This window comes from Cupressus sempervirens, chromosome 3 (assembly GCF_028749045.1).
Source record: "Cupressus sempervirens isolate cs-2001-9-10 chromosome 3, ASM2874904v1, whole genome shotgun sequence".
NCBI classification, from domain to species: domain Eukaryota; kingdom Viridiplantae; phylum Streptophyta; class Pinopsida; order Cupressales; family Cupressaceae; genus Cupressus; species Cupressus sempervirens.
The window spans coordinates 270,436,590-270,508,678 of NC_143120.1; positions in this window are offsets into that span (position 1 = coordinate 270,436,590).

Sequence of the window (72,089 nt, forward strand, 5' to 3'; positions counted from 1 at the left end):
GTTTGTAGTTTATACATTTGTCCATTTTTATATCATTTTAGTCTTCGCTAACTATTCTAAATAATTTTCGAGTGTGATTTTCCAGTTTGATTGTAATATCTAGGTATGCAAAATAAATCTTTTTCAACATTTACAGTTTTAGTTTGTCAAAAAAAGTGTTGGACCCAAACATTTCAGTATTGAACCCAATGCTTTGATACCATATGTAACATCCCATTTTCATGGGGTCTTAATTAGAAACTAACATACTCAAAGAAATAAAGTTACTACTTAAATTTCATAGGATGACAGTTATATTAGTCATGTTCATGTGAAAGGGATGGACGGCAAAAAAAAATCTAAACAAAATTTCTTAATTAAGAACTTGAAACACCATCAATGAATTTAATATAGAAAATAATATCCACATACCTTGGAATATGAATTGAGAAATTATTATAGGGATGCTTCTACAACCACCTAGGTTAGTCCTCAAATACCTATATAAAAATATCAAATAAAGAAATTCCTTCCAATATCACTATATCAAAATATAATGATGATTATCATTAATTACCACTATATAAAATTAGAGCATCACATACTATTGGAGCAATTAGGTCATCAATTACCATTGGATCATTTAGGGCTTCATTTGCCACTCTATCAATTAGGGCTTCTGATACCACTATATCATTTATGGTTCCAGTTACCACTGAATCAATTAGGGATTTAGATACCACTATATCAATCCTTTCCTTTTGATTAGTTAATTGTGGCAATAACTCAAGATTAGAAATATGCTCATATTTGATATACATACAAATAAAAAAAAATCCATAAATCTATCTCTTGCATCTAGGTGTAAACTAACTGTTATGATGAAATAACTCAATTAATCTTACCTTCTTGCATATACATCATAAAAGAAACAATACCTATTTCCAACAACAATAGAATGTATAGCCTATCTTTCTCTATTTTACATCTAAATACTTGGGGACATGAGGAACATTTTTAGGTGATTTACCACCCAACCTTGGACTTTAACTTATTCCCCACACAATCTCCAATGAGAAAGGCCCTCCCATCCTGGAATTGGACTTGGATCATTTATCATCTAGTGAGCATCTTGGTATCTAACCACACCAGTAGACTCGACAACAAGAGTTACATTAGTAGGATCATGCATGAGCTATTAAATGATATTATTTTAGATTTAATGTATCATATTTAAATTTTATTTTCTAATTCAATGCATACTCCATCTCACCTCTTCACCCTTTCCACAGCTATCCAGCCAGTGAATCCTAGGTGTTTAGATCTTAGAGCAATTGGTTCTGTCTCATTAATTTTCCAACAATTTCATGAATAACATATATATTCTAGCTTATCACAATTTATGATTTGAAAAGGATATTCTTAAGAACTACATAATTTATTGTTTAAATAATTAACTTAATAATATATGATTTCTCTTCTATATTCTTGTAGCTTCATTCTGCCTTTTCACCATTTCATGGCTTCTTTGCCAGTGAATTCCTCAATGTTTAGATTTTGTGAATATTTTGATCTTTTTTTCAAAAATTATAATAGCATGGTCATTGATGTTGGTTCATACAAACATTCAATTTTTTTGAACTACCATTATAATTGATATTTAATCACAAGGATATTCAATGAATACCTTCAATGAACTCTAAGCAATGCAAGTAACCAACAACAAGATAATGTAAACTAATCTCAACCTAACATTACATAGCTTGCTATGGTTGAGCATCAAGTCAGGAGAAGAAACAGTTATGTATATGAAAAGATATTTGCATTATTCTCTAGTCTATCAAAATGTAGTCGATAGCAATTAATGAAGGAAGAACTATGAAACAAAAACACATATGTTATATTCTTGTAGAAGACTACAGTTAGGAATATGCTCAACCAAGAAGGGATTCTTATGAATTACGATGGCATTTAAACATGACCTACATTTGTGATTCCAATCGGTCTGGATGTAGCTCCTCCTATCCTTGGTTGGAACCCCTGCTTGCAAGTTATTTCACTTGCTAGCTTTGAGACGTGGGTTATAGTTTGTAAAGCATTGGCAAGGCAAGCAAGAGAATAGTATAATACAAGGTGCAAATTGAATGAAAGTTTCGACTGAGAAAGAGATTCATGGCTTAGAAAGAAAATGTAGCAAACATGGAAATGGATTATACTACCTTGGTTGATTCATGACTTGTTAAAAAGGTTTTCCAAGACTCCTCAGCTTCTATCAATTTCAAAAATGTCCATCCAAATTCCCAAGTGTTTAATTTCATTAAAACAAAAAGAGGGGAAAATACAAGGTTGGAAGATAAAGTTGGAGAGATTATAAGACAATTCAAATTGCCAAATATTAAATTGATTTATCATGTCAAGTTTTAATTGGTTAAAAGCAAGAATATTAAAATGGGAAGAATAGAGTTGGAAGATGATAATTCAGATGTTATTATATTTTGAATATTATTATAATCTTATATGTATGTGTAAACATCACTTTATTAAATTATTAAATTATAATGGTGCCAAATCATTTTTATATTTATATGCATGTATATAAATATTTATTAAAATAATATGATGAAAGATCAAAAATCCTTTAAGGTATGTTTTACATTTTAATTATTTTATGTCTTTCAAATTATTTATTTATATAGGTCATGCAGGTCCCACAAACATATCTTGCTTCAAGTCACTAGGTCCTCAACCCATCTGCCTAGTAATGGTGATGCTCCTATGCCTAATTCTTTTTTGACAATGCTTTCTTCCCTTTGACATGTTTCCTATAAGGAAATTCTTTGTAATTAAGTCAAATTATCATAACAAGTTATAAATACTCATAATGGCTAATGACTTTTTCAAATCCTTAAATTCATGATAAATAATCAACTAGCATATTATCTTCACATCAAATTATAACAACTAACCTTCTTACCATTTTGCAAGATTATAAAAGATTAAATGGTCAAGTGACTTCATGTGAGGCTCAAAGCCTAAATTTTAAATTTGATAAAAAATTGGGATGTAACAAACCATTCCCCTTGTGGTTCGTCATACTTGATAAACTTCAAATTGTAATGATCATTATAAATGAGCATTTTAAAAATTTGCAGTGTAACATACCATTCCTCTTTGTGTTTCATCACCCTTGATGAACTTTGCAAATTAGACACTAAAAGAATATTCCAAATACAAGATGTATATTATGACATCATGATATCATTTCCTTTCCAAAATTACATCAAAATCTAAATCATGGTCAAAACTGAAGGTCCTTTTTTTTACTTCAATGTCTCTAGAAAGATACTTGCATGATATCATAAAATTAAACACATACCCACCTAAGTTCATTTTACAATATGTGTAGTCATCTCAACATCAATTGAGTTGATTCTATTTGATATTCCTATTGTATTGATGTAGACACTCACCATATCATTAGTTTGATTCCAGAGTCATATCTTTGTTTAAGAGAATTTTCAAGATTCAATAACTAAGAGTAACACAAGTATTCAAAATTGGAATTTTTCAACTAGCAAGTTCTAGATCATAACTTGATCATAATTTAAATCACTTACACATATCATTTTGACATATGGCACTTATTAATGGATAGATCATTATTTCAAACTTATAGATCACATGAAAAAGATTAATGAACCCATGTTTTCAATTTATATAACCTCAACCTCCTTGCCCATATTAATCACAATAATATTTCATTAGAGTTTAATCAGCTCATGATAGAATATACACCTTATCTCCAAAACAATATACAATAGTTCAATATTTAAACTCAACATCACATGTATATTAGACCTATATAGTAGGGTAAAAATATGATATACCATGCAAGATCATCATAAATCTAATCAAGATCATAAGCATCTGAAATAATTCATAAGATTCTTATCGAGTAGCTCATCATTCATCTGTAATATCTAGAAGTTTATCTTTTATATTTGTATGACCTAGGCTTTTGTGCCCATCTCTTCAAAAGTTTACCATATGTATGACCTAGGCATTCATGCCCATCTCATCATAAGTTTACCATATGTATGTTCTAGGCTTCCATGCCCATCTCATCATAAGTTTACCATATGTATGACCTAGGCTTCCATGCCCACATCATCATAAGTTTATCATATGTATGACCTAGTTTTCCATGCCCATCTCGTCATAATTTTACCACATGTATGACCTAGGCTTCAATGCTCATATCATCATAAGTTTACCATATGTATGACCTAGGCTTCCATGCCCATCTTGTCATGAGTTTACAATATGTATGACCTACGCTTCAATGCCCATCTCGTCCCAAGTTTAACATATCTATGACCTAGGCTTCCATACCCATCTTGTCATAAGTTTACCATATCTATGACCCAGGCTTCCATGCCCATCTCGTCATAAGTTTACCATATGTATGCCCTAGGCTTCCATGTGGTTTGAGTGCCAATCAGTTATACCTATATAACTGATGTCTACGGACATCAAGTCACCATTAGATGGCATGTATGCCTATAAATTACCTTGGCCAAGGATTTCCATTTGAGTTCAATGACCCGATCACAACCACTTGACTTGCCAATCATGTCATCTTTTTAATTCTGTTGCATCTTTACGATTTTGTAGTTTACACATTTGTCCATTTTTATATCATCTCAGCCTTTCTTGGCTATTCTAAAAGATTTCCCAATGTGATTTTCCATTTTGATTGTAATATCCAGTTATGCAAAATAAATATTTTTCAACATTTACATTTTCAGTTTCTCAAAAAAAGTGTTGGACCCAAAGGTTTCAACATTGAACCCAGCCCTCTAATGCCATAGGTAATATGCCATTTTATTGAGGTCTTAATTAGCAACTAACATACTCAAAGGAATACAATTACTACTTTAGTTTCATAGGATGACAATTATATTAATCATGTTCAAATGAAAGGGATGGATGGTGAAAAAAAAAATTAAACAAAATTTATTAACTTAGAACTTGAAACACCATTAATGAATTTAATATAGAAAATAATATCCACATACCTTAGAATATGAATCGATAAATTATTATAGAGATGCCTTTGCAACCACCTAGGTTAGTCCACAAATACCTCTATAAAAGTATCAAATAAAGAAATTCCTTCCAATATGACTATATCAAAATCTAATGATGATTATCATTAATTACTGTTGTCACTTAGGTTTAGGTTTTCACCCTTGTCCAAGGCCTATGCGCGAGGAAAACCTAGTGAAACATGGAAACAACCTCCAAGCTGTGGGACTTGAACTGTGAGGTTGAGTCTTCGGAGAAGGCTGGCTTCCTCTTACTATCAGGGTGCACCTAACTACTCTCGAAAGGAAAAAAGGAAGAAGGAGATGCAGAAAACAACTCTACCCTACCTAAACTATAGAGGTGATGCACCAAAATAGAGTATTCAGACCCATTTCTGCCCATATATGCACTACTGAACTAGAACGAAACTAAGGATATACACATACAGACTTGTTTTGATCTAATAACCACATGCAGATCAGAAAACCAAACTGAATAACACAAGGAAAGAGGAATCTCACTTATATATTATCCAGTAGGCAAAAATAGATATAGTATGCAGGCTACAGATCTCAACAATACACCAATGAGAGGCAAGAAGGATGCACATACACATTAATGGCTGAAGGAGATAAAACAGAAAATCATACAGTTCAGAGGCACAGGGAATTTTACACTGAGAATTGCAGAGCAATATCAAAGAACAACAGAGAAGGGTCCCCCTTTAGAAATGTACAAAATTTGCCTTTATAGTTCAGGCATAAGTAAGGAAATTGGCTTTGCATTAACTACTCAACTACTGCCATGAAGCTCCCATACAAAAATATCCAATCAAAGATCACACTCGAGCATGGTTCTGAGGTACAAAATTAGGTATTCGACTGAAGAAATGCCTCAAGTAGATAGAAGCGGTGCTAATGAATGATCCTGACATAGTAGATAGATCTGCACAGTGATGGAAGATCCTTCTGTATTCATTCTAAGTTGGTGGCAATTGATTGCAAAATCGAATCCATGGTGAAGACTCCTAATTTTATCATTTTTGGTTCATGAAATAGCGAATCAAACATGTCAACTCAACTCTATATGCTAGCTGGGCCATGCGGGCCAATCATCTCTCTTTATTTTTCCACCTAGGGAGTCCTCCCGCGGTTGACCACCTTCATTGAACTAATAGTGCCACCCTTCGAATATTAACGCTAACTGTGATGGTTACACTAACTGCCAGCTGACCGTCAATCCCGATCGGGCTAGTGAGACATGTGTCATCAGGGCGCTATGTTGCCAACGTATACATCGTGCAGCTTCTTCATAGCGTGATGGCACCTGCCATCGATTGTCTTGATCTGACGACCATGAAAGATCTGTCCCTCTTTACTGCACTGGCTACATGGAAATATGGCCCGACTAGGACATGTGGCACTAGGGCGCTATGTCACCAATGTTATCTCCCGAGTAGTTCCTCATAGCGCGATGGTGCCCACTGTAGATTAGTCTCAATCTGACAATAAGAACCACGTCATACTCTGCACATTATTTCCTCTGAAAACTGCTGGGCCCGTGAAATGTTGTGCTTTGACACGTACACCTAGCACCTCCCTGTTGGCCATTTGAAGCACCAACCTGGCAGATCCAAGACATGACCCCACAGAGTTTCCACGTGTCAACTAGGCGCCATGTCGCTATGAGAAAATTGAGGTCAAATTCCCATAGCGCCATAGTGCCCAATTGGTGACATGTCCTCTGATTTGCACGTGGCTCCCTCTGATTCACTACCATGATTTTGGGCTTTCTAACTGTGTAGATGAGGTACAAATGGGACCCAACTGTCTGATCGCTCCTACCGTCGATCTAATCTTCTATTTGGGCGCTATGTTGCCAATAGAAAACTCGTGGTTTTTCGTTGGCGACATGGCACCTTACCACTTTTTGAGACTTTCAGTCGTCAGAACATGCTTGCTCACTGCCATGAACACTTTTTGGTCCATCGTGAAACTTTTTTGACCCGTCGAACACTGGGACATGTTCATTGAATGTGGACACACCAACGCAACGTGTCATCAAGGTGCTATGTCACCATCGTAAATCTCGCATAGCTTCCCCATAGCACGATGGTGCCATCCGTTGATCTGCCTTGATTCGACGATAGAGAACTTACGACCCGCAAAACATATGTTATAAGGTTTGAAACTTGGTATTTAATATTCCCATGGGTATTAAAATATTACTAATTGGGGAGGTGACCATTGGGAGGGTAACATTTGAATTTTGAAATTTGGCAGGGCAAACAACATGTGGTAACATTCTGGCAACTCACAGGGGATGCAAGCCTGGTATGCATCAGACCAGTGCCTACGAAAAATCCATTGGGCTATGGAGTCAAAAAATATGAACCTGAGAACTGCAAAACCCTAACCTGTCTGTGAGGAGATCAAAACATTGAAAACCCTAGCTCTACAACTACAACTGGAAACAAAACAAAAAACTTCCTCTGCAACCTGAGACACCTTAAAAAATTGCTACCTCACTGGGAGACAGTTGTGCCTGCGTCCTTCTTGAAAAGCAGGAAATAACAGAAAAGAAACTAAACTACTTATGTACATGGATCTACAAATTTTCAAAAACAGGGCTTCAGATAGATCCCATTGACTGGAATGGGAAAAATCTCTCCATTTGGCCTGCTCAACTGAAATGCATTAGCCTGTTTGCAATTGGCAATCAGATAGGGGCCACTCCATAGTGGGTCAAACTTAGAATGTCTTCCTAGTTTTTCTCTGTCACAATCCCACTTTATAACTAAATCTCCTTCTTTGAAGGTCCTAACCCTAGTTTTCTTATCAAAACTCCTTTTCATCTGCTGTTGATGTATCTCTAGGGTTTGCATAGCCTCATTTCTCTTTTCTTCTAGTTTAATCAACTCTGCCATTCTTACTCACATGGCATTCTCTTCAATCAATTCCAGCTGATGAGCCAACTCCAAGGATGAGAATTCTAATGAAATTGGGAGTCTGGCCTCCCTACCGTATACCAGCACAAAAGGTGAATTCCCAATAGATCTCTTGGGTGTTATCCTATCAGCCCACAGAGCAGTTCTTAATTTCTTATGCCAGACCCTCTGATTGTCTTCTATTGTCCTCTTCATGATTCTGATCAGATTCTTGTTGGAAGACTCAGCCAAACCATTACCCTGGGGATAGTAATTTGATGATGTGCTCAGGTAGATATTGTGATTCATTGCCCATGCACAAATCTGGGTTCCAACAAAAGACTTGGCATTTTTCGAAATGATAGTAGAAGGAGCACCAAATCTAGATACAATTCTATCAAGGAATTCAAGAACTGATGGTTCTGTGGCATCCTTCAAGGCAACTGCCTCTGTCCATCTAGTGAAATAATCAGTAGCAGCCAAAATCCATTTATGACTTGCACTAGATGGAGGATTAATGGGGCCAATAAAATCCAACCCCCACTAGGTAAAGGGCTGATCCACCTGAATGGGATGAAGGAGGAGAGCTGTAAGCCTTTTTTTACCTGAAAAGAAAGCACATTTCTCACATTTTCTCACATATCTATAACAATCATGGAACAGAGATGACCAATAATAACCAGCCCTCATGTTTTTCTTGCAGAGAAATGGCCACCATCAGGGCCATCATGAAGTTCCTTAATCATCCTCTTAGCTTGATCCTCTCCAATGCATCTCAACAGGGTCCCATTAAAATCCCTCCTAAATAGGTTACCATCAATTACAACATAGGGAATGGATTTTAGTCTATATTGTCTCCTTTTGGTTCTGTCCAATCCCTGAGGGTATCCATTCCCCGATAATTATCTCTTCATATCATTTATCCAGTTCCTTGGACCATTAATGTTTCTTACCTCCTACTACTCTATTATTACCATAGAAGCCTCTTCATCTGAATCCTAGCCTGATAACATTTATTTGCATAATCCTCACCCTCTTACCAGCTTGGTAATCTGAATATCAACATCATACTCCATTACCTTAGTGATCCATCCAGCTCTCTTTTCATTGATATCCTTGTTTAACAGGAAGTCTTTTACATTGGCATGGGGCACCAACAAATGGATCCTATTGTGTTATAAGAGGTGTTTGAATTTCTTCAAGGCTCTGATGATCGCAAGGGCCTGCTTCTCAACAAAGTTGTTCTTATCCTCATATTCCTTGAGCCCTTCACTAAAGAAAGCTATGGGCTGCTCCTCATCCTTGTCATTTGTTTGAGTCAAGACAGCAGAGATACTTGACTCACCAACTAGAGTGTAGAGGATGAAATCTTTCTCAAAATTTGGATTCATGAGAGTAGGGGCTGAGGCTATGGCTGTCTTGATCTCTTCAAAACTCTCCTTCCCTTCCTTTGTCCATGAGAAGACCATACCTTTCTTTAGCATAGCTGTAAGAGGTTTCACCATGGTAGCAAGATTAGGAATAAACCTTCTTACAAAATTTATTCTACCAAGGAAACTTTGCAGCCCCTTCTTGTGTTTAGGAAGAGGAAGGGAAAGTATTGCCTTTGTTCTTTCTGGATCAATGGTTAGCCCATCCTTAGATACAATGTGTCCCAATAATTTTCCTTGGCTTGTAGCAAAGACACATTTGGTTGGGTTAGAGGAAACCCCAAACTCTCTACATCTTAGAAATACCTATCTTAGATGATCAAAATGATCTTCTACATTTTTTGAATATACAGTTATATCATCAAGGTATACTAAGGAAAACTTGTCAATTAATTTTTTAAAGGCCATCTCCATAGCCTTTTGGAATGTGGCACCTGCATTTGTTAGCCCAAATGGCATCTTACAATAAGCATAGGTGCCCCATTTAGAAGTAAATGTTGTCTTATGTCTATCAGATTCTTTAACCAGCACTTGATTATAACCAGAGAATCCATCAAGAAAAGAGAATCTCCTTGAACCACTGACCTTGGATAGAATTTTCTCCATGGAAGGGAGAGGATGGTGATCTTTAATGGAAGCCCGATTGAGGTCTCTAAAGTCCACACACAGTCTGATTTCTCCATTTTTCTTCCTTATAGGGACAAGGTTAGCCACCCATGATGAGTGTTTGATAGGAAATATTATATTAGCCTCAATCAACTTGGATAGCTCTTTTCTCATTAGAGGGTCAATCTTAGGATTCACTGGCCTCTATTTTTTCCTTACTGGTTTGGCCTTATCAATTAAATTTATGGTATGCTGAAACAAACTAGGGTCAAACCCTTTTAAATCATCATATGTCCAAGAAAATACATCATTAAATTCTAGACATAGATGGATGAAGTTTTCTTGCTCAGTTTCAGAACATACCTTCCCCATATTCAGAAATTTTCCATCAGCAATTGTAACTGGGGCATAATCATCCTTTTCTGCAGCTAGATTTATTCCTTGGCCTCTTGTTTGATCATCAGGATTAAAGACACTCTCCAAGGTAATGAGACCCTTGGGAAACTTGTTAGAACTAAGATGAATGATCTAATCACCATACTGATCTTGCAGTCTTGACTGGTTTCTATCTGAGAATTATGCCTCATTCTGCAAGAAACTCACAATTTGCTGATCAGAATCAAACACCTGCTAATGAGTGTTGTTGTTAGGGATGGTAGGCCTCACTACCACCCTTATTTGCTGCTTCTTCTCTTCCTCAAGATTCCCTGCTACATCATAAGCTGCACCCACTAGTATGTCTATTTTCTTTCCTAGGGATGCTCTGAATATTAAATGCATTGAAGTCCTCAAGCAAATCCCAGACTCTGTATTAGTAAGACTTGAGCAGGCCATTTTTGGTGATATTCCTATTTCTCACTTGATTAACTACCAACTCACTATCCCCATATACTCTCAAGGCTTGAATTCCTCTCTTTTGGGCAAGTAAGAGACCTTGAATCAAAGATTCATACTCGGACACATTATTAGTGCAACTGAAATGGAGCCTAAAGGAGAAGCAATATCTTATTTGTACAGGAGAGATCAGCATAACACCAGCCCCTGATCCATTTATATTCCTTGAGCCATCAAAGTACATACTCCATATTCCATTTATATCATCATTAGTCCCAATTAAATCAAGAACTTGAGCATCTTTCTCTATTATGCAATATGTACTAAGACCAGTCTCAAGAGTCTCTGACATAGACTCAAACTAATACATACTTGGCCATTCATCTAAGAAGAAATCAGGAATCTCTGCTATGGAAGTGGCAGGCTCATTTACTATGTCATTTTCATCCATCTCTAGAATAGGGCAATTCATGTTGATGGGATTGGGGTTATAAGATTCAGTGTGATGAAGGGCTTGAGGTTCTACTCTGATTGAGGCATTGGCTCCATATCTGGTCTTAAATGACACATATGACCAATCAGCAGATATGAATCCACCAATTTGAGCAGTGAAGTCTCTTGAAAGACAGATAGAAAAATAGGGTTTGACTTCAGCAATAGATATGTCTTGAATCACAGTGCAACCAGGGCATGCATGTAGAGCCATCTCCACATTCCTAAGGATACCTACAGTTTTGACAATACTACCATCTAATTGTAACACATCCTTAACAATGGGTTCATATTTCATTCCTAAAGCATCAGCAACACACCTAGGCATTACTGAGCTACTAGCCCCTGAATCTATCATGCAATTGTGGACTAATTTGCCCCCTATAATCAGAGAAACATAGAATGGAGGAGGTCTAACCTTTTTACTTGTCTCCACATCCCCTATTAGTTGTACTAGACCTATGGTACTCTCCATGGTAGATGGCTGATCCTTGGGTTCAATCTTCTCTAATTCTTGCTGCAGCATCCTCTTCTGCATTGGTATGGTAGCAACAACATCCCACATAGAAATATTCACATTGGTCTTCTTCATTTTCTCTACCACACTAAATGATGTATTAGGAACTTTGGTAGAGACTTTGGGGGCTGCACTTATAAGAGGTTGAGACGGGGCAACATAAGGATCACTTGCATCTTTCTTTCTAGAATCTTGCTTTTGCTGCTGTGAAGTACTTGTTGGTTCATTTGTTGCATGCGCATGAGGTGTAGCACTTGAAGTTGAGGCCTGCTTAGGAGAAGGAGGGGCAGCATGTTCCATAGCTCTCTTCTTACTTCTTGTGTTATGGGCAACAAAATCCTGGTTTACATTACAATGCTCCCCAATCTGATGATTCATGAAAGAGCAATCATCACATCCTTGAATATATGAGGCCTCCTTGGGATGATCCTTCTTGTATGATTGCTTTGCTGTAGGTTCTTGGTTAGTCAGGGCCAAATAAGATTCTACCTTCTGGCACATGCAATAGGTATAAGAATAGTTGTAGGAAGGACAAAAATCTTGATCTTGGGCCAAGTTATTTTGAGGGACTATAACTCTATTCTGATTTGAGCTTGAAGCAGAAGCATGACTATTTTGCCTACCCTAATCAAAAGAGCTATTCCACTGATTAGGAGACCTACCACCATTTGGAGCTTGATATTGCAATTGGGGAGGCTTGCCACCTTGAGCTTGCTGCCTTTCTAAGGCCACCACCTTGCTACTCATTTTTTGTATTATAGAAAAACTATCCTCTAATCTCTTCCCTTAGTCCTTCAACTCCCTCCCCTACTCTTGCAATTTTTTATCCAGGGTCTTCTCTCTCTTATCTGTATTCAACACTAGACCTTGGAGCATCTCTTTGAGTTCATCTATCCCATTTGAGGATGTGGAAGCTTGAGGAGCTGGAGGAAGGGCTTGTGATGGAGAAGTTGTAGGAAGAGGGGTCGTTGCTGGTTGGTGGTTGGGAACGTCAGGAAAGAAAGGCATAGGGGGCCTTGGAGCCAAATTTCCTCCTTGTATCAAGATGTTCTCAGCTTTTAAGGCTATCTCATAAGCATTAGGCAAGTTTTCTCCTCCCATAGTTTGGATTGTAGTGGCAATATCACTATTAAAAGCTCTAAGGTAATGCAAGAAGGCATTACCAGGGGTAGGTTTCACTGTAGTGGGTATTCTATCCCATGTCTTTTGAAATCTATAATTAAAATCAGTCATACATTCATGGGGGGCTCTTTTTATTGTAGTCAGCTGCTCTAAAAGTGACAAATGGTCACTCTTATCCTCAAAATGTTTGCATAATCCTGCTCCTAGTCCATCCCAATCAGTTATAGAACCATGAGCTAAGCCTCTATACCACTGTAATGCTTTTCCTTTTAAAGATGAGGCTAGAAGTATGACAACAACATCATCCTTCGTAATACCATGAATATTACAAACATTTGCTACCTCTTGGATATGCTCTAAAGGGGAGATGGAAGTTTCACCAGTAAAATCGGTTATACTTTTTAGTGCAGATACCAGTATATCATGTCTTTGGGCTAACAACATAGGACTTCAACCATTAAAGGTGGAAAAAGCATGAACTCCTGGCTGTGCCATGTAAACAAGTGTTCTATTGATGAGTGTTGATGGAAATCTAGGCTGAGTTCGAGCAACAGGAGGAGTAGAGATAGATCTTACAGGTATATTAACTATTATTACACCCCTAACTGGTGATAATGAAGTTCTAGTCCTCCTTCTTCTAGGATTTGAAAGAGAAAGCTCTTGATATTGAAATTTACCTCTAGAAGACACCCTTGTTTCAGCTTTGGGCATGAATTTCTGCAACTTTGGCCTAGAACCAGATTTGTTGATGTTTAGAGTCGCCAAGTACTTTGAAGGATCAACCTCTTAAAGGCTTGAATACTGAAGCCAGCACTACCTCTTCAACATTAATCTCTGAACTCTTTCTTCTTGACACCAGTAGACTTTAAATTTTTTTTGAAAAAGAGTCCCACTGGGCATGCCAAAAACTATTTTCACTTAGGTTTGCACCCTTGTCCAAGGCCTATGCGCGAGGACAACCTAGTGAAACATGGAAACAACCTCCAAGCTGTGGGACTTGAACTGTGAGGTTTAGTCTCTGAAGAAGGTCAACTTCCTCTTACTATCAGGGCACACCTAACTACTCTCAGAAGGAAAAGGGGAAGAAGGAGATGCAGAAAACAACTCTACCCTACCTAAACTACGGAGGTGATGCACCAAAATAGAGTATTTAGACCCATTTTTTCCCATATATGCACTACTAAACCATAATGAAACTAAGGATATACACATAGACACTTGTTTTGATCTAATAACCACATGCAGATTAGGAAACCAAACTGAATAACACAAGGAAAGAGGAATCTCACTTATATATTATCCAATAGGCAAAAATAGATATAGTATGTAGGCTATAGATCTCAACAATACACCAATGAGAGGCAAGAAGGATGCACATACACATTAATGGCTGAAGGAGATAAAACAAAAAATCATACAGTTCAGAGGCACAGGGAATTTTACACTGAGAATTGCAGAGCAATATCAAAGAACAATAGAGAAGGGTCCCCCTTTAGAAATGTACAAAATTTTCCTTCATAGTTTAGGCATAACTGAGGAAATTGGCTCTGCATTAACTGCTCAACTACTACCATCAAGCTCCCATACAAAAATATTCGATCAAAGATCACACTCGAGCATGATTTTGAGGTACAAAATTAGGTATTTGACTGAAGAAATGCCTCGAGTAGATAGAAGTGACGCCAATGAATGATCTTGACACAATAGATAGATCTGCATAGTGATGGAATAGCCTTCTGTATTCATTCTAAGTTGGTGGCAATTGATTGCGAAATCGAATCCATGGCAAAGACTCCTAATTTTATCATTTTTGGTTGATGAAATAGAGAATCAAACAAGTCAACTCAACTCTATACGCTAGCTGGGCCACACGGGCTAATCATCTCTCTTTATTCTGCCACCTAGGGAGTCCTCCCGCGATTGACCACCTTCATTGAACTAACAGTGCCACCCTTCAAATATTAATGCTAACTGTGATGGTTACACTAACTGTCAGCTGACCGTCAATCCTGACTGGGCCAGTGAGACACGTGTCATCTGGGCGCTATGTCGCCAACATATACATCGTGCAACTTCTTGATAGCATGATGGCACCTACCATCGATCGTCTTGATCTAACGACCATGAAAGATCTGTCCCTCTTTATTGCGCTGGCTGCATGGAAATATGGCCCCACCAAGACACATGGTGCTAGGGCGCTATGTCGCCAATGTTATCTCCCATGCAGTTCCTCATAGCGCGATGGTGCCCACCGTAGATCAGTCTCAATCTGATGATCAAAACCACGTCATACTCTGCACATCATTTCCTCTTAAAATTGTTGGGCTCATGAAACATTGTGCTCTGACACATACACTTGGCACCTCCCTGTTGGCCATTTGAAGCGCCGACCTGGCAGATCCAAGACTTGACCCCACAAAGTGGCCACGTGTCGACTAGGCACCATGTCGCTATGAGAAAATCAAGGTCAAATTCCCATAGCGCCATAGAGCCCAACTGATGACATGTCCTCTAATTTGCATGTGGCTCCCTTTGATTCACCACCATGGTGCCGAGCTTTCTGACTATGTAGATGAGGTACAAATGGGACCCAACTGTCTGATCGCTCCTACCATTGATCTGATCTTCCATTTGGGCGCTATGTTGCCAATGAAAAACTCATGGGTTTTTCATTGGTGACATGGCACCTTACCACTTTTTGAGACTTCTGGCTGTCAGAACATGCTCACTCATCACCGTGAACACTTTTCGGTCCATCGTGAAACTTTTTCGACCCGTCGAACACTGGGACGTGTTCGTTGAATGTGGACCCACCAACGCAACATGTCATCAAGGCACTATGTCACCATCATAAATCTCGCATAGCTTCCCCATAGTGCGATGGTGCCATCCATTGATCTGCCTTGATCCGACAGTAGAGAACTTGCGGGCCGCAAAACATATGTTATAAGGTTCGGAACTTGGTATTTAATATTCCCATGGGTATTAAAATATTACTAATTGGGGAGGTGACCGTTCGGCGGGGTAACATTTGAATTTTGAAATTTGGCGGGGCAAACAAAATGTGGTAACAATTACCATCATATAGAATTAGGGCATCACATACTATTGGAGCAATTAGGTCATTGATTACCATTGGCTCTTTTAGGGCTTCATTTACCACTATATCAATTAGGGCTTCTGATACCACTGATTCAATTATGGCTTATGATATTACAAATTAAATTCTAGGGCTTCCAATACCACTATATGATTTAGGGTTCCAGTTACCACTGAATCAATTATGAATTCAGATACCATCGCATGAATCCTTTCATTTTGATTACTTAATTGTGGCAATAACTCAAGATTAGGAATATGTTCATATTTGATATTCAAAAAAATGAAAAAAAAAAACCATAAATCTATCTCTCACATCTAGGTGTAAACTAACTGTAACAATGAAATAACTCAATTAATCTTACCTTCTTGCATATACATCATAAAAGTAAAAATCCCTATTTCCAACAACAATTTAATGTATAGCCTATCTTTGTCTATTTTTCATTTGACAACTTGGGGAGAGGAGAAACATTGTCAGAGGATTTACCACCCAACCTTAGACCTTAATTTATTCACCACACAATCTCCCATGAGAAAGGCCCACCCTATATGAAATTGGACTTGAATCACCTGTCATCTACTCAACATCTTGGTAGCTAACCATGCCACTAGACTCGACAATAGGAGTTACATTAATAGGATCATGCATGAGCTATTAAATGATATTATTCTAGATTTAATGTAGCATATCCTACTTTTATTTTCTAAGTCAATGTAGACTCCATCTTGCCTCTTCATCCTTCGCATAGCTATACAACTAGTGAATCCTAGGTATTCTTATCTTAGAGCAATCAGTTTTACCTTGTTGAGTTTCCAACAATTTCATGAATAACATATATGTTCTAGCTTATCGTAATTTATGATTTGAAAAGGATATTCTTAAGGATTGCAGAATCTATTGTTTAAATAATTAACTTAAACATATATGATTTCTCTTCTACATTCTTGCAGGTTGTTTCCACCTTTTCACCATTTCATGGCTTCTTTGCTAGTGAATTTGTCAATGTTTAGATTCTATGAGTATTTTGATCTTTTTATTAGAAATTATAACAACGTAAGCACTAATGCTAGTTCATACAAACATTCAAGTTTTTACAGCTACCATTATTATTGATATTTAATCACAAGGATATTTGATGAATACCTTCAATGAACTCTATGCAACATTAGGAACCAATAGAAAGATACTATAAACTAATCTCAACCTAACATTACATAGCTAGGTATGGTTGAGAATCAAATTAGGAAAATAAGCAGTTATGTATATAAAAATATATTTGCATTGTTCTCAGCTCTATCAAAATGTAGTCAACAGGAATCAAAGAAGGAAGAACTATGAAATGCAAACACATATGTTATATTCTTGTAGCTTACTATAGTCGAGCATATGCTCCTAGCCAAGAAGGGATTCTTATGAATTACAATTGCAGTTGGTCTAGACGTGGCTCCTCCTATCCTTGGCTAGAACCCCTATTGGCAAGTTATTTCACCTGCTAGCTTTGAGACTTGGGTTACAGTTTGTAAAGCATTGGTGAGGCAAGAAAGAGAATAGTATAATAAAGGTTGTAGACTGAATGAAAGTTTTGACTAAGAAAGGGACTCATGTCTTAGAAAGAAAACATAGCAAACATGGAAAAGGGTGATACTGCCTTGGTTGATTCAAGGCTTTTTGAAAAAGGTTTCTTGAGACTCCATGGCTTCTATCAGTTTCCAACATGTCCATCTAAATTCCCAAGTGTGAAACTCAATTAAAACAAAAAGAAGGGAAATACAAAGTTGGAAGATAAAGTTGGAAAGATTATAAGAAAATTTGAGTTACCAAATATTAAATCGATTTATCATGCCAAGTTTTAATCAGTTAGAAGCAAGAATATTAAAATGGAAAGAATAGAGTTGGAGGATTATAATTCAAATATTATAATTCAAATGTTATTATATATTGAATATTATTGTAATTTTATATGTACATGTAAACATCACTTTATTAAATTATTAAATTATAATGGTACCAAATCATTTTTATATTTATATGCATGTATATAAATATTTATTAAAATAGTATTATGAAAGAATATAAATCCTTCAAGGTATGTTTTACATTTTAATTATTTTATGTTTTTCAAATTATTTATTTATATAGCTCATGTGGGTCCCACAAATGTATTATGTTTTATGTTGCTAGGTCCTCAACCCATCTACCTAGTGATGGTGACACTCCTATGCCTAATTCTTTTCTGACAAGGTTTCCACTCCTTCGACATGTTTCTTGTAAGAAAATTCTCCATAATTAAATCATATTATCATAACAAGTTATAAATACTCAAAACATCTAACCACCTTTCCAAATTCCTGAATAATTTATAAATAATCAACTAGAATACTATCTTCCCACAAAATTATAATGACAAACCTTCTTACCATTTTGCAAGATTATAATAGATTAAAATATTGATTGAATTCATGTGAACCTCAATGGCTATATTTTAAATTAGGTTAAAAATTGGGATGTAACATACCATTCCCCTTGTGATTCATTTTCCTCAATGCACTTGAAATTGTAATGATCATTATAAAGGAGCATTAAAAAAAAAATTGGAATGTAATGTACCATTCCACTTTGTGTTTCATCGTCCTCAATGGTCTCTATAAATTAGATAGTAAAAGAAGATTCCAAATACAAACCGTATATTATGGCATCGCGATATCATTTCATTTTCAAAATTGGATCAAAACTCAAGATCCCATTTTTATTACCTTAATGTTTCAAGAAAGACACTTGCATGATATCATAAAATTAAACACATACTCACATGAGTTCATTTTACTATATTTCTATTCATCTCAACATCAATTGAGTTGATTCTATTTGATATTCCTATCATACTGACATAGACACTCACCAGATCATTAGTTCGATTCCATATTGATATCTTCATTTAAGAGAATTTTCAGGGTTCAATAACTGAGAGTAAGATAAGTAATCAAAATTGGAATTCTTCAACTAACAAGTTATAGATCATAATTTTAACATAATATAAATCACTTATACATACCATTTTAACATATGGCACTTATTAATAGGTAGATCATTGTTGCAAACTTACAGATCACCTGAAAAAGATTAATAAACCCATGTTTCCCATTTATGTAACCTCAACCTTCTTGCCCATCTTAATCACAATAAAATTTCATTAGAGTAATCATCTCATGATAAAATATACACATCATCTTCAAAACAATATATACAATAGTTCAATATGTAAGGTCAACATCACATGTGTATTAGACATGTATAGTAGGGTAAAAATGCAATATACCATGCAAGATCATCATACATCTAATCAAGAGCATAAGCATATAAAATAATTCATAAGTTTCTTATTGAGTAGCTCTTCATTTATTTGTAATATTTGGAAGTTTATTTTTTCCATTTATATGACCTAGGCTTTCATACCCATCTTGTCAAAATTTTACCATATTTATGACCTAGGCTTGTATGCCCATCTCATCATAAGTTTACCATATGTATGACCTAGGCTTCCATGCCCATCTTGTCATAATTTTACCATATGTATGACCTAGGCTTCCATACCCATCAAATCATAAATTTACCATATGTATGACCTAGGCTTCCATGCCCATCTCATCATAATTTTGCCATATGTATGACCTAGGCTTCCATGCCCATCTCGTCATAAGTTTACCATATGTATGACCTACGCTTCCATGCCCATCTCATCATAATTTTACCATTTGTATGACCTAGGCTTCCACGTGGTTTGAGTGCCCAATTAGGTATATCGATATAACTAACATCTATGGACATCAAGTGATCATTAGATGGCACATATGCTTATAAATTACCTTGGCCAATAATTTTTTTTTGGGTTCAATGACCTGATCACAACCACTCAACTTGCCAATCATGTCATTTTTTTTATTCTATTTCATCTTTATGATTTTTTAGTTTATACATTTGTCCATTTTTATATCATCTCACCCTTTCCCAGCTATTTTAAATGATCTCCCATTGTGATTTTGTAGTTTGATTATAATATCGAGTTATGCAAAATAAATCTTTTTCAACATTTCTATTTTTTAGTTTCTCAAAAATTGTGTTAGACCCAAAGGTTTCAGCATTGAACCCAACACTCTGATACCATATGTAACGTCCCATTTTCTTGGGGTCTTAATTAAGAACTAGCATACTCAAAGTAATATAGTTACTAATTTAGTTTCAGAGGATGATAGTTACATTATTCATGTTCATGTTAAAGGGATGGATGGTTAAAAAAGGTTTAGTTAAACAAAATTTCTTAACTAAGAATTTAAAATAGTAACAATGAATTTAATATAGAAAATAATATCCATGTGTCTTAAAATATAAATTGATAAATCATTATAGGGATGCTTCTACAACCACCCATGTTAGTCCACAAATACCTCTATAACAATATCAAATAATGAAATCCCTTCCAATACTGCTATATCAAAATCTAATTATGATTATCATTAATTACCACTATATAAAATTAGGGCATCGCATACCACTATAGAAATTAGGGTATCGATTACGATTGGATTATTCAGGGCTTTAGTTACCACTATATCAATTAGGGCTTCCAATACCACTATATAATTTAGGGTTCCCATTACCTCCGAATCAATTAGGGATTTAGATACCACTGTATCACTCCTTTCCTTTTGATTACTTAACTATGGCAATAACTCAAGATTAGAAATATGCTCGTATTCAGTATTCATACAAATAAAAAACAATCCATAAATCTATCTCTTGCATCTAGGTGTAAAATAATTGTAATGACAAAATAACTCAATTACTCTTACATTCTTACATATACATCATAAAAGTAACAATACCTATTTCTGACAAAAATTGAATGTATAGCTTATCTTTGTCTATTTTACGTCTGACAACTTGGGGAGAGGAGTAACATTATTAGGGGCTTTACCACCCAACCATGGACCTTAAATTATTCCCCACACAATCTCCAACAAGAAAGGCCCTCCCTACTTGAAATTGGACTTGGATCATCTGTGATCTACTAAGCATCTTGGTATCTAACCACACCACTAGACTCAATAGCAAGAGTTACATTAATAGGATCATGCATGAGCTATTAAATGATATTACTCTAGATTTAATGCAAAATATCTGACTTTTATTTTTTAAGTCAATGTAGACTCCATCTCACCTCTTCACCCTTTCCATAGCTAGATAATCATTGAATCCTAGGTGTTCAGATCTCAGAGTAATCGGCTCTATCTTTTTTATTTTCCAACAATTTCATGAATAACATATATGTTCTAGCTTATCGCAATTTATGATTTAAAAAGTATATTCTTAAGGATTATAGAATTTATTGTTTACATAATTAACTTATTCATATCTTATTTATCTTCTACATTCTTGTAGATTCATTCCACCTTTTCACTAGGTCATGGCTTCTTTGCTAGTGAATTCCTCAGTGTTTACGTTCTATGAGTATTCTAATCTTTATTTTGGAAATTATAAAAACATGGTCACTGATGTTGGTTCATACAAACATTCAAGTTTTTATGGCTACCAGTACAATTGATGTTTAATCACAAGGATATTCGATGAATACCTTCAATGAACTCTATGTAAGGCAAAGAACCAACAACAAGATATTATAAACTAATCTCAACCTAACATTACATATTTGGCTATGGTTGAGCATCAAATCAAGAAATAAATAGTTATGTATATGAAAACATATTTGCATTATTCTTAGCTCTATCAAAATGTAGTTGAAAATAATCAAAGAAGGAAGAACTATGAAACACAAACACACATGTTATATTCTTGCAGTCAACTAGAGTCAAGCATATACTCAGCCAAGAAAGGATTCTTATGAATTATGATCACATCTAAACATAACCTACATTTTTTATTATTGTCGATCAAGATGTGGCTTCTCTTGTCCTTGGCTGAAACCCTTGCTTGCAAGTTATTTCACTTGCTAGCTCTAAGACTTGGCTTAGAGTTTGCAAAGCATTGTCGAGGCAAGAAAGAGAATAGTATAATATGGAGTGTAGATTGAATGAAAGTTTTGACTAAGAAAGAGACTCACATCATAGAAAGAAAATGTAGCAAACATGGAAAAGGTTGATACTACCTTGGTTGATTCATGGCTTGTTAAAAAAAGTTTGTCAAGAATCCTTGGCTTCTATCAGTTTCCAAGATGTCCATCCAAATTCCCAAGTGTTTAATTTGATTAAAACAAAAAGAGGGGAAAATACAAGGTTGGAAGATAAAGTTGGAAAAATTATAAGACATTTTGAATTGCCAAATATTAAATCAATTTATCATGCCAAGTGTTAATCAGTTAAAAGAAAGAATATTAATATGGAAAGAATAGAGTTGGAAGATTATAATTCGATTATTATAATTTAAATGTTATTATATTTTGAATATTATTATGATCTTATATGTACATGTAAACATCACTTTATTAAATTATTAAATTATAATGGTGCCAAATCATTTTTATATTTATATGCACGTATATAAATATTTATTAAAATAATATGGCAAAAGAATAAAAATCCTTTAAGGTAAATTTTACATTTTAATTATTTTATTTTTTCAAATTATTTATTTATATAGCTCATGCGGGTCCCACAAACATATATTATTTCAAGTCGCTAGGTCCTCAACCCATCTACCTAGTGATGGTGATGCTCCTATGTGGAATTCTTTTTTGACAATTCTTCCAACCCTTCGAAATTTTTCCTATAAGGAATTTCTCCATAATTAAATCACATTATTATAACAATTTATAAATGCTCATAACGGCTAACTACCTTTTCAAATCCCTAAATTCATTATAAATAATCAACTAGCATATTATCTTCACATAAAATTATAATGATTAACCTTCTTAACATTTCACAAGATTATAATAGATTAAACTTTCAATTGATTTCACGTGAACCTCAATGGCTATATTTCAATTTCGGTCAAAAATTGAAATTTAACACATAGGTTGATAAGCTCACTAGCTTTGATACAACTGTAGTGTCTCACTCTCATTTTTTCTATGAGATATTACTGTGACAAGTATGGTGACATAATTGGAATACATGTCTAGTTTATATGATGATGTAGGGTGAAAGGGGAATGATAGGAAGAGAGAAATGGAGGGTGATAGGATGTACTTGTTGAAAATATAAGAGGAGTAACTAATTTGAATGCAACTAATTTGCTGATTATAGATCTCTGTTCTAACTTGTACTTGATCCTTCTTGATCGAATATATCTTTTCTTCTCCACAATGATATTCTTCTTATCCTTCAAATTTTCTTCTTCTTCTCATCATTAGATATTCAATAACATCTCCATTACTTACACTTTCACACTTTGAAATCACAACCTGATCTTATATCTTCCACTTTTTCAAGTTGGCTCAAATACAACTTAGAATAATTAATATTCATCACCTTAGTCAGCTAGAATCAATAGATAAATCAATTAAGCTTATTACAAAAAAATTTAAAAATCCTTCATTAGCTAACACAACTTGATAGAAACTAACTTAGAAATGATTTCCTTTGTTAACCAATAGAACCTTAGTTAACACTACAAACTTACGAAAAATCCTTTGGCAACTGAGTGAGCTTGATTAGCATTGGTTCCATCCAACTTTCCTTTATTATCTATCTTTACTACTGAAGTGAACTTGGCATATACTGACTGATAATGATATGACATTGTGTAACATCAAAGACAACACACAATTAATCAATTGCATTAAAAAATATCCCTCTTTGGCATTGATGGCAACACAACATGTCATAGCACAACAAAATTTTGGAATTTAGACTTTAGAACTCCCTCTATCAGTATGAGCTCTTCTTTTCACTAGATTATGTATGAAATAATTGCTACCAAGTTCATTCAGAAAATTCTCCCACTTTTAGCAAACTTCTTCTTTGAAAACTTTGCCCTCTTTGGTTCTTTATTTTATTCTGGTTCAAAAATTTCTTAGAGATATGACCATAAACTTCTCCCTCTTTGACAACACATGCCAAAGGCAATAATTTTTTAAATACTAGTGTACCTTAAATATTGGTTCATCTGCAATATGGCCTTGGTAATTTTGCACCAACTGATTGATCTTCAATAGGTTCTAGTTGATGCATTCACTTAACCTCATTTAGTGAATTTTAGATAGGGAAATGACCCCTAGCTTACTTCTTAGATACAAAAATGCATCCTTAGGTAATGGCTTGGTGAATATGTCCACAATCTATTATTTTATATTCACATATTCCAATCTGACATCTTTATCTTGTACTAACTCTCTTAAGAAGTGATATTTTATAGCATTATACTTTCTTTTGGAATGCGTTGCTGGATTCTTTGATATATTGATTCCACTGGTGTTATCACAATATATGGCAACTGGATCTTTAATCTCTACCTTCATTCCTTCGAATTGTTATTTAAACCAAAAAATGTTAGAACAATTGACTACTACTGCTACATATTTTGCCTTTGCAATGGATTGAGATGTACAATTTTTCTTCTTGCTTGTCCAAGATACTAGTCTTTTACCAACAAATAATTCTTCACCACTAGTGCTTTTTATGTCATGAAGACTTCCTACCCAATCAACATCAATAAATACTTTCAAGTCTAAATTGCCTCCAAGTTTGTACAATAAACCATAATCTTCAATATCTTTTAAATACTTCATGATTATCTTGATTGCCATCATGTGATTTTCCTTGGGATTTGCTAAGAATCATGCCACTATTCCAATTGCTAGAGCAATATTAGGCCTTATGTGCACTACATACTGCAATTTTCCTATCATTGATCTATAAGTGGTCTTATCTACTTCTTTGAAATCGTCATCAATTTTGGAAATCTTATGTCCACTAGACATAGGTGTTCCAACTAGTCTTGAATCTTCCATTCCAAATTTCTTCAATATCTCCTTGATATACTTAGATTGACTAGTGCAGATGCCATTCTTGTTATGCTATATTTGCAATCTAACAAAGAATTTTATTTCACCAAACATGGACATCTCAAATTATTTACTCATTTCTTCTGAAAATGCTTTGCACAAGTCATCATTTCCTATAAATACAATATCATCAAGAAATATTTTTGCCAACACAATCTTCTTGTCTTGTCCTTCCTTGATATACAAACTACTAGTATCATTTGTCCTTTGAAAACTAATCTATACCAAGTAATTGTGTAGTCTTCCATACCAAGCTCTAGGGGCTTGTTCGAGACCATATAATGCTTTGTGTAGTTTGTAAACCATGGCTCTTTCGCTAGGATCCACAAAACCTTCTAGTTGTTCAATGTAAACTTCTTCATCAAGAATTCCATTCAAGAATACAGATTTGACATTCATTTGATATACTTTAAATCCTTTATGTGTTGCATATGCTAGTAAGGTTCTAACACCTTCTAGTCTTGCCACAGGAGAAAAAGTTTCACCATAGTCAATACCTTCTTGTTGAGAATAACCTTCGCACACCAATCTTGCTTTGTTTCTTAAAACTTTTCGATCTTCATTCAGCTTATTTATAAATACCCACTTTGTAACAATTACATTTTTATCCTTGGGTCTAGGAACAAGAGTTCAAGTTTTGTTCTTTTCTATCTATTCTATCTCTTCATTCATTGCTTCAATCTAACTTTCATTTTCTAGAGCATCTTTAACTCTTCTAGGTTCAAATTCAACAAGTAAACATGCATCTTTTAATTTTCTTCTTATCATTGTTCCATCTGATTTGTCTCCAATGATTTGATTAGGTGCATGATGTCTTTTGAAATATCTTGCTAATAGAGGCTGTTTGGTCTTTGAATGAGTTTCACCATCTTCTTCTTCAATTTTAGTTTCAAGCTTTGGTGCTTCTATCTGTGACTCAGGTCCATCAGGATTTTGGTTTGAACTAACTTGGTAGCCTTTGATTGTGACTTAGATCCTTGTAGCTTAGGTTGCACTGTCTACAACTCAATAACTATAGGAGTTTCTAGAGTCTCAAGAGATGAAGCTTCTTTTATCTCAGATAGATTTGGTAGGGTATAAGGTTCATTGTAACAAAATATTTTATAATCTTCATGTTCCTTTGTGCTTTCTTCTTCATTCTTTTCTACAAACTCATTAATTTTGACATGTGCACTTTTTATAATTTTGTGAGTAGACAAATTCAAACATCTACATGCTTTACTTTTGCAGGTGTATCCTAGAAATATGCCTTCATCCCCTTCTACATCAAATATTATTTTGATATCTTCTTTCAATATATAACATTTGCTACCAAATACTTTTAAGTAACTTACATTAGGTTTGTAGTCATGCCATAGCTAATGAGATGTTTTATTTGAATCTTTATTCAACATAACTCTATTCAAGGTATGAATTTCAGTGCTAATAACTTCCTTCCAGTATTTGAGAGCAACATTCTTTTCAATCATCAAGTTCTTGCACAATCCACGATAGATCTATTTCTTCTTTCTACTATACAATTCTGTTGTGGTGTACTAGGGGTTGATACTTGTCTTTTGATTCCTCTTTCAATGTAGAAATTATTGAATTCATGGGAGATGAATTCGCCACCTCTATTTGATCTTAAGCATTTCAACCTTTTTCCAATTTCCTTTGTTACTCTTGCCAAATATTACTTGAATTTTTTAAAGGATTCTAATTTATCTCTTAAATACATTACTATCATCATTCTAGAATAGTCATCAACAAAAAGAATAATTTATTTTTTGCCACTATAGCTTTCTATTCCAATAGGTCCACATAAATATATATGAACAATTTCCAAAACTTTTTCTAATTGGTAGTCTTTGCTTTTGAAGCTAGTATTTCCCATCTTACTAATTTGGAAATTCTTGCATAGATCCATGTCAGGTTTCTTCAAACTAGGGATACCTCTTACTCTTCTATGTTTTCTTGTCTTGACCACATTGTCAAAGTTCACATGACATAGCCTTTTGTGCCATAACCAACTTTCCTTTACTTGAGCAAAAAAAAATGAATAATCACTAAGATCAAGATAAAATAGATTACTTTTTGTTTTCTTGTCAAATCCAACCAAATTTCCTTTATCATCTAGAAGTTTTTCCTATCCATTCATGAATTCTAACTTGAATCCAATGTTATTTAGCTATGCCACACTCAGTAGATTATGCTTTAGTCCTTCAACACAATAAGCATTGTCACATACATGTTCTTTAGTCAATAAGATACATCCTTTTCCTTTTATGTTACAAGGTTCATTGTTTCCAAATCTTACACTACCTCCATCATAATATTACATACTTCCTGATTGATTGGATTTTGACATTTTTCCTCTTTCTTTGAGTGTGAGTTTTGCTTTAAATGTAGATTAAACATTCTTTCAAGTAGTAACATAGTTATCAGAGTTATCTAATTCAAAAGCTATCAATCTGCCAACTAGAGCATCCAAGCCTAATTTTTTATTTGGATCATATCTTATTTCTTGAATAAAAAATACTCTAATTGCATAAATAGGAATAAGAGTTTTGAGCACTTTACTTACAATAGTTTCCTCCTTAATGTCTCCTCTAGATGCTTTGATTGCACTTACATTGGTCATGATTCTTTCCACATATTTTGCAATGTTTTCATCTTCTCTCATTCTCATTTGATCAAATTTTCCTCTAAGGATTTCTACTTTGATTCTTTTTACATTGTTATCTCCTCAATAGATATCTTCTAGTTTGTTCCACTTTTCAAAAGAAGTTTTGTAATCCTTTACCTCATCAAATTCTGCATAACTAAGAGTAATGCAATATCAATCATCATGATATTATGATTCTTTTTTTCAGCAATGTCTTCAACTGATAAAGTTATTGTGGAAGTCTTTTATTTAGCATCAAGATACTTGCAACCTAAATCACTGATGATAGCCAGATGTAGCTTCATAAGTTCTTGCCATGCTACAAAATTATCTATGTTTAGCTTGGGAATCTCTCTTTTGTAAGACATCCTGATCATTAGCTTAGGTCTTTGAAACCTTCTCTGTAGGCACCAAAAGCTCTGATACCAATTGTTGGAAATATAAGAGGAGTAATTGATTTCAATACAATTGATTTTCTGATTATAGATCTCTATTATGGCTTGTACTTGATCCTTCCTAATCAAATATATCTTTATTGCTCCACAAGGATATTATGCTTATACTTAAAATTCACTTCTTCTTCTCATCATTAGATCTTCAATAACATTTTCATTACTTACACTTTCACACTTTAAAATCACAACTTGACCTTATACTTATATCTTCCACTTTGTCAAGTTGGCTTAAATACAACTTAGAATAATCAATATTCATCACCTTAGTCAGTTTGAATCAATAGATAAATCAATTAAGCTTAATACAAAAAAATAAGAAAATCCTTTGATAGTGGACACAACTCAATAGAAACTAACTCAGAAATATTCCCTTTATTAACCAACAAAAGTGTAACACTGCAAACTTATGAAAATCCTTTACCAACTGAGTGAGCTTAATTAGCATTGGTTCCATCCAACTTTCCTTCATTAACTAAATGAGCTTGGTTAAAACTCACTTTTTGCAACATTTCCTTTGATGCCCAAGTGAACTTGGTAGATATTGCCTTCTAAACTAGGCAAACATAGGAACCCTTAGTAGACACCGAGAATTGTCTTCACTACCTGAGTGAGCTCAACATATACTGACTAATAATGATATGACATTTGTGTAACATCAAAGAAAAAATGCAATTAATAAATTGTATCCAATAGTTGTGTGGTAGGAAAGGGCATAGATAAGGAGTATAGTGAAAAGGTATGGATTTCTTTGAAGAGGGGTTATCATATGGTGGGGATGTTAGTAAGAGAATATAGTAGAAGGAAGCTCTAGGTCTATACATAGAGGATGAAACAAAGGAAAACCATATAATGGGGTTGTTCTCCAAGGCATATGTTGAAGAATTTGTATATGTCATCTAGGTGTATGAATTAAATTCTTATGTCGTGATGAGACTCAAAATTGCATTTTTGATTTTGAGTACAATTCTAAATTTGAGCCCCTATAAGAGATTTTTGTGTGTACGTACCTAGCTATCACTTTAAGGCCTATAAGGTGATTTATGTTTCTAAAACCTTTTATTCAACATGTTCATGCATCCCCTAATGGTAAGTTTTCATTTTGAATCATTTCGTCAAGTGTCATCTTGAGTATTGTTCAAATCTACATTTTGTGCACCTAAGTGTTAAACAATGATAGGATGCCTAGTTTCCAATTGAATATCTTGCACTTAGTAATTTTTCATGACTTGCTACTTTGGGAGTGTTTATTATGCATATAAAATAACCTATGTTTTGTCTAGGTTTTGAATCCCTCAAACTTGGTGGTTTTTTATTGATATGTTGATGCATGTTTCTCAGAATTTTGGGAAGCATTGTTTGACCAATTATAACTTCAACCCAATTTACCCTAATGAGAAAATTCCTTTTACATTGTATTCTAGAGGTCAGATAGTAATTATGTTCAACATTTGAGCCTATGAAAAATACATCTAATTTGAAGGCTTAGTTAGGTGTTTTGGTTAGTTCTAAAAGCTAGCCTATAGGCCTCCCTATCAAAAAACCACAGTTTGCAAGAAAGTGGTGAAATGATTTTTAAGTGGTGATTCAATGGTTGATTTTTTTTATAAATTAGTAAATCAAGTACATTGGATCATTTCAAGGGGTTAGGTGTTTCAATTTGAATTTTTTTAAGCTAGACCCACTTCGGGGTCTAGCTAATTCCATCAAATAAATATTATATCGTATAATACAAATGGGTGAACGAGTTACACGCAAAGAAAATGGGGAGAACATTGGAGTAATGTAAGAAGACAACATTTTTTTCAAGATTATTACTAAATTAAAAGCCTCAATTTTGGTTTCTTATGACAAATCTTCCCATATAAATCTAAAACATTAGGAATATTTCTCCAATTATCAAATTTCTAGAGATACACTAAGCCTTTGATCATTTCTAATGTGCCATTAATGGGAAAGATTTCAAAAGAGTGCATTATTAATTTACTCTAAACTTGGAGAAAGGAAAAGTAAAAATAGATGAACTAATGAGACTTGTTGCTTGTATGAATTGTTTCCCTTCATCTTGAGATTTACATGTGTGCAAATCCATCTAAAGTTTCAGGATTGAGTGCATGTAACCCATTGAAAAGAGACCAAATGTGCACTCCTTCTCTTGTGGTGCTTATGGATCATGAAAACTTTAGTAGGAGGTGTTATATGGATTTTGGATGATATAAATATGGCATGTTTTAGTTCAATTTCAACAATAATTTACATCACTTATATGGCCAACATTGTCATTTAATGACATCGCCTAGGTTTCAATGAGTCCAACAAGAAAACAAAGATGGTCCTTTTCCATGTTAAACTTTCACCTGGATTGCATCCACACCAAGTAGATCACAATAGTTCAACAAACTTTCTTCATATTGGTGCAAGGATCCAAATAGTGGTGCTCTAAGATATTCAAGGCCTGAGGTGGCTCAAGCCAAAGTACTTAATGCCAACCTACTCATTAGAAAATTTTAATATGTAGCCTCTAGAAATTGTGAAGACAAATGATAGATTGTTTGTGCACATGGGATGATGAATGAGTAGGTAAAATCAAATTCAATTGACAACTTCTTTTAGGTATCCTAAGATTATGTAAAGCATGTGTGGAGGATTTCTGATCTAGTTTAAGATCTAAAGATGTTGCCTAGACACTGTCCATCGTTGAGCTCTCTTCTTTGTGTGCTTGTGAAATATCAACTGTTGGCATTGGAGATCAAAGGAGAATATGAGAGTGGATCAATGTGCACATGAGGCCCTACATTTTGAAAAGGGATCATGAAGAGGATGTTTTTGAATCTGAAGACCCACGTCTATTTTGAGTGAAGATGGCTACATTGGAACAATAGGAGATAGGAAGTTTGGGAGGTGAAGAAACCAAAAGTTCTATCCCACATTGACTAAGTGAGAGACCTTTCACTTTTTTTATATCACGATTCCTATCTATTGTAAGAGACACATGCTTTTGGGATGCAAAGCTCATGTGTGTTGGACCCTAGTTAGCTTTGTAACCACAAGGACTATTTTGAACGAAAATACATGGAGATGTGGTAGTATGACATGGAATGATGATTAACCAAATGATGATAAGTGGTACTTGGGTAGTCAATCATAGTGTGACACATGGCATCTAGTTTAGATCTTTGCATGGAAACTAAGGAGAGATGACATGACAAGTTCCAAGATCAGAGGCACAAGATTTCAACACATGACATAATCAATGATTATCACTTCCTCACAAATTGAAGATGTAGGATCATTAAGAAAAGTAGTAAAGTGATGAGATTCCATGTGTCATGACTGATGATGTGGCACCAAGTAGGAGCAACACATAGGATGCTAACATTTGGCAAGATCGATGAATGTCATATTCCCACAATTTGAAGATAAAAGGAAGATAATGAAAGCAATAAATTGATGAGGTAGTGATGTGGTAGGGCACTTAGCAATATGATGACATGACAGTAACTATACATTGAAGATCCAATCAGAGGTTGCCACATGGTGATGAAGATCCAATAAAAGGGTGCCACATGGCACCTAGGTGGTGGTGATAGAGTAGAGAAATAGACCAATCCCATGGTGATACATGTCAAGCCTAGTCAAAGTAGGTTTGATCTAAATACAAAATTAAAGTGAAAATTCTAAGTTCATATTTTTTTCTTTTCATTTTCTAGGTTTGAACATGTAGAGGATCATTTAAACAAAAAAAATTATATTATAAATTTTTGACCTTACAAAGAATTAAATATTTGCAAATAAAATTCAAACCTAACGACCTATTAAGAACTTGATTTTCAAATGGATATTCTAGGCATTTCTAATAAGAGGGTATAGGACTATCATGCACCAATGGAAAGCTCTTAGACTAAACTTCCAAGTTTTATAGTTTGTTATTGCATAGGAAGTGTTATATTTGAGCTATTCAAGGTTTTTTCCTAGGTGATTATTTTTCAACTATACAAGATTTTGGGTAAAATGGTAAACTCAATGTGCACCAATGTTAGTAGAGATGTCTGATTCATAAGGTGAATGGATAGATCTGGAAGTCTTGATTTATGAGACATGTATCAATGATTTCCAAGGATACATGTTTTTTATTTGTTTAATTTTCCAATGGATAAGGCACTACTTAGCTACAAGATCTATATGTTTTGTTGTGATGTCTCATTTATGTTGAAATCAATATTATAATCAATATACTTTCCCTTTTATGTTAAAGAGTTGAAAGGATGGCATCACTCAATTTGTGGATTTCATAGGATTTACAATTTTTTATTGCATACCTTTGTCTTTGAATAATTATAGGATAAATAAGGGTTTTATCTATTTCGTACGCATTCAAATTGTATAGTTTGAAATTGGTACCATATAAAAGAATTTGAGGTTCACCCACCTAGGTCTTGCAAAGTCCAAAAAAGGTGTATAGCCTTATAGTTGGCCCCAATGTCTGATTAGGTATATTGAACATGGGAATTGGCTACCCCTAGATGCTTGTGTTCCTATCATTGGGTTATTCAATATTTTTTAATTCAAGAGCTAACAAAATGGTGACTCTACTAGGGACATCTTGAATCTAAAAAGAGACTCAATATGGTTACAAGAAAGGCATGAGAATAATTTTCTACAACAACAAAGTTGTGAGGTTTTTTTCTATCTCTTTGTTAAAGATTCATGTCTCCTAGTTATGTCTTGTAACTTTGAAAATTAGTGATAAATAATATTCTTAAAATCACTTGTGAGTTCCCATGTTTTAATCCAAATGACCACAGAGTGCTATTGTAAAGTTAAGAGTCAAGAATATAAGTTTCTTTTACTTTGTCAAGAGTATGAAATTCCAAGGTTATTGTATGAAGCTATTCAAATACATACTATAAATTTTAGGCTAGATTGTTGTATTATGCAAGTTGGGAAATTCTTTTCTCACTAAGTGAGTGGTGACTTGAAGTTATATCTTTGTACCAATGCATTGTGAAGTTGAAGATATTGAAAGGATATGACAATGGGAAAGTAGATTTGAAGATATGATCTCAAGTTCTTGTAAATGGTTGAAAAGATTATGTGAGATTCGGTGCAAGAGTTACTAAATAAAGATAGAATTTGAATCTTTTGTTGTTGCCAACATTGAAGTGGTTTGTAGGCATCACATATCAAGGTATTTTTCACTTTCATGAGATTTCTTTTCCATGAAAGTAAGTTAAAAAAAAATTCCTTTGTCAAGTGATGTTTTCAGCACTAAACAGGAGAGTTTTTTGATGCATCTCAACATACTTTTTTTTATGGAGGGTTTAGACCTATGAGACAGCCCAACAAGGCCCAAAGCCTACGAGCTACCAACTAGTAAAAGCCACCATTCACATTTTAGGTACCCAATACGGGCCCATGCATGCCTAAAAACCTCTTCAAGTAGAGCCAAGGACTTAGGAGCATCCACACTGCTAAATTCGCCTAGGCCATGATCCCGACCTCATCCCTTATGATGTCTATGGGCCTTGCACTCAACAAGACTTGATCCCTGGTGGGCTCTTTGTCAACCATTCAACTTCACCAGTACACCAAGGGCCTGCTTAAAGATACTTTATGAAAGATAGATTCGGAAAATGTGTTTACATGTTGGAGTATGTTAGAGATTGAATTGGTAGGAAGAGTTTTATATTTTTTGGAAGTTATAAATTTTGAAAGTTATTTTGGTGATTGAGTTGTAATCTTGCAAAGAAATGTAAAATTTCTATTCACTTAGTATGCAATCCATTGATAAAAATTGTAGATCTATCTCTATCAAGATGTACTTGTCATTACTCTTTGATGGCATTCATGGTTTCCCAAACACTGTATTGTATGATGTTAGCAAGCATTTTCCCAAGTTTAGTGGGAGCCATTTGGATTTAGCCAGTCATCATGTTCAGATGTCTAGTAATTTGATTGGTTACTTTGAGATTCCTCATGACCATGTACATATGAATTTGTTTGTTCAATCCTTGGAAGGTGATGCTAGAGATTGGTTTTCTTTTCTACCAGCATGTTTTATTTCATTTTGGAGTGAATTTCATGCAACCTTCATGAAGAAATTCACATAAAGAATAAGCATATTTGATTCTTTGGAGAAGTTCTCAAATACCCAAATCAAGAATAGTGAACTTATTCCTAAATTTAATATCTAATTTCTAAGAGCCTTTAATGTGATTCCAAAAAATTGTAGACTGGATGCTCAAGTATTTTTAGTGGTTTATATTAACACATTTGATATAAAAAAATGAGCTATCTCTTGAGGGATAGAGAACCCAAGACTTTGTATTAGGATTCATGATAGAAATAGAGATTGAAAACAATATAATGTATGGACTAACCAAGAGTCATTTCTTTAGAAATGTTTGCCGGCTAGATGAAGTAAAAAAGAACAACCAATATCATCTAGAGTTTTCAAATCCAAATTAGCATGTAGGTACCCCTACTATTGTAAACAATCTTGTTGAAAATTCAGAAATAAAAACACGTGAAGATGAATTCTCTTTGTTACAAAGAATGGTTGATCCTATTTTTGTTGAGGGGAATGCATATGTTGATAGTTTTACATCAAGAGATGATAAAAATAATTCACTTCATGAGTTATATATGCGAAAATTAATTTCAGTCACTCCTCCTATTGATGATTTTCCTTATGTTGAGAATGTTACTAATCATGAAATTAAAACACATTCATCTCAATTTTATAATGATGAAGAGGTCAGAAGTTATGTTTCAAGTAATGAAAACAATGTTTCTGATCCAATATGTTATGAAGCAACATCATGTGAAGAAGATGATGAAATTGGTTACTCAAGTCAAGGTGAGGACACTGATAATACACACTCATCTTCATGTGAGTCTGATGCAAATTGTGAAGAAGAGAGAAATGATGAAAGCTAGTATTCTTATTCAAGTAAAGGCATGGATTTTTCTTCTAAATCTAAAAATAAAGTTTCAGCTTTGAATTGTACAAATCAAGTTGAGGTTGAAAATTTTGAAGAGGAGATGTCTGCACAATATAAGGATACGGAGATCATTTACAAAGATGAACTACCTAGTTGTGTAGAAGAATGCCACAATGCTGCATATAGTTGTAATCAGCAATATGCAAATGATCATAATGTTAATACATCAACACCTATTGATAAGTTAAGAGATGATTGGTTGTCCAACCATATGAATCATTTTCAAGAAGATAATACAAGTAACATTGATCTATATTCCACATGCTTAATTGATGAAGTGGATGGTATGTGTATATGAAATGATTCTAATCTTTCTTCTTCATGTGTTGAAAGTGTTCATGACAATGATGTTGGAAATGGTTTCAATGTCTTCATTAATCTACTATATGATGAAGAGTTTGATGTTAATCAACACATCACTTGTTAAAATTTTTATAAGAGATCTTTGTAGGGAATTATCAACCAACTTTTTGAAAAGTATGTAGAATCTTTAGATTTGGTTAATACTAATCTTGATGATGATACATTGTCCTACTACTATAAGAGATCATTTTTTTCTTCTTATAGCTGTGACAATGATTGTGATAATGATGTTACATCTTATGATGTTGATAACGAGGTGTTAGAGGAAGTTGTTATTGAAAATTAGCTTCCACCTTGCAAAGAGTTTTATGGTGAATGCTCTAATATGATGGATAATTTAATTTTTTATTGCAAAGAATCATTGGAGTACTCTATATTACTTTTGGACATTGACATGGATGAAAATTGTGAGTATAAATCTAATTTCTTGTTTGATTACCAATTGGTTACACATGAAAATACACAATTTCAAGGTATGTGTGATCTTTTTCCCCAAGTTGAATATGAAACTTTTATATTCAAGGTTGAAAACATGCATGATCCATCTGATAAAGAGGAATCTTATTTTAATTTTGATATATTTGAGCATGATGAACTATATTTTTATAGTGAGTATTATTTTGAAATGATTGCTAGTTTGTATACTCACTATGAACATGAAGATGTAGATCTTGTTTTGCCAAGTGAATTGATTCAAGATGGTAATCTGATTAGTGAAATTGATGGAAGTGATATTATCATCTTACCTCATGAAAATAGAAATAAGAATCAGGTCTATGAAAGAGGTAAGAAATTTTTTTGAAGTTTGGTGGCCTAAGGCCATTGTTTGTATAGTTTAGGTGTAGTTTTCTTACTTTCAATAAAGTTGTTCAAGAGAAATTTTTAGAGTGATTTACTTCTTCTAGAGATCTGAAGCCTTGTCATGATCATAAGGGACATGCATCTGAAGATAGGTCCACTGATGGGACTCAAAATTTCATCCCCAATTTTGAGTACCATTCTAAATTTGAGTCCCTAAAAGATAATTTTGTGTGTGTACCCAAGATAATTTTGTGTGTGTACCCAACTATCACATTGAGGCCTATGAGGTTTTTTATGTTTCTAACACCTTTCATACAAAATTTCCATCTGTCTCCTAATGATAAATTTTCATTTTGAATCATTTCATGAAGCATCATTTCGAGCATTTTTCAAATCTACATTTTTGCCCAGTGTCAAATAGTGACAAGAAACCTATTTTGCAATTGAATATCTTGCACTTGGTAATGTTTCATGACTCACCACTTTGACACTATTTAGTATGAATATCAAAGAACTTATTTTTTAGTTTACAAGTTGCTTTGATATGTTTTGACTAAGTTTTCAATCCCTCAAAGTTGGTTGTTTACTTTTGTTATGCTGATGCATATTTCTCAAAATTCCAAGAAGCCCTATTTGACCAATTATAACTTTGACCCAATTGACGCTAATGAGAAAATTCCTTTGGAATTGTATGCTAGAGGTCAAACACTTGTTATGTTCTATATTTGAGCCTATGAAAAATCCATTTGACTAGTTCTCAAATGTGATTCCAAATACAATTTATGAAGTTTTATTGTGTCTAAAAGTGTAGATTTATTGTTACCACTTTTCAGAATGTCATAACTTTGAATCTATTATAGATGGGATCAAATGTTTCATACGACTATGTTCTTCTAGGAAAAATACTTTAAGTCTATAGTTTACAAGTCTTGATAAATCCATCTCCACAGTTTCCTAGGTCCATTCTATTTGTTAAAATCATTGTTCTGCTAGTGTTCCCAATTCAGCAATTCTTAGAACCAAAATTCACATGCCCACGAAATTTTTCCAAATATTCATCATGAGCCCAAATCATACATTTATATTGTCCTTATGAAAATAAACTAATGGTAATAGTTTCACCTATTTTCTAAGTCAAAAGCAAACACACTTTATTGTTTTCTGACATCTTTATTTGTAGGCAATTTAGAGAAGGCTTGCTCAACATCTTTTGACCTAAATGTCATCATGAGACAAAATTTGATAGGGTACAAGAATGTGGAACAAAGAATTAGTGTGTCTTATTTCAAGGCTCATTCAAATTTTTTGGTCAGTTTTTGAAGCCAGCCTATAGGCCCCCCTATCAAAAAATCATAGTTTGCAAGATAGTGGTAAAATGAGTTTTAAGTATTTATTCAGTGGTTGATTTTTTTTCTAAATCAGCAAATTGAGTTAATTAGATCAGTTCAAGGAGTAAGGTGTTTTAGTTTGAATTTTTTTTTTAGCTAGACTCACTTTGGGGCCCAACTGATTCCACCAAATAAGTATTATACACATAGTAAAAAAGGGTGAATAAGTTATGAGAAAAGAAAATGGAGAGAATATTGAAGTACGAAAAGAACACAATATTTTTGTCAAGATTAGTACTGAAGTAGAAACCTCCATTTTGGTTTCTTATCATAAATCTTCCCATATAAATCCAAAAGGTTAGGTAGATTATCTAATTAAGAAATTTCGAGAGATACACTAAGTCTTTGATTATTTCTAATGTGTGGTTAATGGGAAAGATTGTGAAGGAGTGAATTATTAATTTATTGTGTACTTGGAGAATGTAACAATAATAATAGATGAACTCATGAGTCTTGTTGCTTGTCTCAATTTTTTTCCTTCACCTTGAGATTTTCATGTGTGAAGATCCATTTGAATTTTTAGGATTGAGTGCATGGAACCCATTGAAAAGAAATCAAATGTGCACTCCCTCTCTTACGGTGCTTATGGATCATTAATGCTTCAGTAGGAGGTGTTATAAGGATTTTGGTTGCTGCAAATCTAATATGTTTTAGTACAAGTTCAACAATGATTTACCTCACATATATGGCCAACAATGTCCTTTAATGACATCACCTAGGTTTTGATGAGTCCAACAAGAAAAGAAAGATGGCCTTTTTCCATGTAAAAATTTCACCTGGATTGTGTCTAGACCAAGTAGATCACAACAGACCAGAAACCTTTCTTCACATTGGTGTAAGGAGCCAAATGGTTCCCCTCTAAGATATTTGAGGCTTGAGGATGCTCAAGCCAAAGTGCTCAATGCCCATCTACTCATTAGAAAATTTTAATATGAAACCTCTGAAATTTGTGAAAACAAATGCTAGATAGTTCATTTACTTGCGATGATGAATGAGTAGGTGAAATCAAAGTCAATGACTAACTTCTTCTAGGAATCTTAAGTGTACGTAAAGCTTGCATGGGGGATTTCTTATCTAGTTAAAGATCCAAAGATGCCACCTAGACACTACCCATCACTGAGCTCTCTCCTCTACATGCTCATGAAATATTGATGGTTGGCTTTGGAGAGAAAAGGAGAATGTGGGAGTGGATCAATGTGTTCATGAGGCCTTGCATTTTGTAAAGGGAGCATGGAAAGGATGTTGTTGAGTCAAAAGATCCAAGCCTATTTTGAGTGAAGATGGCCACATTGGAACCGTAGAGGATAGGTAGTTTGGGAGGTGAAGAAACCAAAAGTTTTATCCCACATTGACTAAGAGAGAGACCTTTCACTTATTTTTATATGGTAATGCCTATCTATTGTAATGTCTAAAGAGACATGTGCTTTTGGTATGAAAAGCTCATGTGTGTGGGACCTTGGCCATCTTGGCAACATCAAGCACTATTTTGAAAAAAATTGCATGGTGATGTGGCAGTATGACATGGATTGATGACTAGCCAAATGATAGCAAGTGGCAACTGGACAACTAATTACAGTGTGAAATGTGGCATCCAATTTAGATCTTGGCATGGAAATTGAGGAGAGATGATGTGGTGGGTTCCCAGATCAGAGATATAATATTTTAACATATGGAAAAATTAATTATAATTGCTTCCTCGCAAATTGAAGATGCATGATCATCAAGAAAAGTAGGAAAGCAATGATGAGCCACATGTCACGGATGATGACATGGCACCAAGAAGGAGAAATCCATAGGATATTGACATGTGGCAAGATAAAAAAATTTTACATTCCCATAATTTGAAGATTTAGGGAAGATAACAAAATTAGGAAATCAATGAGGCAATGATATAGTGGGGTTCCTAGTAGGCTAATGACGTGGTGGTGATCATACGTAGAAAATCCAATCAGAGGTTGATACATGGTGATGTGTTAGGTAATAAATGGTAGTTGGAAGATCCAATCAGAGAGTGCCATGTGGTGCTCAGGTTAAAGGGATAGATTAGATTAATGGACCAATCCCATGGTGATACGAGTCAAGCTTGATCAAAGTAGGTTTGACTTGAATGGAGAATTGGAGGGAAAATTCTAAGTTTATAAACTAATAATTTTTTATTCTTTTTTAGGTTTGAATGTGTAGAGGGTCATTTAAAGAAAAAGTGTTATATTATAGATTTTTTACCTTAGGAAGACTTAAATGTGTAAATAAAATGCAGACTTGAGAACCTATAAAGAACCTAATCCTCAAATGAATTTTCTGGGCATTTCTGATAAGTCAGTATAGGACTATCATATATTGACAAAAATATCTCAAAATGAAATTTCTAGATTTGTAGTTTTTTTTTTGCATAGGATGCGATATGTTTCTTCTACTCAAGGTTTTTTTTGAGGTGCTTATTTTTCAATTGTATTTTGGTAGGGCAATTCAGACTTAGTTTTTTGTGGAATGACAAACTGGGTATGTGCCAAAGTTAGTGCAGATGTAGTTTTTCATTTCTTCTACCTTCAAATTAGTTTACTAAAGGATTGATTAGAATTTTATATGCATATATGATGTTTTCATTAAAATTAGGGTTTCTCATCACTTGGAGAAGATATTTTGAGTTTTTTGAAGCTTAATGATGATATTCCGTTTAGATTTTAGTTGTAGAGAGAAAAGAGAAGCTTTGGAGTAGTAGGGGAGAGTGATTCAAGTGGACATGTGTCACTTCTAGATCAGATCTAGGATTTCTTTCATGTCCTATATCTTTCTTCTTTCTTTCTTTCTCAAGGTTGGTTCCAATTTATTAGATGTTTTCCACTATTGAGATACCACAAGGATTGTTCTAGTCTATAAGGTTTTCCATTTCTATGATTCCACCATTCTTCAACACTCTCTCTTGTATGAACAATAGTAATAAAGCTAATATAGATAGTTTTGGTATATTTAGTGGTTTTATGAGTTAGTTCATGCATCTTCATGTATTTGTGTCAAGGAAATAAATAAAATGTAATAACAAGTTTATCTTCAATATGAATCTTGTCTCATATTCATGTTGTTTGTAATCTTTTGTGGTTTGTGAACAAAGAGCACAAAACTCAGTTGCAATCTATTTTAGGTTATATATGTTGACATATTTTTCTTTTGATTGAAGGAGTCATATAAATTCTTAGTTTATCATCACAGGGTTGTAATTTTCATGAAGGGATAGGTCGACTATGAGATTTAGAAATGATGCAGATGTTTGATTCATAAGGTGAATGGATAATTCTCGAAGACTTGATATATGTGATGTATCAATGACTTCCAAGGATATATGTTTTTGATTTGTGGAATTTCCCAATGGATCAAGCACTAATCAGCTATAGAATCTATATGTTTTGTTCTTCATGTCTTGGTTATGCTGAAATCAATATTATAATTAGTATCTTTTCCATTTTATGTTGAAGAGTTGAAAGGATGCTCTCATGCAACTTGTGGATTTCATAGGATTTACAATTTTTTAGTACATACCTTTGTCATTGCATAAGTATAGGAGAAATAAGGGTTTTATCTACTTTGTATAGATTCAGATTGTATTCTTTGAAATTGGTACCATATAAAAGAATATGAGGTTCACCCACCTAGGTCTTATAGAGTTGGAGGAAGAAGGAGTATAGCCTTATAAACGCCTCGATGTCTAAATAAGTATGTTGGACATGGGAACTAGATTCCCCTAGATGTATTTATTCCTATCATTGTGTTATTCAAAAGCCATTAATTTAGGAGCCAACATGCCTATGGGTAGAATATGGCATCCATGTAGAAACAACCAATAAAGGAAATCAAACCTTTAGGATTTCAACATTAGTGTTTAGCAATAGTTTAAATAAAAACATTTATGCATATATAAGTAATAAAATACTATACGTGAATTTTAGATACCTAGAGATGAATTATGCCAGAAGCATTCCTTAAGTAATAATTGTAATGGCTTAAATTTTCTACATCTAAAGCCAATATAAAAAAAAGAGAGTAGATTGAGGGATAAATCTCACCCAAATTGGCCTAGCATAATTGGATGGTTATTCAATTCCAAAATGGAATGCAAAGAAAAAATCCAAGTGGAATTTTAATAATTGTACATACAAATTCAAGTTACATATGAAACACATCCCACAGTCTAGTCATAAATATATCATAGATTAGAGGAAAACCCAAAAGGTGCATAACAAGTGCAATATCACCAAAAAAAAATTAAAATGGGAACATGGTATATAAATATCAATTAGGACCCCAAAATCCATTATATTATTTATTTTATTTAATAACAAGAATATTACAAGATTAATTTGTATAAGAATTTTAAGACCCTAATGTATGAAATATGCCTTTGTAAGGAATTTTAAGGAAATTTTGAATAATTTTCTTGCCAAAATTTATATACACGTAGGATTTTGTGCTCAACCCACAATAACTTGAATCAAAAGGACTTCAATTTTTACATTACCACTTAAGATTACAAATAGGTTTCTTAATACCTTTACCAACCCTTAGCCTTTTAAAGCTTTGAATTATCAAATTTACAACCAAAATCTAACCTAATAAATACAACCCAAAAAGAGAGGTTCCTTATATCCAATGGGGTGATGGTGTGAAAACCTCAAAAAAGGATCCCCTTAAAGTGTATGAATAGTTTATTTCATTTTATCACTTCTCCATTATAACTTTTATTACACAAATATCAATTACTAAATGACCTAGAAGCTTTCTTTTGTTGAAATATTTGGAATAACTGGGGGGGGGGGGGGTGAATCAACTATCCCCAGGTCTAGATTTACCAATTTAAGTTTTCACCAACTTCAAAAAACTTTAAAAAATTCATTAAACAACCTAGCCCATACAAAATATCATCAAAAAACTAATATTTTGTTTAGTACTTAACAATTTGTCTAGCATATGTGTCAACCAATAGTAAGAATAGCATAACATTCACACAACCAAATAATACCAAGAATTAACATGGAAATACAATTTGGAAAAAAACTCAAGTAACATGCTACCAATTTTTCACTCTTTTAAAGTGAGCTCGATTAAGAGCCAACCCTGTTAAAGGCTACAAAATATACTATTAAGTGTGACTCTATTAAAGGATTTAGTCACCTTGTTAGGAGTGGTCTAGTTAGAGGACTTTGGATCATTCAATTAGAATGTCAGCTTGATTAAAGGATTTACAAAATAACTCATTGGTCAACCTTGATTAAAGGATTATGATTGCCATAATGGTTAGAAAGTAACATGGGTTTGATCTGTAAGAACCAAATCACTTTACAAATTCAAATGTCTATTTGGTTCATTTGTTAGTTCATTTACTTTCCATCATTATCATCTACATCACTAATCTTCTCAGTGACCCTTCAAGAAATCACAATTCACCAATTATCTCACTTATCCTCTACTAAGCTATTCTTTATAAGTTCTTTATAAAAGTTCCAACAAAAAAAAGCCAACCCTAGAAGAAATATCTTATGCCTCCTTAAATAGGTAGTTTTGATCTTTCGCCACTTAAATACCACTATCGATCTTAGGGTCAGGTTAGATCCATTGAATCTATCCATCATTTTGGCTTTCTACTCCTTTCTTGATACTTCTATAAAATTCTTATTAAATCATTTTGTTTGATTGCATAACTAACCAATTCTTGCATTAAATATGCCAAATCATCAATCATCATCTTCCACATTCTTTGACTAATCCAAAAACTAAACTATGCTAGCATCAAACTCAATTATTTCACAAAAAGTTATTTTACTGACACTGATCCATCACTAGATTACTCAACCATCAATGTTCACTCTAGGATAAAAGCAAAAATCTATGTCACCCCTTTATAAAGGAAAAGGCTAATAAAAGTATAACTATTCATCTTCAATGACATAAAACTAGTAGCACATTATTTAGAATTTGATAATGAAGTAAACTAATCAAATGTGTAGAAATGGATGAAGTTTCAGACTATAATTTTTAATAATTATTTGGAAAAAGAATTGATATATTTTCCTAAATTTTTAAGATAATTTTTTACTTCTGAAAAAGGCTTAAAATTAGGGGTCTAGTTCCAACTAGAGAACTATATGGAAATAAATTTATTTCCCTTTGATCTTAGATTATGTTATAGATAAAATATATAGCTAGAACAATCAAAAATAAAAATTGGCTTTGGTGCAATATTTTATGTTTTCTAATGATTCCAATTTCAACTCACCTAGAATTGATAGTGTTCATTTCCCACCACATTTTATAAAACAAATCTATTGAAACCAAAAATAAAAATTATACATACTTGAAGAGGACATTCTCCTCTAAAACATCGTGCAATGTTTAAAATTTTTGAATGATTTAATATTTTTTCCTTTATCAAAATGACATCTTCTCGAGTGTTAAAATATATATTTATAGAATTTTTTAATTACAATATACTATATCTAGTTAAAAAACTATAAACTCTATATGAAAATATTCTTGACTTTGAGCTCTATAAAATAGTATTTATATGTTAATTAGAAAATATCAAAAAAATACTAAGAGCTTTTGAAATGTCAATTTTTCTAAAAAAATTTTTTTTGGGTAATTGGATATAAACTAGTATAAAACATGCATTTAATAGACATTTCCAATTGGAAAAGTGTGAGACCATATATAACTTAGCTAGAATGAATTTATATAGATTACATGTTTGAATAAAATTGATTTTAAGATAGAAATACTCAAGTTCAGTCATTCTGATAAGTCAGCCTGAAAGATGACACAACTTTGTACTTTTACCCTCCAACAATTGGCTTTCATTGTCTCACTTGGTCAAGCTTATTATGTTACTCAATTTCTTGATTTCTCTTCTAAAAAATAACTCAACTTTCTTCCTCACTTTGTATAATGATTAAAGAATGAATTATCCAAAGAACAACTGATTAAGTTCCAATTTTAGTTCCATCATGCTTACTTCTCATTATCCCTCAACTTCACTAGTTCATCTAGTTACCTCTCTTTTCAAATCCTCTTCATCAATCAAATAAATATGGCACTCAACACAGGTAGTACATGTCTCTCTAGTAGGTTAAACATCAATGGAAACATAGCAATAGTTCCAATTATACTTTCTAACAATCTCACTCTTTGGCATTGATGGAAACACCTCAAGTTACCATGAAAATGCATAGGAAATTATCATTATTTATTAGTAACAACTCCTTAACAACTTCCTTTGTGATTTGATACACATCTTTAGTAATATTCTTTGTTTCATTATGATTCTCATCATGCACTCACACTTCTCCCTTTAAGATATGAATTTTACATTATTCAATGCTAGCACCAATTATATTACAAATTGTATTGGCAATGCCTTTGATCATATTCAACTCCAGCTTTATATGTCTCCCTCTTCTAATAACCATAAGTTGATGTAGATTCTCCGTTTGATATCTTATCACATACTCTCCTTCATGATATCACATACTCTCTCTCATACTATGAATGGTAACTTGAAAACATTCTCTCCCTCTTTTATAACAATACCATAGACATCAACCATTCATATATACATTATCACTTTATCACTATCTAACTAATATTTTAATGTCACCTCATTTTCATCTACAACTTGACTCTTTACAATATCATATGCTTTATGCTTTAGTCATTCATTTCATAATATTTAGGCATCTCCTAAAGTGAGACTTCCTCCATCAATAAGTAAGATATTTTGATCATAACATTTTATGCTCTACAACACCTTTTCTAAGCTTGATTTAGATAAGAGAATCACCCCTAGCATACATATATTATATATTCATAATAACGTAAAAGTACAAAGCTATGTCACATTTTAGGTTAACTTATTAAAATGATGGAATTTGAACATTTCTATCTAAAAATCAATTTTGTCAAACATGTGATCTAGATAAATTCATTCTAGCTAAGTTATATATGGTCTCACACTTTTCCAAGTGAAAATGTCTATTAAATGCATGTTTTATACTAGTTTGTATCCAATTACTAAAAAAATAAAGTTATTTTAGAAAAGTGGCATTTCAATAACTCTCACTATTTTTTATGATATTTTTTTAATAACATATATAAACACCATTTTATAGAGATCAAAGTATAGATTTTATAGTGTTTTAATTAGATATAGTATATTGTAATTAGAAAATTCTACAAGAACATATTTTAACACTAAAAAAGATGTCTATTTTGAGAAAGAAAAAAATACTAAATCATATGCTTTTTAAAAAAAAATTATATGACATTCTAGAGGAGAGATTCCTCTTCTAGAATATATAATTTTTGTCCTGGTTAGAATAATTTTTTTTTCAAAAATGTGATAGGTAATGACAACTATCGATTTCATGTGAGTTGAAATTAGAATCATTATGAAAGACAAAATATAGGTCTAAAGACAATTTTAAGTTTGGATTGTTCTATGTATGTATGTTATGTATAACATAGTCTGAGATGAAAATTAAATAAGTTTATTTGCATATAATTTTATGGTGGGAACTAGACCCTTGATTTTCAGCATTTTTTAGTATCTAAAAAATTGTGTATAAAAATTAGGAAAATACGTCAATTCTTATTCCAAATAATTAACAAAAATTAGGAAAATATGTCATCAAAGGTGAACAATTATACTTTTGTTAGCCTTTTCATTTACAAAAGGGTGACACAAGTTTGTGCTTTTACCCAACATGAATCCTTAGGAAATTCCTTAGTGAATATATGAGCTATCTACTCCTTTGTGTTCACATATTCCAGTCTCACTTCTTTGTCTTGAACTAGCTCTCTCAAGTAATGATACTTGATAACAATGTGTTTTATCTTAGTACAAATCACAAGATTCTTAGATATTTTTATAGAACTTGTATTGTCACAATATGCCATAATATGTTCATTGATCTCTTCATTCATACCTTTCAACAATTATTTGATCCAAAAATATTTGAATAATTCACTATTAAAACAACAAATGCAACCTCTATTGTGGATTGAGCAATACAATTATGTTTATTGTTTGTCCATGAAATTAATCTCCTACCTATGAAGAAAGAACATCCACTTTTCCTCTTTCTATCACCAATGTTTCGTGCCCAATCAACAGTTATATAAACCTTCAGTTCAAACTTTTTAGTCCTTTATACCATAATCCATAGTCTTTTGCTCTTTTCAAATATCTCAAAATTCATTTTACTACCATCATATGATTTTCTCTAGGATTCACAAAAAATATAACAAAATATCAAAAACTAATGCAATGTTGGGTATTCTATGTACAACATATTATAATTTTGCAATCATCGACCTATATAGCATTTAATTTACCTTAGCATAATTATCATTCTTTGAGAGTTTATGTCCAATCACCATAGGTGTTCCAACTAGTCTTGACTCCTCCATTCTAAAAGTCTTCAATACCTCCTTAACATAGTTTGATTGAGTGCTGTAAATAACTTTGTTCATCTAATAAACTTCTAAACCAACAAAGGACTTGATCTCTCAAAACATTGACATCTCAAATTCCTTTTTCATCTCATTAAAAAATGACTTGCACATCAAATCTTGTCCTCCAAATATGGTATCATTGATAAATATTTCAAACAGTAATATCTTACTTTCATATTCACTTTTCAAGTACACATTGCTATTGTCATTAGTTTTTTAAAAACTAATTGTCACCAAATAAGTGTGCAACCTTTAACACCATGCTCTATGGGTTTGCTTCGACCCATAGAATACTTTGTGTAGTTTATATACCATATTCCTTTTGTTGGGATCAACTAATCTACTAGATTGTTCAAAATAGAATTCTTCTTCTAAGATTCCATTGTGTGAATATTTGATATTCATTTGGTATACTTTGAATCCTTTGTAAGAAACATATGTAAGAAAAGTTCTCACTCCTTCCAACCTTTCAACAAAGGAAAATATCTATGTCTTTCTCTTCTCTATCTAATAAATGTCCTTATTCATTTCCCTAATCTAATCTTCATTCTACAAATATTCTTTAATTTATCTAGGTTCAACCTCACATAATAAACATGTATCATTCTTCTATTGACATTCTAGTCATATTTTCTATTAGTGACATACACTTATTCATATTGTAAGTTCATAACAAGAATATTTTATAGTTAATAGTTTTAACCAAGCATTTTAGTTGCTACCAAGATCTATAGTTGCTACTAAGTCTTTTGGATAGATTCTAGTTTGCATTGAGAAGTTACTACAAAGTTGATGATCAACAGTGTAAACTGAGCATCTCAGTGTATGCTGAGTTTACCAGTGTAAACTAAGTTGTGTAGTACTTACTGAGTTCATAGTTTATTTGATGTGACTGTAGTGTTAACCAAACTACTCAGTGTTAACCAAGTGACTTAGTTTATATTGAGCTCAAGGTGATAGCATTGATTGAGCTATGCATTGTGAATCAAGTGATTCAGTTTATATACTAAATTTCACAGTATTTTTTGAGTCACTAGTGCTAACCAAGTTCAAAGCTACTTAGAAGTGATCAATATGGACCAAGCTTGTATGTCTACCAAGTGCATGATGATGCTGATCATTGATAGTGGATGGCGAGTACCAAAACCTCACTGCTCATCAGTTGTTAGACCCTGAGTTTCTAGACTTTGGCTAACTCTATAATATTTGTGTAAACTTGTATTATGGCTGACTTAGTAATTGTGTAATTGGATTGGTATATATGTAATGTAATGCATCACATCCAAATCATAGAAGAGAAGTAATATATAATCAGAGAAGAGAAGAAGAGAAAATTACAAAGGCTACAATAGTAGAAGGAGCAGCAACAATTTATCTATCATAGCAAGGTGATTTGTACACTCAGAGTAATCTCATTTAACAAACCAAGTAGCAAATCTCTCAAATTAGAGATCAACTACTACTTCATCCTAATAGATGGATTAGTCAAATCTTGTAACAAGGTAGACCTTATAGTCTTATGTAAATCTCTTTACCAAGTGCATACTTCATTGTATGTTTGTAAATCCTTTTGGAAGGTGGACCTAGTAGTCTTTATTGCTCCTAATAGCATAGATCATTAGAAGTGATCATTGTAAGCCTTAATAGGCCAACTTTATACTACAGTACTAAAGGTTGTGGGCATCATCCCCACCCTAGTTTTACTCTCTACTTGGAAGGTTTCTAGGTGATCAAATATTGTGTGTTAAAGTGTTTTGAATTCTTTAATGTTTTCAGTTTCTCATACATGCAATTAGATTAGAAAATACATGAAGGATTAATTACTAATTAAGGATAAAGTATTATTGGTTTCCGATTCACCCATCTCCTCTTAGTAACTTAGCCTATCATAATATTTCCAACAATTGGTATCAGAGCTTTGTGGTTGTCAGAGATAGTTTAAATAGCTTGAGCAAAGATTAAAGGCAATGGAGGTATTTAGACTAGACAAGGCTATTGACAATGAGAAGCTAGATTTAGAATTGGATATTGGACAACTCAAGAAAGAAAAAGAGTAACTCTCTCAATACCTGAAAAGAAGAAAAGATTAACTCTACAGTGAAGAAAGAATTAAAGACATCCATTCAAGAAGTTCAAATGAAGTTGATGGAGCAATCAAAGAACTATTGGAAAAGAATAGTACTCTTCAAGAATAAGTAAGAAAACTAAGAAGAGAGCAAGAAATTCAATCAATGAGATTATGTGAAGTCATGGAAGAGAAAAAGAATATAAGAGAAGAGATAGAAGGAAAGAACAATGAAATTCAACACCTATCCTTTTAGCAAGTAGACTTCATTATTTAGCTCACCATACAAATGAAGAAATCATGAATCTAAGATTAGAGAATGAGAAATTGTAGAATGATCTAAATATTGAAAGGCAAACCAATGAAAGAATGATAAAATCCAAAGTAGACATGAATCAGTTGAATGAGCAAAGTCATTATAGAAAAAATGGAAATTCAAGAATTAGATATACAAAACAAGGTGAATCATCCAAGCAAGGAGCTCAAAAGAATAAACCTATTTGTAGTCATTATGGTAAGATAGTTCATACATCAAACAAATATTGGAGCAATGGAAACAAAAATTCAATGGAAAATACTACAACTATAACTGGCATGGTCATAGAGCTAATGAATGCAAAGAAAAACCAAGATTTGAAGGTAAATGTCACAAATGTAAGAAGCATGGGCACAAATCATTAGAATGCAAAACTAAGATATTGAATCCAATAGAAAAAATTGTAAAAGCTATATTTGGTTGGGACTATAACACTTGGTATAGATGTCATTACTATGGAGAATTTGGACACATTAGAATGATTTGTGTAAAGCATCACATGAGGAAAATATATACTACCAAAAGATACTTCATTTGTTAAAAACTTGGTCATCTTGCCAAGAACTATATGAATACTAGAAAAATTAAAGATGAGAAGAATGCAAAATGTGATAACATCAGAAAGAAAATGAGACAAAAATGGGTTCTAAAGTTTATCGAGAATGAAAGTTCGAGCAATAATGATCAAGTCACTCAAGAATTGGGTGACTCCACCATTTCCACTTGACTTCTCAAAGAATAGGAACTAGGCTATTAAAGAAGACATGTAATATTAGTTCTATTGACAAGACAAAAGATCCAAATCAACATTCAAGATAAGAAGTGATCACCAATTTAAGAGGTACCAATTACTACCAAGTTACCTTCCTTACCGATCGGGTCAGACTACAGACTCTACCGAGCAAGGTCTGTAACTAAGTCTTATATGGTTACCAAATCATTGAAGACTCTACCAAGTATTCGATGCAAGTGAAGTGGATGATAGTTTGTCAATTTGATCTAATATTCATACAAGGCATTTATGGAAAAATTTTATAAAAGGAGAGAAATCGAAGTCATTTCTCACCGTGAATTTTTGAGAGCTATTTGTACAAAGCTATTTTTAAGAATTCAAGTGATTTGAGAAAATTTTGGAAATATTTTCAATCCCTACTGAGAAAAGATGGTATCTACTAGTAGCTAGGTGAAAAGAGGTTTAAATATGTTGGTTCAAGGTGTGGAATGGAAGGAATTAGATTTCAAGCTTACTCCTACCATTACAAAAACCTTAGATCCGAGCAAAGCACAATCTAAAATCCCTCCAAAGGTACTCTTAATCAATGACATTCACTCTCATTTCAAATGTGCAATTTAGGATATTAGTACTTTTGAAATAGATGAAACCTTAGTGAAACTATGTGTTAATGCCATATTGAAACTGGAACACCAACATCTGGAAGCTAAAGGTTTAACACATATTACTCATATGCCATGAGATTTCCAAATTAAGTGGATAAGATACATCCTCAACCATGTGCATAATAGTCAAATATGGTTGGAGCAACCAATTTTGATCACAAAGAAGATGATCCACACTATCACCAATCTCCCCATGTTAATAAAAGCCAAAATGACCAGAACCTAGCTGAGTTGATGGAAGGGGAATGAAAATAAGTAGTTTCACTGACATGGAATTGAGGTTTGGTATTCATATCATCACACACAAGTTATACAACTCTAGCAGTTTGAACAATGTGTCATGTGAAGTTGTGGACTTGGCTTACAAGGTAGTCAAGAATAACCTTTCTCTTGTGCTTGCTGAGTTAATATTAAACTAGTTCAACAAAAAAATGGAGAGCATCAGGACTTCAAATAATAATCCATGTAAGTTTGGTTCACTCTTGATATGTTTATTTTTCAATGTTCAAAAGTTCTTCCCATCAAAAGGTACTGTTGTTTGGAGAAAAGATGTACCAATCCTTTATCAAATCAATGAATATATTGCTGAAATAGGAGAGAATTATACAAGTATCATGGATAACTATTTTTATGCATCTAAGGAGAAAATGAATAACATATTCCAAATCCATAGGAAATTAGTTGAGGATTATATAATGACAAGGTAAATATTCAGGCAGTAAGGCCAAGAATTGCATGGTAAAATATCTAGGATATGAGATGAATATTGATGAAACCAAAGACATAATTGAGAAATTAATAAATGAGCTAGTTCATCCCAAGGCTACTTACTTTGGAACCTATGATGAGGCAAAGGCTAGGATAAAACTAGAGATCAAGCTTTCTCAGGCAGTTAACAAAGGCAAGAAGAGGACTGCCAAACTAAAAACTAGTTCTACTCTTCTATTAAATAAAGAAAAAGGTGAGGATGAAGAAGCAGAGGATGAAGAGGATTTAGAAAAGAGGAGTCACTAAAGAATAAGGGTAAGGTAATCATTATCAAACCTGCCAAGACATCCACTATTGTGTTCACGAGGAGATCCTCCGGGAAGAAAGAAGATCAAGAATGAGGAGACATAATTTTCAAGAGGTCTCCACCCACATTTGAGGAAAGAATGAAAGGGTTGGAATCAGGTTTTGACATCACAAACTTCAAGGCACTAAAATATTGGACCAAGACTACTGATGAATAGAACTAGATTAAGGATATATTGATATCCAAAATGGGTAAGTGAAAATACTCATCTGACTAGCTTACTCAATAGATTCCTAATACTTTAATAGACAAAATTAAGCCAAGATGGTAACATGCAATGCAAAATGCAACAGATATACATGAGCAGATGCTAAGGTAGCTTCTACCAAATTTGAATGACAAGGAGGTGAAAGAATCTTTGAAGAAAAATGACGAAAAGTTAACTTTAAGATTCAATAGTTGTCTTATTTTATTGAATGAAATAGAGCATGTTGTGAAGAATGCTACAAATACATGGAAGAATGTCTATCTTCTTCAAAAATTGAGTGATTTATTTGTAAGTATAAGTGATAAGGATGATGATGATCAGGAGGAGAAAGATGAAGAGAAAAATGATGAAGAAGTGACTTATGTTGATAATATAGATGATGAAGAGGAATAGGAGCAAGAGTCTACCAACGAAGATGCACAAGATGTTGAGAAGGCCAACCTAGTGAAGATTGCTACAATTATAATAGAATCCCTTCCTCATTCTCCAAGAAAAAAATTGATAACATTAAGCCTAGAGATACCCTAAGTAGGATTGATTGTGACTAGCACTGCAAGTACAAGCACTCAATCAATCTTTGCACTAGTCTAGCTTAGTACTTCACTGATAGTAGTGCCTATCACTTCATCTTGTGAGTAGCAAGCTTCTCCCTCTACATCAATTTCTTCCACATCAAGTATTCCTATAACCAATATTTCAATGAGTGCAGTATCCATTTTTGCAGCAATTCCTACTATTTCCACAATTTTTTCCATTCCTAGTATGCAAGCAATAAGTGCAAGGATAGTTTGAGACGAAGCCTCAACCGAGCACAAAATTTTTGGGTAAAAGGAAAGAAAAGGAGGAGGATATAGATCTTGATGAGGAGATTGTCATCCCTAAATGGGACATCTCAAATCTAAATCTAGATCAAATGCAAATTTTTGGTGAACTTCTTCAAAAGAAAGCCGAGCACCAAAGGCTAAGAGAAGAAATAAACAAAGAGTTTAAGATCATTGAGGATGTTAAGAACATTCTAGCAGAGGCTCTAGGCATAGAGGGTGACACTTCTCAACCAATTTTGTATTAGTTGGCAGAGGTGGTCTAGAAATATAGTGAAGATTTAGATGGATAGGATAAATTATTGCAGAAAATTGAGAAAATGTTTAAGAAATTATTTTTGAACAAATTGCCATTTATCGAGTAGAATTGTCCACTATTTTGGGCTCTCTAGAAACCTCTTGCATTAACGTATCTTTAATTTTTGGTAAACTATGTGACACATCAATTTTCACAAAAGAGATAAGAGATAAATTATCAAAAATTGATGAAGATCTGAAGGGAAGTGCACAAAAATTGCATCTTTACCTAAGTTCTAGCTTTGCTCACTTCAATAAGATCATATTTTTGACAAGTATGTAGGAAAAACTACTCAGAGAAAAAGTAAGAATTAGATCTACACTGATAGATATTCAAAATTTGATTATCGCTAACATGGATTAACTACAAAAGCACATTACAATAATTTATCTATTGTAGATCATATGATTGAATTGTCAGCATAAGGGCAAGTTGCATTGCACACATACAAGGTCTTGCAAGAGAATTGGGACAACACTTTGGCGCTCATCCTGAAGGAACATTCAAACTTGTCACATTTTAACATTACTATATAAATTCATATTGCATAAAATCTTTGGCATTAATGTCAAAAAGGGGGATAAACTATAAGAAGATATAAAGGGGAAGAAGATTGGATAAGATTAAAAAAATAAAAGAGAGAAAGAGGGAAAAAATTCAAAGAAGATTGGAAAAGATATATTTAGATGTATATTGTATAAAGATGTATAGTATATTATAAATTATGTATGGAGGAGCATTACCATGTACAAAAATATCTCTTACAAAACCAATTTTGAAAAATCTCAAAAATAGTTTACTCTACTAAGTTGGACATGTAAGGTGATGGATAAAGTTGTTGTTGAACATTCTTGAATTCAGTTTTGACTGATAAGTCTATTTTTTCACTAATGCCAAAAGGGGGGATTTTTTACATTCTAGTCATGTTTGTTATTAGTGACATATACTTATTCATTTTGTAAGTTCATAAAAAGAATATTGTACAATTAAGAGTGTTATCCAAGCATTTTATTTGTTACCAAATTCTACAATTGCTATTGAGTCCTTTGGATAGATATCAATTTGCACTGAGTAGTTAATACAAAGTTGATGATCAGCAATGTAAACATGACATCTCAGTGCATGAACAAGTTTTCTAGTGCAAGCTAAGTTGTGCAATGGTTACCAAATTCATAGTTGATGTGATGTGAATCTAGTGTTAATCGAGCTACTCAATGTTAACCAAGTGACTTAGTTGATATCGAGCTCAAGGTGATAGCATTGACCAAGCTATGCAATGTGAATCAATGGATTTAGTTTATATGCCTAGTTTCTTAGTATTCACTGAGTCACCAGTGCAGACCAAGTTCAAAAATACTTGGAAGTGATCAGTATCGACTAAGCTTCTATGTCTACTAAGTTCATGATGATTTTGAGCATTAATAGTGGATGCTGAGTATCAGAACCTCACCAAGTTAGTCTTTAGAACCTAAGTTTCTACACTTTGGCCAATTTTATAATATTTGTGTAAACTTTTATTGTGGCTAACTTTGTAATTGTGTAATTGGATTGGTATATATGCAATGTATTGTATCACATCCAAATCATAGAAGAGAAGTAATATATAATCAGAGAAGAGTAGAAGAGAAAATTACAAAGGCTGCAATAGTATAAGGAGTAGCAAATATTTATCTATCATAGCAAGGTGATTAGTACACTTAGAGGAATCTCATTCAACAAACCAAGTTGCAAATCAAAGATCAGCAACTGCTTCATCCTAATAGGTGGAGATTAGTCAAATCCTTTAACAAGGTAGACCTAACAGTCTTATGTAAATCTCTTTACCAAGTCCATACTTCATTGTATGTTTGCAAATCCTTTTCCAAGGTAGACCTAGTAGTCCTTATAGCTCCTAACAGGGTAGATCATCAAAAGTGGTCATTATAAGCCTTAACAAGACAACTTTATACTGTAGTACTAAAGCTTGTGGGTATCATCCCCATCCTTGTTTTACTTTCTATTAGGAAAGTTTCTTGGTCATCAAATCTTGTGTGTTAAAGTGCTATGAATGCTTTATTCTTTCCAGTTTCTCATGCATGCAATTAGATCAAAATAGACATTAAAGATTAATCTTTAATTAAGGATAAATTTTTATTGGTTAGTGATTCACCTATCTCCTCAGTAACTTATCCTGTCATAATATTTCCAACATCTTCAACATACTTCTTGTCACGAATCCCAAATATTTTCTTCCAATCATTTGGTCAAGTGTGAGATTCCACCTTACATATTTTTCTAGGAAAGGTTTAGATCTTCTATTTTCTTCATGTATTTCAATTGGTTATGCTTGGTCTTCTATTTCAATTATCTCTAGCTATAATTCAACATTATCTATATGTTGTTTGGTTCCCTCTCTCTATTGTTTGACTTATTCTATCTATGGTTGGGCACCTTCATCCTAATGGTCAAAAGTTTGCCCATGCTTAGCAAAAGTTTTTTGCTAAACCTTGGTAATGGCTAGCTATCAGTGCTTGGTAGCCTCCTTATGTGGTACAAGTAAGGTGTAAGGTTCACCTTCATAGATGCAGACAAAAATTATATAATCTTAAGATATTTCTTTTATTCCTCCTCAGTCTTTCTTGCAAATCCATCAACTCTGACATGTGCACTTTCCACAATTTTACTAGTGTTAGAATTCAAACACTTATATGCCTTTCTTTTAGTGAAATATCCTAGGGAATGGCCTTCATCAATTTTTGAATCAAGTTTTCCTTTCATTGTCTCTTTTAGTGTGTAACACTTGCTTCCAAAAGATTTGAAATAATTCGCATTGTATAGCCATGTCAAAGAACAAAAGGTGTTTTGTTTTCACCTTTCTTCACTTGAACTCGATTCAAAATATAATTTGCACTACTTACAACTTCTCTCCAATACTTTTGTGAAGTATTATTTTGCATAACTGATGTCCTTGCACAATACATGATTGATCTAATCCTTTTTTTAGCTATCCCATTCTATGGTGGAATCATTGGTGCACTCATTTGTCTCTTTATTCCTTTGTCATTGAAAAATATTATGAACTCATCTAATATAAATTAGCCATCTCTATTTTATCTCAAGCATTTTAGACTCTTTCCTATTTCCTCCTCAACTCTAGCTAAATACCACTTAAAATTTTGTAATGCATCAGATTTTTCTTTTAGAAACATCTCAATCATCCTTCTAAAGAAGTCATCAACAAATAAATTAAAGTATTTATTAGTGTAATAGCTTTTCACTCCAATAGGACCACAAAGATCAGTATAAATCAAATCCAAAATATCATTAGAAGAATAGGCCTTTCTCTTGAAACTAGAATTTTTCTTTTTTCCCTTTTGACATTGTTTTCACACACTACTTTATTAGGTTTTCTCAATCCTAGTAATCCTCTAAATCATTTCATTTTACTAATGCTTACTAAATTATCAAAGTTCACATGACATAGCATCTTATGACATAATTAGATATTTTTAAAGTGTGCAAATAGAAAAGTATCTTTAGATAGGTCTATAAAGAACAAGGTACCTCTTGTTTAATCATCATCACTTCCAATTAGTTCACCAGTAGCATCAAATATTTTTTTCTTTTTTGTTTTGGAATTAACCTCGGTACCCTAAGCTAATCAATTGTGCCACACTAAAAAAATTATATTTTAAACCATAAATACAATATGCATTGTCACATTTTATCTTATCACTCAATATAATTGATGCTTTACCTTTCACATAAAATGGTTCATCACTGTCAAAATTAATAGTACTTTTGATAAAATGTTTCATATTTTCAAACATACTGGTAGCACCAGTCATATGGTTTGAACAATGACTATCAATTATCGTCTATCATTCTTTCTCACATGAGAGATCAACGTAGTTTTCTTACCTTCAATAGAATCATCTTTCATAGCTTGATAAATGCAAGTTGGGTCTCACTTTTGGCCAAAAAGTGGAAGTTTTTTTTTTGTTTTTGAAATATATTATCAATTGATGCCAAAATTTGAGGCATTTAGAGATTAAATATAGAAAACCTTCATAAATAAAAATTGTAGTGCAAAGGAATCTCCATTTTCAATATGTAATTTATTTTTATTCCTATATAATAGAATTTTTTTGGTATGGATCTTTAAAAACCACTTTTTCAAAATGCTTGTTTTAGGACCATACCACACTTGTGTATTGCCACCATAATTTGACACAAATAAATGACTTTCTATCAATCCTTTTAAAGAAGTTAACTAACACACCAAAGACCGATGAGAATAATCTTGATTAGTTATGTAATGAATTTTTTTATTAATTTTTAATTTATCATTGACCTAATTTCTAAAATCTCTCATGTATGGACACCATAATTTAATCCAAATTTAAGTTTTTTGGAATTTTATTTTTATGATGATAAGGATCCTCCTCCATTGACTGGAGTTACATTGGTGGCATGAGGATTTCTTTGTTTTCTAATGTTTTATAAAAGTTATTTTTGATGAATAGTTGATTTCCAGCCTATGGTTGTATGAACTCAGAGGGTGATCCTGTTCCACTTGGCCCTTTTGTTTTGTGAATATGTAAATTTATTGTATTTTTTAAATATTAGGAAGGGACTATTCATCAAAAAATAAAATTCAAAAGAATTGTATGAAGATTGACGACATATAAATTAATTTAAGAAATAAGAAATATTTAAAAAGTTATTAAAGTTTTAGTGAATCTCACTATTTTATGTTTAATAGACACTTTTGATTAATAAATAATGAAAAAATAGCAATTGATCTCATAATATTATAAAAATTACATTTTTGAAATTAGAACATTAAGACCTATAATGGATTTTCATTTTGTCAAAAAAATCAATGGGGAAGAACATATAAAAATTATAACAATCCCTAAAATTGTCGATTAATTGTCTTAGTCAAAATTTGATACATAAAGGCACATGATTGGTCCCACCAAACCTATACCAAGAATTTCTCCAAGGAAAAACCTGATGCCAAAGTGAAATTCTCGCCCATGGCATTATAATCAGGCACCCAATTTTAAACTCAAAAACTGGGTGCCCGATTCAAATTTAGCCATTGTATGAATTGAGCACCCAATATTTAAATAACTGGGTACCTGATTATTTACAAATTGGGTGCTCGATTTAGAATCGAGTACCAAATTATTAAAATATTAGGTGCCCAATTTAGAACTAGGTACTCAATTTTTAAAAAATTGGGTGCCTAATTGGTTAGTACCTTTTGGGCCCCAAAATATGACCCACAAAGAACTTATCAATCATTACAATGATTGATTGTCAGTCTTGAGCTGCAACAAGGAATTCATGTAACAATTATTCTATTTTTTTGTCATCTTCTAAAATTTGCAAGCTATTGATTTGAATTCAAAACTAGTGCAAACATGGGATCAAAACAACAAAGAAAGAAGAAAATAAAAGTTTTGACAAATGAGGATATTGCAACAAACAAAGAGAATGAAGATCAATGAGAGAGAAGAAAAAGAATTAGAGATTTGAGAAATGTTGGGTCTTTAATTTAAAATATTGTTTCAAAAGAGAAAGACATTGAAGATACCATGATGGATGAAGGGGCTGAAGAAGAGAACCCAATACAAGGAGATTTAGGTGCACGTTCTAATCAAACATTCAATACAAGTGTGTCTTCAAACCCTTGAATTTTTTCTCATGATGAAATTGGTGATTTTGTAGAAGTAGTTTACGATTTAAATGATTTAGGTTTTCTTCATGTGAATAGATTGTCAAATGATCATGCACAAAAAATTCCAACAGAAATTCAAGCCCCAAAAGAAATACCAAGAAAAAATGAACATGAGATTCAAATTCCAAATAACATTGAAAATGAAATGCCAATTGAAAATAACAATGGTAAGCATCTAGACATGGAAACACCAAGTAGTGAACAAACATCTTTGAATGATACTGAAGTGCATGAACATAATTTTTATTTTTCTAATGGTGTGCTGGATAATTTTCATGGATTAGTATCATAGAGATAGATAAGGACACATGCTAATAGATTATATAGACATTTTTTTTATAACAAGAATTTTGGATTTCAATGTCAGTTGATGTTGCAACAAATTAAAATGTCTAAAAAGAAAAAAGTAATAAAAAGGTTAGGAATGTATGCAAAACCCAAGAATAAAAATGAGTCTTTAAAATAATTTGTATTCACTATTGCTAGTGACTCTGATGTTATTAGAAAGAGAAGTCGCTCTAAATATAAGAATGTAGCTTCATGAGTAATAACAACAACTTTAGTTAACAAATCAGCTATTGAAAAAAGATTGATTAGTAACATAAGTGGTTATCTTAATGTGAGTCATAAGAATTTATAAATATATTTAAAGAGAAGGGTTAACTTTTAATGTGATCCAACAAATAGCTTGTGGACTTCTAGTGGTATTCCCAAGATCTAATATTAAAATTATTAGTGTTCAAAAATATGTAATCCACATCCTAAACTCCTTTTCCACTTGAATCAAACAAAATTATTCAAAAAATATTTAGATGATAAGGTGTTAACTATTACCATTAGTCAAAAATCTTTTGAAAAGTGTAAACCATGGTATGTAAGGATTAACAAGGAAAGAATCACATGTTGTTGTGAAACTCATGCTCAATTTCATATCAAGTTTGTTTTGTAAGCCACCTAATGACCAATATTTTTTTTAAATCATGTCCTTCTGGTAAATGTGATATTTGTGGAAGTATTTCTTTCTTAAATGATTTTTTTCATGTAAACTCTTTGGCTACTTTAGGACAAAAATTAGTTAATGTAAAGGGTGTGTGCAGGATGATGGTGTGCCAAAAAGTGTCAATTTGAAAAATATGTAGTTCAGAAATGCCTCAAATCATTTCAAAATCTATTCTAACTTTTTTTCCACCCATCCTAATACCAAACCAAAATATTAACACCTTTATTAGGCCTAGTATTTCTTTTGATAGCCACCCTACATGGTCAACTATAAAAATGTCTCAAAAATGAGCTTTTGACTTTTTCTTATGTGTTTTTGACTTCAAACATGTATTTGGTCGCTTTTTTTTCACTCAAATTTGTTGAAACGAAAAGGGTTTCTTAATAATTTCTTTTATCTTTCCATAAATGTAATATCTATCAAATTACAAGTTTAGTAAGTAATTATTATTCATTTTCTAATGAAGTTACGTATAAAGTAATGATTGACACACTAATTGACAAATAAATATAACTTTTAAATGGTAAGACATTTTAAAAATCCAATAGATGTGTCACATTCTATACTTCTCCTACTATAAGGGAAAAAAATTGTATAGTTTTGAATTTCTTAAGGTGATCAGACACAAAAGTTTTCTTATTCTAAAAATACTATTGTAAAAATTTCATAATTAATTATTTATTTGGAAGAAAAAAACTCAAAAATATGTGTCACATCCAGGCATGAGTCTACTTATTATATATATTTAATATAATTAAAAATTCTTATCATTTGGTTTTGATTAAGGTGGTTAAACATATGCCTACTTATTTTTGTCTTGAAATTTTTGTACTATTGCATTAAAATTAAAAATTTTGACCAATCTTTTTTTTTTCCCCTTTAGAGAAGGCCTAGTAGTTTAGAAATTGAATTCAATTTCCTACAGTTTCTTTTGTCAAAAATTTTTAATAAATTTTTTATAACAAGTTGAAAATTGTACGTCAAGTTGACATAACCCTGATTTGCTGATTTTTCATTGCCACTTAAGGACATAGTTTGGTTGACCATGATCATGCACATACCCTAAAAAGATTCAAAACTATTGAATATCCATTGAAGGATAGGGATATTGGAAGAAGGTAAGATCAAGTTATAGATAAATTTAGTTGTCATGCATTTATGGATGACTTTAAGAGTGTGATCATACCAAAATATGTTAAACACTCTCAATATGCTAGATGTCTTGATGGACACTTTGAATTTCTTTTGGGATAATTTAAGAAATAGACAAATTTAAATGACACAACATTGGATATGGTCAGATAATTGTATAGGACAATTCAAGAATGCTAGAATGTTTTACTGGGTGAGGAGGACACATAGGAAAACTAATATCCAACATGTTTAGATTTTTTTTGAGGTTGGACATGGTAAAGGTGAAAATGATGGTGCTAGTGCATGCGTGAAGAGAACCCTTTGTAGAGATAAATTAAAATTTGAGGAAAATGCCAAATTAAAAAATGCACATGAGATTTTGGAATGGTGTAACAAATATTTATACACTAGGTAAAGTTAGACTCTACAATCAATCATTTCTTCTACCTAGTTGATGAGAAGAATATTCTTTCAAGATATAAATGTGAGACACTTAGTGGGTTAGCTAAATGACATTCATTTAGACGTTCATATTCTAGGATTGTCATGCCCATATTTTCTTACCCAAAATAAAACATAGGTTCTCTTAAAGGAAGGCGTCGGGGGAAGTGCACCAAGTTGTGGTACCAAAAGGGGGGTATAAGTGGACACCTTTTTCTTAAAATCAGCAATTTTTGGACTTCAACAAGAATTTAAAGATAGTTGCACTCAAAATTTTAAGATTTGACAAAAAAAAAAGTTAATCTATTTTCTAAACTACTAAATTTTTTTCAAAATATTTTAATTTTAGGTCCTCAAAAAAGGGGGCCACAAAAAGTGGTACTATTTATTCCAAAAAATATAACATAGTACAAAGTGTGGCCCCCCTAAAATTTTAACTCTTTTTTTGAAATTCTTTAATCACTTTAGTCAAAAGTAACCTAACACTATGTAGTTTATCCCAGATTTTTTAGGTAATTTTATAATGTGTATTTTTTTTTTTAATGAATTTTTTAATTAGACACATCCCAAAAATGTGAAATATCTATGTGCTCCCCCTAGAAATGATTGAAAACTAATCTAAAATAAAAACTTATTTTTTTCAAAGTGTGTAGAATGGAGTCTAGTTTCTAAAAAACTAAGTTGTTGCAAAATTTGATGAATAGGCTAAAATCTACAACCTAATTAGTACATGTTGGTTTTTGAAAAAAAATGGACATACATTCAAAAGAAATTATAGATGAAAGGCTTGAAATAATTCAAATAAAAAATAAATTATATGGTTGTGTAGCTAACACAAAGACCTACAATGTCATGTAACTTGATTATGTCGATGCTGAACCACGAGGAAACTAGAAGGAGAGCACATAAGGAAAATCAATCATTTTTTGTATGTTTGTAGCAAAACATATCTCAAACCAATTTATAGACTCCAAAGCTTTGGGCTGGATCCCCAAGGCAAAACCAAACATTAGGCTTGGTAGAATGCAAAGCTTTAAATAGTGTGTGCACCCTATAGTGTGCACATGCTATTTAAAGCCTTTCAAATTTACTTCTAAATAGAGCATACACGCTTTGTAATTTTTTTTTTGAAAAGTGTGCATGCACTATAATGTGTACACAATATAGCACATGCATGCTATAGTGTGTGCACGCTATAGGACATACGTGCTATAGCGCATGCACGTTTTTCAAAACTAGAAAGGAAAAAAAAGGTGTCATCTTTTTGGCACCACAACTTGGAGCACTTACCCATGGTTTAGTTAACTATTTTCTACTAAAAATTTTAGATCTGCACTATAAGGAAACAAAACCTTGATTAACTAATTTATTTCAACTCGAAAGAGCTATATATTTAGATTTCCATTTTAAAGTCTTCCAAATATAAATCTTAATAAGACACACAACTACCCTTTTTTTTTCTTTGTTTTCTTGTATTCAAATAGGAAACCTTTCATACATCACAAATGTAAGGTCACAAACTCCTCTTTTGCATAGATTCATATACACAAGCTTGAATCAAATAACAAGATTTAGCTTTTATAAGTTTCATTTACATTTCTTTGCAAGACACAATAAAGAAAACTACAATTACTCAAACAATGCTCATTTTCCACCCTACCAATTAATGGCATCATGAGGCCTCTTGTGCCCTAGCCATACCCCCGAGAAAGAACTCACTGCATCTAAGGATCATAGATGTTATCATATGAGTGAGTTCCTAATACAAGAACAATATTTTAAACTACACTTGTTACACATTTCAAACTTACATGAATCCAACTCAAAGAGAAATACTACAAAAGAAAAGGGATAGAAAGACTCATCTCTCTCTCAAGTTCCCCTTGATCTTCTTCTCCTCACACTAGTTCTACAATCATCTCTCCCCTTCTCCCTTCCCTTATTTTGTATATAAATTCCCCTTTTCATCTCCAACAATAGCAAATGGTCCATCCTCCAAAGTCTTTCTCACTTTTAATGAAGGCACATGGCTCTCTTATCAATGTGTCATAACCCATTGTTTCCCACTATTCATTTTCGTCAAATTTGAAGTGGGGCCCTTTTGAGGTGTCATAATGTAAGTTTCAACCATTATTTGACCCTCAACTAACCCCCAACCTTAGGTAGTATAAGTGGGTTAGGTTATTTTAATCCAAAATGGACTTTAGGATCCATTTTAACCCCTCTAAAGTCCAACTTTAGTTCATATTCGATTTTACAAAAAGTTTGCATTAAGGTTGACTTTGATTGTTGTACAAGAGTTGGCATAGTTTTCTTGAAGGTCTTCATAATCATCTTATTAGTCCTTCATAATCATCCGTTGCACAAATTCAAATTTAACATTAGTAACTCAAACATATAAATATAAGACTATAAACATTAATACATATACCTGAATTAACCATAGATCAACCCATTAGATCAATATCATATTCCAATATCATTTCTTCAAAATCATTTGCATATGAAATTCATTTACAAATAAGTATCATTCTTTCTACTTTAACTGCTCTAATTACAAACTTTTCAAGAATAATAACCACATTAATAATTCATAGCATATGTATCAAACACCTTACATCTTACACATAAATTAATCAAATTCATCAAGAATAAGTATTTACTCTCATTAATTGTAGGATTCAAATCATAACATCTCTTAGAATAACATAATGAGTATCACTAGTATTCATTGTGTTATCTATATTCTATTCATTTATGTACTTATTTATTTAGAATTAAATGATGCATAATTTACTTCAAAACAATAATCACATAACCCAAACTTGATTTCCATTTTCATAGTCACCTTATGTAGAATGTATACACCACAACACAATATCTATTCAATTCAATTGGCCATAATTTCAATTATTAAAAATATCTAATTATCATGATGAGATAAGATGAACAATATAAAGTATTTATCCATAAGGTAACTCACATTAGCTAATCAAGATGTTAACATAAATTAGACAACCCATCATAGTGTGAATTAGTTCTAATGCTACCAGTCTCATAAACTATCTAAACTATCATATCATATGTAAAGAGGTCCAACCATTTCTATTTGTAATCAGTGTCAATTGTATGAACAAAATCTATAGTTTATCATTAGTTGAGTCTAACTTTGCACATTGATTAAATAAACAAGATTCTACTATACAACGTATCACATACACATTTGTACCTAATATTCAGATGGTGACAAATGATAAGTCAATCTTATTTAAACAATACTAAGTATAGCAAGTCACATAAGGATCTCCCATTGTCATGTTATTATATAAGCCATATAATGTTCTCTAATGACAAAATTGATATTTACTTCTAATCAAATTATATTGTAGACAAATTAGCAATCCTTCTAGTCCTTACTTGGATGGCACCTTACAAGGACTTGGACTATATGGACTATGGAGCTTGCATGTTTTTGTCAGTTTTGTCTTGTAGGTGAATGGGAAGAATGTGAGAATACAAAATGAGTTGAATATTGGCAACAAAAATAATTAGCACCTACAAACACACATTTTCAAGATGATATAGTAAATGAAAGCCCAAATGCTACATTTGCATTAGAAGACTATGGTCGTATTTCAGACCTTGTACGAACTAGTATGCACAATTTAATTAAATTTTGTTGTGATAATGCTTCAAATTATATTATTTATTTATGTACACATGTGATTAAATTGTTTATGTATTTTATCTTATCTTTTAGAACATGTTTATATATTGCACCTAATGATAATGATGAATAGACTAAGTATTGGCTAGCTAGATGTGTTAAACATAAGAAAAATTTGATATGTCATCAACTAGATGATGATGGGTTTGAGTATCTAATTGGGTCTATCATTGTAGCTGGCACCTGGCTACTTAGATACATAACAAGAAGAAATGGTCTATGACCATTTGAAGACTACCAATCAGAAAAAAAAAAAAAAATTACACTATTCTCATTTGGTTGTGGCAACAAATATCAAATTAGAAAGACACAAAGGGAGACCCACCAATAAGGTATTATGGACAATTTCAATGGATGAGCACGAGACTATCATACATGCATTGCAAAAGAGAGAGAATGTAGATGGTACAATGGGATGATTACAAAATACACACATGTAAGTTTTTTCTTTATTGTGATCTTTCTATATAAATGTACTTGTATAATTTAAATGTATGTATGCATTGGAATTATCAAATTAGAGAACATATATATACCTCTTATTCAGGTCTCAAGTATAACTTATGAAAATTTAAAAATCTAAGTTGGATCCAACATCAATATCTTGTACAATTACACATACTGAGTACATAAACTATAGATAGTTACATAGTATAGATAGGTCTTATTACTTTATGCTTTTATTAAAATTGTAAATTGTGTTTTAAAAATAAAAATAAAAATTGTAGGATCTTGTTTGAATAAATGTGTTGAATGAATTTTTAATTTTCAAATCAAAATATGTTGTAAACATTTAAAAACAAGAATTCACCTCTACTTATGTCCTTCACATTGTGTCACATATATATGACTTCAATTATTTTAAATTTATATGACTTCACTTTATTTAATAACATATGAGTTTAATTGTGTAAAATATAGAAGTGCACTTCTATTTGGAAGTTAAAGGTGTGCATTTGATATTAAATTCTTTGTCAATTCAAGTAACAACATATCTTTTTCCATTACTTTTACATTCAAAAATATTTAAAATAATGTTCCTATATTTAGTTAAAATTATTGTCAATGTACCATACACTAAGAAAATGTGTCATAACATGAATAAAATATGTTATAATAAACAGAATGGTTCATACTTGCAACATGATGACATACTAATCTATATGTGATACACCAGCATGATAAGAGGTCATAAAAATATATAACATGGTCTAACATGTCATAACATAATCTATGAAGTCAAAAATATATATAATACAGTTAACAATCCTAATACAAAGTGTATCATAATAATAAAATATGTGTTATAAAAAACACAATCTAAAGTTGCCAAAAGACCTAATTTTTCTAATTTCCAGTCCTCTTTAGTACACATGAAGAGGACTCAAATGGATCATCCTATGTAACATGATGTGTCTAATCATGTGGGACATGCTGTGGGGCATTATGTGTCATATCTTAAGAAGACAATATGTACATGTTCAATTGAAATGGGTCTCAAAATCTAGCTCCCAAATAAATTTAAATATCTAGTACTTATTTCAAATAATACTACGTGAGATAGGTGTCCCTCTATAATAGGAAGAGGTGCACTGTCAAAGCTACCAAATCTGGTAGTGGTGAGGTCATGTAATAGAATAGTAGACATCCTTCCTCTTCGTTTCTACTTTAGCCTTCAATTTTTAGGTAGTCTCTTGTATAGTAATTATAAATTTTGAATTTTTGATAAAGATCATAATGAACTATGCATAAATCACAATACTAACCTAAAAGGATTATGTTTGTACCTCCACCTTACTTAATCTTGTAGTTCCAACAACACTCATGCTAACATGGTCCTAAAATCATGGATAAATAAACCTTGAGTAAAAATTATATATAAATGAATTAAAAAGTACATAATTTACATTACATTTTTTTGAAATAAAAACATATATAACATACCTAAGTAGTAGCTAGTGTCACAGATGTGTCTAGAGATATGATATCATGATTATCATCGACATGTTTTAAATGGTCAAAAGATGGAGTCAAAAATAGACTATATTGAGGCCTACATGGAAAAGTATGATTGATCTCATATTTGTAAAACCAAAATACAATATTATACATGAATCAAAGTTGAAGATACATTAATAATAATGTGTACATAAAAGTAGCACAAATTATTTGTCTTCAAAAGTTAATACCATAGGTATTTGAGGCTCTACCTCAGTAGTCAATGGATCAAGACTTGTCCAAGCATCTCACTATGTAACATATCATAATCCCTACAAAATCAGATAAAAATAATATATTCAACCACATGTTATTAAATTCAAGTTCCAATGTACATTATTTACAATGTAATTCAAAGTTCATACCGCATGAGGGACGCTAATGTCTAAAGGTCTCAAAAAAAGACTATATTGTCTCCTAGGAGGAACACTATCATCCATCCTCTCTTAATTGAAAATCAAAATACATTAATATGGTTAATACAATTATGAATGTATGTAGAAATTAAATAATAATGTACTTTATAAATTTTAATTAAATTTTTACCTACTACTCTTGACTCTCGCCCTCTCCACAAAGAAGGTCAAAAAATGATGACACTTCAATATCATCACTACCATCACCATGAGTAGTGTACACCTCATCATCAAAATTAGTACCCTTGGCATCATGGTCATCCTATGTTGCATCATCACACTAAGTGCCTTTGCATATACCTCCACAACTAGTACAAACATGTCCAAGTGGATGAATATCTATTTCCTACATCAATTAGTCTACTAAATTGCTCAAAAGGGTGCTAAATAAAGTAAGATCATATGACACTACTCAATGATGGAGAGGCACTGGGACAACTGCTGCAAGAAGAGGAACAAGAGGCTAAGAATGTCTACAATTCCTCATATTATCACCAAGCTTTTCCCAAGGCCTATCTTGAGGCATCCCTCCACCAACCCCCTAAACTCGTCTATTATCAAAATAATTTGGTTTCAAACTCAACCCATAGTTTCATAAGAAAGTACATGGGCACCTCATGATTAGCATGTGGTGGATGGTCAAATACCATCCACCACTACTCCCAAAAGTGTTGTGATATCCAAGGATGTGTGCACCATCTAATTGATATACAAGTGTTAATCTTGCTTATCTTAAGACCTATATTTATGTTTATAAAATATCTTTTAAAATGTCTTTTTTGTAATTTCAACTAATGTACCTCTCTATAACATAGGTCATCAGAATAGAAGGCACGCATGTTTTGCCTCCATAGTCTGAAGCTATCTATGTCATTGTCTAGATGCTCAATATATTGTACAAAACCTTACATGCTATCTAAAAGTTAAAGTAGGTGGGGTAGGGGGGAGATGGGCCTCATGCCTAATACTCTATATATCTTGCATGAGATTATGAAGGTTGCACCTCATGCTCTCACACAAATCCTCTACGGTAGGTGGTGGAGGAGGACTAGGTGGTCATGGAGGTGTGGGTGGGGTGGAGGTGGAGATGGAGGTGGCAAGGGCAAGGGTGGGGGAGTGGGTGGGATTGGGGTGGGTCCATAAAATATAATATGCATGTATGTAAACAACATAAAAATTCACAAAATTACTATTTAATTAAAATAAATTTAAAATATCAATATAAATACATCTTTAAAACCATATATATATATATATATATATATATATATATATATATATATATAACTACTTGAATATAACAAAAAAGAGGAGAGAATGTATATATTAGGATTAAAGAAACATTGTGGACATCATAAACATACATAACTGTAAACTATAGGTTAGGGTTAAAGTATGGATTAGCATTCAAAATATATTTAGTTTGTGGTCAAGATTGAGCTAAGGATTATAAATGTTTTTTAAAAAGGTTAGTGCTATGATTTTGCATAGACTTTAAAAAAGTGTTCTAAAGTTTTAACATTTACAAAATTAGCTTTTACTAGATTGAGCATTAATATATGTTGTTTAATATTTAGGATTTAACATTTTTTATTCATATTTTTCCATTTAGAATTAAGGTTACAATTTAGTGCATTTGGTATTTAAGGGTTAGGCTTAAATCTTCAAATTTTACATTAATTATAATTTTGTTAGGAATAAGGTTCGAAACAAGCTTATATTATCTAGTTAGATGCATATAACCTTTACAATAAACCTAAGGATGGAATAGGGTTACATACAAGTAAATATAAATATTGTAGTTAGAGTTATGGCCAAGAAGTAAATTATAGTTATTATTCAAGGTTATGGCTATCTAGTTTGGTTATTAAATTGAAGGGTTAATTTATGCTTAGGGTTAATTTATATCTGTGCTTAATATAGATAAGTAAATTTAAAGATTATTACTCATAAATTTCATATCTCTCTAATATTCCTTACTATTTCATTTTTCATCCCTTCCACAACTATTATTTTGATTCTATATTATCAAAGTTCATAAATTTGATTTTTGGTTTTTCACTAATTTTTTGAACAAAAACTTTAATAGTACAACATAGTATATTTTTCCACTACCATTGAAAATATTACTTTTACAACACATATTTTTTTAAGGGTCAAGCTAGGGTTGTATTCAAATGGACAAGATCTTATGGTAAAATTGATGATATTTTCCATGGAAACTTGAGAGGAACATGACTGAGTGTTCTTGATAAGTATAAATCAAAGATTTAATAATTTAGTCATAATAATTATGAGAATAATTTTTTTGTTCAATTAAATTTATGTTTGACATTATCCTATCCCCAAATAAATTAATTCTACCTTTGAGTACAACTTTCATATTACATAATTAGTATATATTAAAGCTAAATGAAAATTCTCATTGTTATGTTACACATAAAATATAGACAATAAAATCAACTTGTGACATTAGAAAATCCTTTAAAAAATTAAAGGACATATTGTCTTACCAAGTCCTAGGGGCCTATTCAAGGTGATAGAGGGGATTTTCAAGTTTAATATATTGAATATGAACCAGGTTGTTGTTGTGATATACATATACATGTACATAGCTCTAGATAATTTGATATAAAAGTATTACTTTTATCTATTATTTGATATATCATTTAGAATCTATTTTAATAATTTAAAAAAAATTATTATTATTTAAAAATTAAAACAAATGCTAACTTAATATTTTCATATAATGTTATCAAATCATACATGTGAACATATGTGAATAATTGAGAGAGTGTGACACTTACCAATTTATAAATACATCTATATAAAATATTAAACTTACATTCAATTCAAACATATACACATCACCTTAAACTACAAGATTAGGGTTACATGGTTAAGTTTTAGAAATAACATTTTAGGGTATGAGATCACAAAACTTGGTTAGATTTCTAGTGTTAGGATATGAATATGGGTAGCCAACATAATGGCTTACAATTATGTTTAGAATTTAGTGTCTATATGCTAGGGTTAGGAATGTAAGGCTTGAAACTTAACTTATTATCTAGAGCTAGGCATTTAAGGTTTAGAGATAGATGTAGGATTGAAGTAAGGGTTTTAGATTATGAATTACATAGGTTTAGGTTAGGATGTACATATTATAGTCACTATTACGATGGATCTAGTTAAGATTGGATTATGCTTAGTATTCAAATTAGGATAGAGTTATATACTTCAATTTCTCTTATGGTTGAAGAATTATTAAATTAACCTATTATTTGATATATCATTTCAAATTTATTTTAATACATAAAGATTGATTATTTATTATTTAAAAATTAAAATAAATGCTACCTTAATTTTTTCATATAAAGTTATTAATTCATACATGTGAACATACGTGAATAATTTCAAGGGAGAGTGCAACACTTAACAATTTATAAATTTTTGATACATGTACATAAAATATTAAAGTTACATTCAATTCAAACATACATACATCACTTTAAACTACAAGATTAGGGTTACATGGTTAATTTTCAAAAATATCTTTTTATGATGAGTTTATAAACCTTGGTTAGGTTTAGTGTTAGGACATGGATATGGGTTGCTAACATCATGATTTACATTTATATTTAGAATTTAGTGTCTATATGGTAGGATTAGGAATATAAGGTTTGAAACTTAACATATTATCTAGAGCTAGGCATTTAAATTTTAGAGTTAGATGTAGGATTGAAGTAAGGGTTTCAGATTATGCATTACATAGGGTTTAGTTATGATCTACATGTATTAAGGTCATTATTACTATGGATCTAGTTAAGATTGGACTATGGTTAGCATTCAAATTAGGATATACTTATATACTTCAATTGCTCTTATTTTTGAAGCAGAATTTTTGCTAGACTTAAGGATAGAATAGGGTTATGGTTCAAGTAGAGTGAAATAAGAACTAGTTATATTTAGGTCAAAAAGAGAATTAAATAGTTGTGGTTGAAGATTATGGTTAGAGTTGAATTAGGATTATTGTTCAATTCTTACGATTATAGTTACCTAAGATTTGGATTATATTACTAAATTAGGGATATAAATAGGGTAATAAGTTAATATATGAGAGTTAGAAAAATATTGCATAAGCATGTATTTAAGTGTAAAATGTAGGTTTAAGTATGGGGGTTATACAAATCCTAACCAT